Source organism: Bufo bufo, chromosome 3, assembly GCF_905171765.1.
Source record: "Bufo bufo chromosome 3, aBufBuf1.1, whole genome shotgun sequence".
NCBI classification, from domain to species: Eukaryota; Metazoa; Chordata; class Amphibia; order Anura; family Bufonidae; genus Bufo; species Bufo bufo.
The window spans coordinates 32,099,380-32,171,468 of record NC_053391.1 but is presented as its reverse complement, the minus strand read 5'-3'; the positions used below and the strand labels follow the sequence as shown (position 1 = coordinate 32,171,468).

The window sequence follows — 72,089 nt, the reverse complement described above, 5'->3', positions numbered from 1 at the left end:
TGACTAAACTCCAGGAAATTCAGGTCAATAGGACCACTATGATTGCCAGCCTTGATGTAGAGGCTCTCTACACTAGTATCAGGCATGACCTAGGCCTAGCACCAATAAAATATTATTTTAACACCAAGGGAACACAGTACTATGAGCACCATAATTTTGTTTTGTCAATTCTTCAATTTTTATTAACACACAATTATTTCATTTTTGATGGAAAGTATTATTTACGGACCACTGGGACAGCAATGGGGACGATTTGTGCACCGAGTTTTGCAAATTTAATTTAATCTATATTGGGGTCGATATTTTGATTTTATGGGAAAGCACTGAAAAACACTTTTTTGATTTTGTTGAGAAACTCAACAATAATGCAGCAGAGATAGACATGAACAGGCTGAATTTCCTAGACCTGACAATCATCCTGGAAACTGAGGGCAGTGTAAAAACAACAATATACAGAAAACCCACATCAACAAACAGTTTACTCCATTGGGAGAGCCACCATCCAACCACATTGAAGAAAGGCATCCCGGCATCACTGTGATACAAACAGTGCAAACACTAGTGACAACGACTGGAAATAATAAACTCACAGACACGGCTGAGAATTGTAAACGTTATTTTATCAAAGGAAATAAATGTTATGTTTTATACAAGTAAAAAATTATCACATGTAAACCAAGAGACAATAATTGGTCCATGTGACTATTTGTAAATAATCCGTGGTGCCAACATGTTGGCACCCAGGCCACGCTTCTTCTTCTGCCCACAGATTCTACACATGGCCATGTTCACCTTCTCCTGGGGCTTAACAAAAAACTGCCACACCGCCGAGTAGGTGATTTTACCCCCAACATTCTGCACTGACTGACTGCTACCACCGCTGCTTCCGTGAACCCCTGCACTACTACTTTCCGGACAGGTGGTCTCCCCCGGGCACGTTGGGCTCCTGACCTCCCACTGCTGCCACCCTGCTGACTCCCGGCCACGCTAGCGACTTGCTGGCTCCGCCGCTGCCTCACGGGCAAGCTGCCACCCTCTTCTCCCGATGATGATGAAGCCCCTAATTCACCCGGCTCCCAAGTGCGATCAGCTACATCATCATCATTGAGTACTGTCTGCACGTCACCGATGTCCTCCTCAACCGTCTCGGGGTCAGGAGCCTGACCACTTGCAACACCAGCTCCCACGCCAGTCTCATCATCACTACTTGCCCACCTACCGGAGGAAGCGGCAGATGTCTCCTCCAGATCTTGGCTGGCCAGTAGCTGCTGACTGTCCTCTAGTAGCTCGTCCTCGCTGTATAGGGGATCTGAGCCCACAGCATACAATACTTCTCTGGCTGAGGGAACAGAAAGGGACAGAGGCAGGTTGAGGACAGGTGAGGGCACAGGGCCTGCTCCCCGGCCATGTCAACTAAGGGTTGTGTCTGACGAACCCACCGACTCTTCGCTGGCGGTGTCTGATGTCACTTGGGACGAAGTGGATGACCAAGTCAACCATTCAAGAAGCGCTGGGTTGCTGGTCAGGACACGACCACTAGATGACACCGGGAGCTCAGGCCTCTCGCTGCGACTCCTGCTGCCACGACCCCTCACTCTGCTGCGACCTGTGCCTGTGCCAGAAACATTTAGGCCTCTGCCACTGCCCTGTGCAGGGCCTGGCACTTCTCTGTCTGACATACTCTTAGATCAGATAAATAAATCAAAAGGAAAATAAAACATCCCAAAAAAGTCTGTAATTTTCGCACTTCACCACACAACGGCTAATAAGCCCTTTTTTTCCCACTAATACACCCCAAAGAAGGCTTCAGAACATATAACTGCACCGCACAAAGCCAAATAAGACGTAGAAATATTTCCTTGTAATAACCCCTGTTAATGGCTGTATAAAAACAGCACTTGCACCTCAATAACAAGAACGTTTTGCTGGAATTACAGAGCTGTATAATGGCAATTTGGATCCGCAGTCAGTGCAGCAAGGTGTAATAGGATCGTTCCTATTACCCAGGCTGTAACCTCCCCTACTGAACCCTGTTCTACATAAATGCTGTGGAATGATTCCTCCCTATCCTTTCCCTGAACTTATAAATAAATATAAGTTTTCAAGTCTTTCCTAGCACTGTCCCTAGCGCCTGCTGACATCTCTCCTTGCACTAAGTACGCTGGAAAATGGCAGAATCCAAGATGGGTGAGACTATTTATAGGGCTGTGACATCACAGGGCTGGCTGGCTGCTGATTTGCTGCATGCATGGCATTGTGGGTGATCTCGCCTTCCCAGAGTTCGTTGCTCCATGTCCTAACAAGTGCAGCAGCCATTTTAGGAAAAAATGCGATTCGTTACCATGAAGCGTGAGGAAATTCGGATTCGGTGCAAATCGAATTTTTCCTGAAATTTGGATCGAATTCCACTTTGTCAACTTCGATTCGCTCATCTCTACAGCTAATGCATATTGCATCTGTGCACAATGGGCCTCATTTATCAAAACTAACAGGAAAAATGTCTCAGTGTCACGGTACTAGCGGAATACTGCTGGAATCCAATGGCAGGGACAAGGCCTGAACACAGGAAGCAGCGGAGTCCTGAACAGGATGTAGCAGGGTAAAGGATGAAGCAGAGCCAGACAGGCGAAGCTGTAACCGGTAGCAACGGTGCAGGACTGAAGGATACAGCAGAGCCGGGCAGGCTTGTCCCTATGCTGTCCTTATAACTTCACCTTTTCCTCAGCGCTTTGTGGCCAGGGTCAGGGGTGCACCTAGCCTTCGTGTAAATTGAAAATTTACCCCCCCAACACCACCGTGCCAAATTCAGGACCTAACCCCTTCCCTCCAGCCAGAGGTGTAACTTGACCTGCATGTACTTTCTATAATTCCGGCGTCTTCTTATGCGGCACAAGGGTCTTTGGCCCCCTAAGGCTCCTGGGCCCGGTAGCTACTGCTACCTCTGCACCCCCTATAGCTACGCCCCGAAACATGTATGAAGCATGCTGCAAAACCACCTGCAGTTAGTGCCTCCGTTTGGCCGGATGACATAGGTGTGGCGGTCCTTCGGTTTACCTGGATTATGGCTTAATCTCGAGCTACCAGGATGTTGTTTTACTTGTCAAAATAGATTTTCATTTTTAGTAAGAAAGTACAATATCTTAAAAATCAAAGTGCACAAGTTCAAGGTGACATTCTTTGGAGTTAGGAGAGTCCGAATGTGGCAGGCTCAAAAATGGTTCTGTTTGTAGGAAAACTAGATGAGAATATGATCATTATTACAGCTCGCACATCGGCCACCGCCAAGATCAGCAGCGGCTGTGCACATCTCTCTGACGTACTGAAGTTTGTTACAATGTATCAGTCAGGAGTTCAGGCTGTTTATATCACAGAGCATTGTCTAGACTGGATACAATTGCACAGGTTTACTGCCTTTGGTTAACCACAGCAAGCAGAGATCTTGGAAATGGGGAGGAACAGAGACACACTCTGTTGGAAAGATGTCGAACGTTTCATTTATAAAGTGATTAATATACAACTCAATGGTGATCATCGGTTACTTTCTACAAAAAGAATGTTTTTTATGACCCCAGTACTTTCACATAAACATCAATGTATAACTTTGATATTAGTCAATATTTAAAAAAAAAAAGTATAATTTACACCAGCTGTATGTGTACAAAAAAATGATATATATAATTATATACAGGAGATGCCCAGGTTATACCAGCATGGTCCATATCACTATATACAAGAAGATGTATAACTTATACCAGCTGTACATATATAATTATATACAGGAGATGCCCAGGTTATACCAGCATGCTCCATATCACTATATACAATTTTTCTTGCCTTCATTCAATGAGGGGGGGGGGGGGGGGGTGAATAAGACACTGTTATGGGGGATCTGTGGATGACACACTGTTATGGAGGTTCTGTGGATGACACACTTATGGGGGACCTGTGGATGACACACTGTTATGGGGGGATCTGTGGATGACAGTGTTATGGGGGATCTATGGATGACACTGTTATGAGGGAATCTGTGGATGACAGTGTTATGGGGGGATCTGTGGATGACACTGTTATGGGGGATCTGTGGATGACACACTGTTATGGAGGTTCTGTGGATGACACACTTATGGGGGACCTGTGGATGACACACTGTTATGGGGGGATCTGTGGATGACAGTGTTATGGGGGATCTATGGATGACACTGTTATGAGGGAATCTGTGGATGACAGTGTTTTGGGGGGATCTGTGGATGACACTGTTATGGGGGATCTGTGGATGACACTGTTATGGGGGATCTATGGATGACACTGTTATGGGGGATCTATGGATGACACTGTTATGGGGGATCTATGGATGACACTGTTATGGGGGATCTATGGATGACACTGTTATGGGGGGATCTGTGGATGACAGTGTTATGGGGGGATCTGTGGATGACAGTGTTATGGGGGGATCTGTGGATGACACTGTTATGGATTGTGATTCACAATGGATATTGGGGGCCAGCAAATTACAAGGAAGGCAGCGGTGGGGGGTGGGGGATGATGATTGATAACATACATATCTAAATGGCTGGGGGGGGGGGGGTGAGGGCTTGACTTGAGTCATCTACTGATCAGAGCATTAGAATTGCAGGAATAAATAACATCTAAATGTCTGGTGGGGTAGATGAGGGGGGGGGGGTAGGGGTAGATGGGGTGGTAGGACAAGGGCTGATCCCCCCTCCCCCCACCAGCCCTCGACACCCCCCCCCCCATCTACCCCACCAGACATTTAAATGTTATTTATTCCTGCAGCTCTAATGCTCTGATGATCACTGATCAGTAGATGTCTAAAGTAAACCCTCCCCCCCCCCCCCCCCTTTAGATATGTATGTTTGTTATTAATCAGACATACACCCCAACCCGGCAGGCGCGGCAGCAGCAGCGACGTGGTCAGTGGCCTGCCTGCCGCACAGAGCCTGGGAAGCTGGCCTGCGCCCTGAGGCTGGAGCCTCCCAGCCTCTGTGTCGGCCCGGCCCTGGCTGTACATATATATTTATATACAGGAGATGCCCAGGTTATACCAGCTGTACATATATAATTATACTAACTGATGACCCGGCGTTCTTCGGGTATTTATTTATTGCAATTTTATATTAAATAACAGTGACTTTCACAATGGCCGCCCCTTTACCGGTGACCGCCCCTTTAACAGTGACTTTCACAGTGGCCGCCTCTTTAATAGTGACCGCCCCTTTAACAGTGACTTTAACAGTGACCGCCCCTTTAACGGTGACCGCCCCTTTAACAGTGGCTTTCACAGTGGCCGCCCCTTTAATGGTGACCGCCCCTTTAATGGTGACCGCCCCTTTAACAATGACTTTCACAATGGCCGCCCCTTTAACGGTGACTGCCCCTTTAACAGTAACTTTCATGGTGGCTGCCTTTTTAACAGTGACTTTCAGAGTGGCCACCCCTTTAACGGTCACCGCCCCTTTAACAGTGACTTCGGTGACCGCCCCTTTAACAGTGACTTTCATAGTGGTCACCCCTTTAACGGTGACCGCCCCTTTAACAGTGACTTTCACAGTGGCCGCCCCTTTAATGGTGACCGGCCCTTTAACAGTGACTTTCACAGTGGCTGTCCCTTTAACGGTGACTGCCCCTTTAACAGTGACTTTCACAGTGGCTACCCTTTTAACAGTGACTTTCACAGTGGCCGCCCCTTTAACAATGACCGCCCCTTTAACAGCGACCTCCATGGTGCCCGCACCTTTAACAGTGAACTCCACGGCGCCTGCCCCTTTAACAGTGAACTCCACGGCGCCCGCCCCTTTACCAGTGAACTCCACAGCGCCCACCCCTTTAACAGTGAACTCTGTTTAATAGTGGCCCCTGCCCCCCATGCATGTAGCAGTGTAGTTGTGCCGTCATACGTCATATGACTGAATATTTCAGGACCTGCGAACTGCTAAAACCTGTGATCAGTTGTTATGACAACCTGGAGTAGGACCTGCGAGCTTCTATTGGCTGATAAGGGACATGTGACCGTGTGTATGGCAGTTAGGATTTAAGTGAAAGGCTGGCAGGGTTGTATTGGCTAATGCAGGTCATTTTTTGGGAATATCTCAGGAACGGTACGTCCTAGAGAGCTGAGAGCCCCACAAGATTTCTTTCCAGGTAGCAAAGGATGTGTATACCAAGTTTTAATGAAATCGATGGTTGCTTTTTTGCGTTTTCGCGGAACATACATACATATATACATATATACGTCCTTTTATATATACAGTATATACAAGAAGATGTATAACTTATACCAGCTGTACATATATTATTATATACAGGAGATACCCAGGTTATACCAGCGTGCTCCATATCACTATATACAAGAAGATGTATAACTTATACCAGCTGTACATATATAATTATATACAGGAGATGCCCAGGTTATACCAGCATGGTCCATATCACTATATACAAAAAGATGTAGACCATATACCAGCTGTACATATATAAATATATACAGGAGGTGCCCAGGTTATACCAGCATGGTCCATATCACTATATACAAGAAGATGTATAACTTATACCAGCTGCACATATATAATTATATACAGGAGATGCCCAGGTTATACCAGCATGGTCCATATCACTATATACAAGAAGATGTATAACTTATACCGGCTGTACATATATAATTATATACAGGAGATGCCCAGGTTATACCAGCATGGTCCATATCACTATATACAAGAAGATGTATAACTTATACCAGCTGTACATATATTATTATATACAGGAGATACCCAGGTTATACCGGCATGCTCCATATCACTATATACAAGAAGATGTATAACTTATACCAGCTGTACATATATTATTATATACAGGAGATACCCAGGTTATACCAGCATGCTCCATATCACTATATACAAGAAGATGTATAACATATACCAGCTGTACATATATAATTATATACAGGAGGTGCCCAGGTTATACCAGCATGGTCCATATCACTACATACAAGAAGATGTATAACTTATACCAGCTGTACATATATAATTATATACAGGAGATACCCAGGTTATACCAGCATGCTCCATATCACTATATACAGGATGTATAACTTATACCAGCTGTACATATATAATTATATACAGGAGATACCCAGGTTATACCAGCATGCTCCATATCACTATATACAAGAAGATGTATAACTTATACCAGCTGTACATATATAATTATATACAGGAGATACCCAGGTTATACCAGCGTGCTCCATATCACTATATACAAGAAGACGTATAACATACCAGCCGTACATGTATAAGTATATACAGGAGATACCCAGGTTATACCAGCATGGTCCATATCACTATATACAAGAAGATGTATAACTTATACCGGCTGTACATATATAATTATATACAGGAGATGCCCAGGTTATACCAGCATGCTCCATATCACTATATACAAGAAGATGTATAACATATACCAGCCGTACATGTATAAGTATATACAGGAGATACCCAGGTTATACCAGCATGGTCCATATCACTACATACAAGAAGATGTATAACTTATACCAGCTGTACATATATAATTATATACAGGAGATACCCAGGTTATACCAGCATGCTCCATATCACTATATACAGGATGTATAACTTATACCAGCTGTACATATATAATTATATACAGGAGATACCCAGGTTATACCAGCATGCTCCATATCACTATATACAAGAAGATGTATAACTTATACCAGCTGTACATATATAATTATATACAGGAGATACCCAGGTTATACCAGCATGGTCCATATCACTATATACAAGAAGATGTATAACTTATACCAGCTGTACATATATAAATATATACAGGAGGTGCCCAGGTTATACCAGCATGGTCCATATCACTATATACAAGAAGATGTATAACTTATACCAGCTGCACATATATAATTATATACAGGAGATGCCCAGGTTATACCAGCATGGTCCATATCACTATATACAAGAAGATGTATAACTTATACCGGCTGTACATATATAATTATATACAGGAGATGCCCAGGTTATACCAGCATGCTCCATATCACTATATACAAGAAGATGTATAACATATACCAGCTGTACATATATAATTATATACAGGAGGTGCCCAGGTTATACCAGCATGGTCCATATCACTACATACAAGAAGATGAACTTATACCAGCTGTACATATATAATTATATACAGGAGATGCCCAGGTTATACCAGCATGGTCCATATCACTATATACAAAAAGATGTAGACCATATACCAGCTGTACATATATAAATATATACAGGAGGTGCCCAGGTTATACCAGCATGGTCCATATCACTATATACAAGAAGATGTATAACTTATACCAGCTGCACATATATAATTATATACAGGAGATGCCCAGGTTATACCAGCATGGTCCATATCACTATATACAAGAAGATGTATAACTTATACCGGCTGTACATATATAATTATATACAGGAGATGCCCAGGTTATACCAGCATGCTCCATATCACTATATACAAGAAGATGTATAACATATACCAGCTGTACATATATAATTATATACAGGAGGTGCCCAGGTTATACCAGCATGGTCCATATCACTACATACAAGAAGATGTATAACTTATACCAGCTGTACATATATAATTATATACAGGAGATACCCAGGTTATACCAGCATGCTCCATATCACTATATACAGGATGTATAACTTATACCAGCTGTACATATATAATTATATACAGGAGATACCCAGGTTATACCAGCATGCTCCATATCACTATATACAAGAAGATGTATAACTTATACCAGCTGTACATATATAATTATATACAGGAGATACCCAGGTTATACCAGCGTGCTCCATATCACTATATACAAGAAGACGTATAACTTATACCAGCCGTACATGTATAAGTATATACAGGAGATACCCAGGTTATACCAGCATGGTCCATATCACTATATACAAGAAGATGTATAACTTATACCAGCTGTACATATATAATTATATACAGGAGATGCCCAGGTTATACCAGCATGGTCCATATCACTATATACAAAAAGATGTAGACCATATACCAGCTGTACATATATAAATATATACAGGAGGTGCCCAGGTTATACCAGCATGGTCCATATCACTATATACAAGAAGATGTATAACTTATACCAGCTGCACATATATAATTATATACAGGAGATACCCAGGTTATACCAGCGTGCTCCATATCACTATATACAAGAAGACGTATAACTTATACCAGCCGTACATGTATAAGTATATACAGGAGATACCCAGGTTATACCAGCATGGTCCATATCACTATATACAAGAAGATGTATAACTTATACCAGCTGTACATATATAATTATATACAGGAGATGCCCAGGTTATACCAGCATGGTCCATATCACTATATACAAAAAGATGTAGACCATATACCAGCTGTACATATATAAATATATACAGGAGGTGCCCAGGTTATACCAGCATGGTCCATATCACTATATACAAGAAGATGTATAACTTATACCGGCTGTACATATATAATTATATACAGGAGATGCCCAGGTTATACCAGCATGCTCCATATCACTATATACAAGAAGATGTATAACATATACCAGCTGTACATATATAATTATATACAGGAGGTGCCCAGGTTATACCAGCATGGTCCATATCACTACATACAAGAAGATGTATAACTTATACCAGCTGTACATATATAATTATATACAGGAGATACCCAGGTTATACCAGCATGCTCCATATCACTATATACAAGATGTATAACTTATACCAGCTGTACATATATAATTATATACAGGAGATACCCAGGTTATACCAGCGTGCTCCATATCACTATATACAAGAAGACGTATAACATACCAGCCGTACATATATAATTATATACAGGAGATACCCAGGTTATACCAGCATGCTCCATATCACTATATACAAGAAGATGTATAACTTATACCAGCTGTACATATATAATTATATACAGGAGATACCCAGGTTATACCAGCGTGCTCCATATCACTATATACAAGAAGACGTATAACTTATACCAGCCGTACATGTATAAGTATATAGAGGAGATACCCAGGTTATACCAGCATGGTCCATATCACTATATACAAGAAGATGTATAACTTATACCGGCTGCACATATATAATTATATACAGGAGATACCCAGGTTATACCAGCATGGTCCATATCACTATATACAAGAAGATGTATAACTTATACCAGCTGTACATATATAATTATATACAGGAGATGCCCAGGTTATACCAGCATGGTCCATATCACTATATACAAAAAGATGTATAACATATACCAGCTGTACATATATAAATATATACAGGAGGTGCCCAGGTTATACCAGCATGGTCCATATCACTATATACAAGAAGATGTATAACTTATACCAGCTGCACATATATAATTATATACAGGAGATGCCCAGGTTATACCAGCATGCTCCATATCTCTATATACAAGATGTATAACTTATACCGGCTGTACATATATAATTATATACAGGAGATGCCCAGGTTATACCAGCATGCTCCATATCACTATATACAAGAAGATGGATAACTTATACCAGCTGTACATATATAATTATATACAGGAGATGCCCAGGTTATACCAGCATGGTCCATATCACTAAATACAAGAAGATGTATAACTTATACCAGCTGTACATATATAATTATATACAGGAGATACCCAGGTTATACCAGCATGCTCCATATCACTATATACAAGAAGATGTATAACTTATACCAGCTGTACATATATAATTATATACAGGAGATGCCCAGGTTATACCAGCATGGTCCATATCACTATATACAAGAAGATGTATAACTTATACCAGCTGTACATATATATTTATATACAGGAAATACCCAGGTTATACCAGCATGGTCCATATCACTATATACAAGATGTATAACTTATACCAGCTGTACATATATAATTATATACAGGAGATACCCAGGTTATACCAGCATGCTCCATATCACTATATACAAGAAGATGTGTAACTTATACCAGCTGTACATATATAATTATATACAGGAGGTGCCCAGGTTATACCAGCATGGTCCATATCACTATATACAAGAAGATGTATAACTTATACCAGCTGTACATATATAATTATATACAGGAGATACCCAGGTTATACCAGCATGGTCCATATCACTATATACAAGAAGATGTATAACTTATACCAGCTGCACATATATAATTATATACAAGAGATGCCCAGGTTATACCAGCTGTACATATATAATTATATACAGGAGATACCCAGGTTATACCAGCATGCTCCATATCACTATATACAGAAAGATGTATAACTTATACCGGCTGTACATATATAATTATATACAGGAGATGCCAGGTTATACCAGCTGTACATATATAATTATATACAGGAGATGCCCAGGTTATACCAGCATGCTCCATATCACTATATACAAGAAGATGGATAACTTATACCAGCTGTACATATATAATTATATACAGGAGATGCCCAGGTTATACCAGCTGTACATATATAATTATATACAGGAGATGCCCAGGTTATACCAGCATGCTCCATATCACTATATACAAGAAGATGTATAACTTATACCAGCTGTACATATATAATTATATACAGGAGATGCCCAGGTTATACCAGCATGGTCCATATCACTATATACAAGAAGATGTATAACTTATACCAGCTGTACATATATATTTATATACAGGAAATACCCAGGTTATACCAGCATGGTCCATATCACTATATACAAGATGTATAACTTATACCAGCTGTACATATATAATTATATACAGGAGATACCCAGGTTATACCAGCATGCTCCATATCACTATATACAAGAAGATGTGTAACTTATACCAGCTGTACATATATAATTATATACAGGAGGTGCCCAGGTTATACCAGCATGGTCCATATCACTATATACAAGAAGATGTATAACTTATACCAGCTGTACATATATAATTATATACAGGAGATACCCAGGTTATACCAGCATGGTCCATATCACTATATACAAGAAGATGTATAACTTATACCAGCTGCACATATATAATTATATACAAGAGATGCCCAGGTTATACCAGCTGTACATATATAATTATATACAGGAGATACCCAGGTTATACCAGCATGCTCCATATCACTATATACAGAAAGATGTATAACTTATACCGGCTGTACATATATAATTATATACAGGAGATGCCAGGTTATACCAGCTGTACATATATAATTATATACAGGAGATGCCCAGGTTATACCAGCATGCTCCATATCACTATATACAAGAAGATGTATAACTTATACCAGCTGTACATATATAATTATATACAGGAGATGCCCAGGTTATACCAGCTGTACATATATAATTATATACAGGAGATGCCCAGGTTATACCAGCATGCTCCATATCACTATATACAAGAAGATGTATAACTTATACCAGCTGTACATATATAATTATATACAGGAGATGCCCAGGTTATACCAGCATGCTCCATATCTCTATATACAAGATGTATAACTTATACCGGCTGTACATATATAATTATATACAGGAGATACCCAGGTTATACCAGCATGCTCCATATCACTATATACAAGAAGATGTATAACTTATACCAGCTGTACATATATAATTATATACAGGAGATACCCAGGTTATACCAGCATGCTCCATATCACTATATACAAGAAGATGTATAACTTATACCAGCTGTACATATATAATCATATACAGGAGATGCCCAGGTTATACCAGCATGGTCTATATCACTATATACAAGAAGATGTATAACTTATACCGGCTGTACATATATAATTATATACAGGAGGTGCCCAGGTTATACCAGCATGCTCCATATCACTATATACAAGAAGATGTATAACTTATACCAGCTGTACATATATAATTATATACAGGAGGTGCCCAGGTTATACCAGCATGGTCCATATCACTATATACCAGGAGATGTATAACTTATACCAGCTGTACATATATAATTATATACAGGATATACCCAGGTTATACCAGCATGCTCCATATCACTGTATACCAGGAGATGTATAACTTATACCAGCTGTACATATATAATTATATACAGGAGATACCCAGGTTATACCAGCATGCTCCATATCACTGTATACAAGAAGATGTATAACTTATAACAGCTGTACATATATAATTATATTCAGGAGATACCCAGGTTATACCAGCATGCTCCATATCACTATATACAAGAAGATGTATAACTTATGCCAGCTGTACATATATAATTATATACAGGAGATGCCCAGGTTATACCAGCATGGTCCATATCACTATATACATAAAGATATATAACTTATACCAGCTGTACATATATAATTATATACAGGAGATACCCAGGTTATACCAGCATGCTCCATATCACTATATACAAGAAGATGTATAACTTATGCCAGCTGTACATACTGTATATTATTATATACAGGAGATGCCTAGGTTATACCAGCATGCTCCATATCACTATATACAAGAAGATGTATAACTTATACCACCTGAGCATATATAATTATATACAGGAGATACCCAGGTTATACCAGCATGCTCCATATCACTATATACAAGAAGATGTATAACTTATGCCAGCTGTACATATATAATTATATACAGGAGATACCCAGGTTATACCAGCATGGTCCATATCACTATATACATAAAGATATATAACTTATACCAGCTGTACATATATAAATATATACAGGAGATACCCAGGTTATACCAGCATGCTCCATATCACTATATACAAGAAGATGTATAACTTATGCCAGCTGTACATATATTATTATATACAGGAGATGCCCAGGTTATACCAGCATGGTCCATAAAAATAGATATTATGTAAAAAGGCTGAGCTGTACCTTTTCTACAGAATGTTATTCAGATACGAAGATACGTTTCACCTCATGCTTTGCTGTGTAGACTGGGCATTGCCCTTGTGATCAGTGGTATGGGGTACTGGAGGCAGTGCAGATACTCAAGTAATTATTCATTGGTAAGTTCTTAGTGACAATCTGACTTTACACCTGAGTGACGAGGCATTTACACCTCCGGCAGCTCTTTACAAAGCATCCCTCTGATTTCGTAAGAGGAAGACAAATAGACAAAGTGCATTGGTGAATTATTTTTAAACATATTGTATCTCGGTGGCCAAGCACAGGTACTGCCTGAAGACAGGTTCTTCTTCAAAGATTTCCTGCTATGTTTAGTTATTGCCTCACCCACATATTCCGAGGCTTTATAACCTCACACTGAACTGCTTGGACGGTCAGTTGACTACCTGAGATACCTACATGCGCTGCCTGCCATGGGGCCGAGGACTTATTTATTTATTATGTGCTTCATCCCATGTAAGTTATACTATAGATTTTTGTATGTTTCATTTTTAAGAGATGAGAGGGTCAGTTTTTTTTTTATTATTCCTTTAGAGAAATGTACGGTACTCTAAAGTATATATTTTTTTATTATTTTCATATTTTATTTTATCTTGTAGAATGTGTTTTAGTTATTGCATCATTGTTTTATCTTTGTATTATTATTTTTATATTGTTTTTATACTATTTTATATTTTATATTTTTGTTTCATTTATTCATGTTATTATTTGAATTCTATGTATTTTAATTGTATAATTTAGTATTAGTATGTTTATTAAATTTTTTTACTTTTATCAAAATTTTTCTAATTTATTTTAAAAATACTATGTTAGGGTGGCTGCACACGATGTGGATTACGCGTGGTTTTTCTGCTTGGATTTTGTGCAGGAAAAAGGGCAGTGTGTTACAGAACTACCAAAGTGATTGAGGTTTGACCTGTTGTGAGGATTTTAAAATCTGCAGCATGTCAATTATTTGGGGAATTCTGCACCTTCTGTAGAGGGTTTTTCCCCTGGGCTTCAATGAGGTTGTTAACATAAACAACAAGAATGAACAGAAATCCACGACAACAAAACGCATAAAAGCTGCCCAAAAAATTGCGCCAAAACTGCTATAAGTAGTGTGTTTTTTTGGTGCAGATTTCTTGAAGATGTTCTTCAGACAAATCCCCACCATTTGCAGGCACCCTCACAAAGTTAATAGGTTGAAGAAAGACCTAAAGGCTGTTTGACACTAATGTGGTCTATATTGGCCGGATCTCCGGTGCCGACTGCCGCTCCCCAACCCATTAGTTCATATCTGTTAGTGGGTCTATTGTACCGTACCCATATGATGATGTCAGATCAGTACCGCAGGTCCGTGATCATTAAACACTGTGATGCAGTCAGTTCGAATCAGGATAGCGCAGTCGGCCCGGGATATCCGGCGGATACACAGCCCGCTTTTCCTGAGCCGATCACATTCGTGTCAAACAGCCCTCTTTATAAATGGAAGTCCAAGTTAGGCCTCTTTCATACGGCCGTAGTGCTCCCGTGGTTGTATTGCGGGCCGCATATGGCGGTTCCGCAATACTCGAGGCACCGGCCGTGTGAACGGAACCCCATGGAAGCACTATGGAGTCCTTTCGTGGGGTTCCGATCCGTGCTTCCGTTCCGCAAAAAAATAGAACTTGTTCTATCTTTTTGCGGAACGGACAGATCAAGATTAAGTTGAATGGGTCTGAATCAAGTTGAATGGGTCTGGATCAAGTTGAATGGGTCTGGATCAAGTTGAATGGGTCTGGATCAAGTTGAATGGGTCTGGATCAAGTTGAATGGGTCTGGATCAAGTTGAATGGGTCTGGATCAAGTTGAATGGGTCTGGATCCATCCCAGCCGCCGCACGGATGTTGCCCGTGCATTGGGGACCACAAATTGCGGAACGGAACCAATACGTTCGTCGAAAGGCATTTACCATATTAGTCAGAAATGGAATCAATTCTGCTTGTGATGGGACAGATCCCCGGATCCGCATTCTATGCCTTTGATCCTGTGTATTGTATTTTACCTAATCCTTTCGTAAAGCTACAGTCATTACCAAATCCTGTGTAACATAAATTTACAATTTGGACGGCAATACTTGCAAACTTTAAGACATAACGCAAGCAGTGACTTTGTGTCCTCCGATGGGTCCGCGAACAGAATAACTTATCACTCTGGTTTATTATAGGTCTCATATTTGCATAGGATGTCTCATATTCCCCGCAGCCCTCTAGTGTAAATACATTTCATTTTGACAACCCATCTTCATGAGATCCCACATACCATATGTCACTTTGGTTGCTCATCTTTGTATACTTAGGACTTGTCCTTTGCGGGAATAACGCTACGTGTGTGAGCGTGACCCTCCGTTATGGATAGTGCTCGTCTTGCAGGAGCGCACGGCGTTATACTGATTTATAATGCTGTGTGTCTATAATGTCTCTGCATGACTTTACTGCTACAGAATCGTACTGAAAGAAAGTTGTCAGTAGAGTTCTGTAACAATAAGGTCATGCAGTATGTATATGTATATGGAATGAATGGCGCTTTAATAATAATAATGCAGAGGCACACAGCATTATAAATCAGTATAATGCCGTGCGCTCCTGCAAGACGAGCACTATCCATAACGGAGGATCACGCTCACACACGGAGCATTATTCTCACACCTATTTTGTGGAACGGAACAGCTGGCCTGTCCGTAATGCGGACAATAATAGGACATGTTTTATTCCTTTGTGACATACGGAAACGGAATGCACACGGAGTAACTTCCTTTTTTTTTGTGAACCCATTGAAATGAATGGTTCCGCATACGGTCCGCCAAAAAAAAAAAACGGAACGGACACGGAAAGAAAATTTGCTTGTGTGCATGAGCCCTTAACCTCATCTGCCACTTTGCTGCCCATGTGAACAGTTTTATTATTGACATTTTAATTAATAATATTATAATTTTTATTTGGATGATAATGGTGATAGTTATTACTGTTGTTGCTATTATTATTGTTATTATTTACATTATTAATATTTCACCAAATCCCATTTTTATTGATACATATTAAAATAATTCTAAGATCATTTAGGATTATTAATCATAATTTATCAAATAATTTTCAATATGTAAAACGTGCATTAAAAAAAACGTAAATAACTGCGTTGATATCTGCTCGAGATAGAAATATAATATTTACTGTATCTGTCCTGTTATGTCAGGAGCATCAAATTTGTTCGATTCGGAGCATCAAATTTGTCTAGAAAAGGTGACTCCACTTTGTTTATGCCGGCCCCTGCTAGAGCGACTTTGGGATCTTTTTTGAAACTTTTTACAAAAAATCAAAATGATAAATCTGGCGTGGAAATCTAACCACGCCCACTTTTGAGAAGCTGGAGGGGGTCTAAAACTGCAAAAAGTCACAAATTTTGGCGCTAAACTTCACTTGCCCCAAAATGGGAGACTTTTCTATGGCAGATAACAGGCGTAGGACCTTGATACATTACCTCCTATAAGTTTATTGTGTTGTAAGTTGTAACGTATATAGTATTTCTAAGATTCCTTTTATTGTTTTATACTTTTGAAATGCTACATGCCCGTGATGTCAGACATGTCATGTACATAACGAGTACATTTTGAGCTTGAGCATAGTGAGAATTATTGATTATCCATGGAGATTCTTAGACCATGGTCAGATGTGGCGGAACTGTTGTGGATTTTCCGGGCGGCTGTTTACAGCACAATATGTGTGGAAGGATTTCCTTTAAGACCATTTCCACACATAAAGGATCAAAGAAGAGCGGAACCTTCGCTATGCTGCAGATCGGAATGACTTGGAAGTATGGCTTGGTACAACGCAGCTGCCCCTTCTCACAGGGTGTGACCTTAGCTTAGGCTCGCGCCACGTTTGGTGATTACAGGTTCCTCTGAACATACGTCTCATACCTATTCTACTGTTCATCTCATGAAGAGAATGTTAAGTGCTTTATCACTGAGATCCCCACCAATCACGAGAACGGGGGGTCATGAATGGAGCAATGGTTGAGCATGCCCACTGCTGCTCCCTACTTGCTCTATAGTCATCTATCTTCAGCACGGTAGTGGACATGCTTAACTGCCGCTCCATGCAGCTGAAGGACACAGGATCCCCATTCCTCTGACCACTGAAGGTCCCACTGATCAGACACCCACCACCAATCACCTATCCTGTGGGACTATCCTCTGGGACTATACTCTTGGGTAGTGTTGAGCGAACTTGTGTTTTAAGTTCGGCGTCTAAAGTTCGGGTTATTGAAGTATCCCGTTATGGATTCTAAATTCCGTTATGGTCCGTGGTAGCGGAATCCATAACGGGATACTTCGATAACCCGAACTTTAGAAGCCGAACTTAAACGAACGTGTGCACTCCATGGCTGTACTGCGGGCCGCATTTGGGGATCCGCAATACATGGGCACCGTTCCGTGTGCATTCCGTATCAATGGGTCCGCAAATCCGGGGATGCGGAATGGTGCAGAACGGAAGCACGGAACGGAACCCTACGGAAGCACTACGGAGTGGTTTTGTCCCGTACGTCCATTTCGCAAAAAGATAGAACATGTCCTATCTTTTTGCGGAACGGCCATATCGCGGACCCATTAAAGTGAATGGCTCTCCGATCTGCTGCGGCTGTCCCACGGTGGGTGTTGGAGCATTGCGGCCCGCAGCACGGCCACGGGGCGCCTACACGTTCGTGTGCAGGAGGCCTTAATGAGACAAGTCTTTCCTGAGCTTCGTTTTTTAGTGCATAAAATACACACATTATTATTATGTGCAAGTAACATCACTAGGGTCAACATTTCTGATATTCACATCATCTCTACAGTGAAATCAGAAAGTCTATATTGAATATAAGCAAGCCATAGTTAAATATTAACCCCGCTCAAGGATCTGGTGCAGCGCATAGCTAAGCACAAGGGCGTCTGAAGCAACGGGGGAGACTTCTCAACCATGTCTTACGAAGCATGATTCTAGGAACTAGCAAAAATGGAGCAAATTGTTGACCATCTAGTGTGAATGGGGGTTCTCGATTCTGTGCTGATGGCAGATATCATGGGAAAGAAACGTTGCAGAGTTACTTCCACAGCTATGCAAGGTGCATGGTCACCTTCAGGTCTGCCCTCGTCATGTGTCAGTTCAGTAGCTCTTCCCAACCGTCTTTCATGTCCTTTGTAAATTAGAAGTTACCAAATTTAGCTCTTGTTCTCGACCTTTGACAGTATAATTGAGGGATAATACCCTCCGACAATTTATGGTATTTGCAGTGGTTTCTTAGTTTGTTCTCATGTGTCCTGTGCATGCCGCGCCGCAGGGTATGCCGAGGCTAGAGAAATAATAGAAGATAAAGAAGTAGCGAAAAGCTAAATATCTATATATGATTGTCGTACTTTAGGCTATAGTATTTGTTTGAGAAGGTTTCTTTAATCTCCATCTTAAAAGGGCACTTATAGGTAGGATCAACCCTACTACACCAGGCATGCTGCCTGGCAGGGTTGATCCTGCTGATTACAATGATAACTGTCTTGTGAAAAAAAAAAAAGACAGTACTGAACCAAGAGACTAGGTCGACCCTTCCCTGCCCTCATTTGCATAAAAAACTAAAGTGTTAAATTTTTTATTCTTGGAAAAACTACAGCGGATTTTTCACAAGACAGGTATCATTTTAATCAGCAGGATCAACCCCAACAGGCAGTATGTCTGGCTTAATAAGGTTGACCCTGCAAACGGGTGCTCTTTAAAATCCTGTACAATTTTGTGCTGATTATTATGACAGTAGTTCATTCTAAGGGACAGAACTCCATTTATCTGATACAGGGCATTGGATATAATTCTGTCTGCCTGCAACCACCACTAGAGGGAGCTCACTGTATACTCATAGTACAACTGGTACATGCTCTTCACAACATTTATTATGTGAAACTTGCTTGTCAAGGGTGTGCGGCTCAGTGGGATAAGGTATGGCTTTGTATAAGGAGGCGTAGGTTAACTGATAACTACAGTTGCTACAAAATTCTGGTGTCGGCAAAACCAACCAATGGGTCGTGTAAAGTTAGAATAAAACAGCTAAAGATTCACCTGATTTGTCATCCAGCATGAGTCACTGTGATGAATCAAATAAATTTTTAGAGTTTTGTGGCAAAATTTTGGTGCAACTGATGAATATTAAGCCACGCCACTAAGCAAGACCTATTGTCAAGTGCAGTGGAAAAGTGATGAAATCTCTTAGTAAATTGGGTGAAAGGCATGTGCAGTAGTAAATCTGCCCCAGTATGCAGTAAGCTCCCCCTAGTGGTGACTGGTGGCAGGTAAAATTTTATAATTTATCTCTGTGTCTGTCTTATTATCAGAAAAATATGGCTCTGAAACCCTCTAAAGATACATTAGAGGGGAAGACTGGCCATACACTTTACAGGGAAATTCCCTGGTAGGCTGATGCCTAGGGGAGCACTTAAGCCCTCCTGGCGGCTTCTGAATGGGTACATAAAAATGTGATGCTCTCAGCATTAAATAATGAAGGGATCATCAGGTACTTATGCACCTGGCCAATGACCGCAGGTGCCCTCCTGATCTTAAAGAAGTTGTCCCATGAAGAATATTCTACACATTTCAAACCAGCACCTGGATCTAAATACTTTTGTAATTGCATGTAATTAAAAATTTAGCATAGCCACTGAGTTATTCAATGAAATGTATCTGTATAGCGCCACCTGCTGTTTGTTCTTATTCTTATATCTTTGTCCTGCTCACTGAGGTGGCCGCACATGCTCAGTATCATCCTTCAACTGCCTCCTGAGCTGTGATAGGTAGATCATGGACACGCCCCTTTAGCTGTAGCAGAATGGACACACCCCTTGTGCTGTCTACTTGATATAAATCTAGCAGAGCCATAAATGGGGAGATCTCTGGATCCATGGGAGGTACAGGGCTGGTTCTAGATTTTTGAAAGATAATTTGTGATGTCTGATTTAAATTTTTTCATTAATCATGGGAGAACCCCTTTAGCTGTACTACCATCCTCATGGGGGTAATAGAGTTGAATACTGTGGCCAGGGTGGCGGTATTGTTTGCTGCACTGTGGTATTTGGTTCTGATGAGGAAGTATTTTGTGCTCCGTTATGGTATTGCAGGCACTGCCAACTTGTGTTGCCCCCTCTTCTGAACCCGCCTAAAACATAGGGCCACTTTTATTTTTATTTAAGGGCCACTTTAAGTTCCCAGTCCTCCTGTATTCCCATGAGTCCTCCTGCTCTGTCATACTGCTAAAGTTCCAATCTCTTGGGAAAGCTGGGTGACAAATATTGGTAGTATCATAGCCACAATAAACCAGCTTTCATCCAGTTTTATATGGACATCTGCTTAGTAATGTAAGCAAGGAAGCATAACTTCAGTTGTAGCATCGACAGCAGCCGCTATGGGGCCCAGAGGCAATACGAGCCCTATTGTATGAAGATGATGTGATATATGACACTAATATACATCCTTTGGTTGCGCTACAATGGAGCCGCATGGATTCTAGTTCTTTAGATTATGGCATAGTTAGGAATATCTAGGTGACCACTGTCATAGCCATATTGGAAATCAAATATACAAGGAACTATATGAAATTGTCATTTATCCGACAAGGAGGAAGTGGCATCTTCCTCATCTTGCAGTCCCTGCCTCACAAAACAATCTGACCAGATGAACAGAGGGAGAGGAGGGAGATGAAGCTGCAGTATTTCTCCCTCAGTGATTCTCTGAGACTACATGCTGTGAGAGGGGAGAGGGAGCTGCATGGTAGACATCTGGCTCAAAGCACACAAAAGTCATGGAGAGAAATATGAATGTACAGAAGCCATCAGATGGAAAGGAATGAGCAAAATTTGCAGGCTACACCCAACATTTTAGTATACCCTACATCTACAGCTTCCTTCAGAGGGACTGGGTACATACTGTATGTATGTGGAAATATGGAAGTTTTGCATAACCTACGAGTGTGTCAGTTAACAAGAAGATTGTACTTAGAGTTTTATGCAGTTTTAACAGGTTTATTGCCTCACAATTGTGTTTGTACAAAGCAAACACGTGACAGTGTACAGTTCCATTTTTCTGAGAAAGGGAAGGGTCAGGAGGAACATGTCTCTCTCCTTTATGTTTCTAAATATGGCCCAGTCCCATGGTACAGTACGTAAATGTCAGCGTTTTATTTTGCTTGCTTGGAAATAACTCAGTGTGATAGTCTGCTGCGTTTTACAAGAGCTGTGACCTATCCTTCGGCCGTGTGCTGGGGTAGAGTTTAATAGGGTTTGCTAGTATCGGGACGTGGTTGAGGTCCTATTGGTTGAAGGCTTCAGACTTTTTTCTAAGGAAGTATAGTATGAATGTCCATTTCCATGGGAAAGTCAGAGATTTTTTTTGGTTAGAAAAAAAAATTGATTAATAACAGAACCTGATATATCAATTTTTGTCATATGTATAAAAAAAAAAACATACATTATGTGAGGCCACCAGATGCCAAACAATAATATTCATCAGCATAGAGTTCCATCCATTGTGGAAAAAAAATTAAATTAATATATATATATAATTTTTATAATTTATTTTTTATTTTTTCTGGGCTCTGCAGAATGGATAAGTGTAGTGTACAATGTTTTTGCATAATTTTTTCCCCAACACATATGTTAAACATAGGGCAAAAACACAATGTGAACCCAGTCTAAGCACTCTGCATCACGACCACCATAAAATGGGGTTGTCCTGCAGTGGGTCAGTGGGATGATCCCTAATAGCCTTCTTCAGGCAAACTGGCACAGAATTCAAGGCAAATTACAGATTAAGTTAAGGCCAGACTTGTCTCTTTTGCTATCTTAAAGCGGTTTCCCAATTTCCATTTACCCTATTAGACAATTATGAGTTAATAGAACGGGCTACGCTGTTGAGGACCTTCCTTTCTTGGTCACATCATCTCTCACTCTGGAGGACCTGCCCTGTCCTGTATTACACTGACAACATATTGATTAGAATGGACACTGTGTAATGCTTCTTTTCGCCAGCGGTGGTGCTGCAGAGAAATCAAACACTTACTGCCAGGTTTCTCCATAGATTACAATTGATCATTGAATTTCATAGCAGGAGGACAGTTTATGATCAGATTATTGTAAAGAAACCCTTCTAACAAGCAGAAATAGTCCCTTTTTAATCCAACAGAAGACATCTTTAGAGGGGTTGTCCTATCTCAACATTTATAGCCTATTGCTAGGAGACACCATCAATAGCAGAGCAGCAACTCAACTATTTTTGTAAGTCCTGTAGAAGTGAATTTGAAGGATGTCACACATGCTCAGTGTCCTCTCCTTCACTTCAGGAGCCCCATTCTGGAGCTTGGAGCAGGTGCCATAGGTGGGAACCATCCCTATATGAACTTTATGGTATGTTCTAGTGATAGGGCATAGACAATAACAAAAAATGGTTAGAAATCAAGGTATATTAAATCAGGCAAAATGTATTATTAAAATATATAAAATAGTTTAAGATTAATGTTAACAAGTGGAAGTTCCAAATAACACATAATATTAAACATCCCAAAAAATCATAAAAGGCAGACAAATGTCTCAATATAAATGATGTTTCAATATATAATGTTGATAAGGGCGTCTATAACTGTCACAGATGCAATATCGCCGCAATGTCTTTCTGGTTTGTTAGCTGAGCTCCTTGAGGTTAATAGATGTTTGTTTTCCACAACTAGTCAGATTCAAATCCAAGACCCCATTTATACAAAGCAAACTTGCTAACCACTGGGCCAACATGCTGTCCAACCACAATGGGTCAGTGTGTTACCCATAAGGCTACTTTCACACTAGCGTTCGGGGCTCCGCTTGTGAGTTCCGTTTGAAGGCTCTCACAAGCGGCCCCGAACGGATCCGTCCAGCCCTAATGCATTCAGAGTGGATGCGGATCCGCTCAGAATGCATCAGTTTGGCACCGTTTGTCCTCCGCTCAGCAGGCGGACACCTGAACGCAGCTTGCAGCGTTCGGGTGTCAGCCTGGCCGTGCGGAGGCAAACGGATCCGTCCAGACTTACAATGTAAGGCTACTTTCACACTTGCGTTAGGTGCGGATCCGTCTGGTATCTGCACAGACGGATCCGCACCTATAATGGAAACGCTTAGATCCGTTCAGAACGGATCCGTTTGCATTACCATGAACAAAAACAAAAAAAAATTATTTTTTTTTTGTTCATGATAATGCAAACGGATCCGTTTTGACTTTACATTGAAAGTCAATGGGGGACGGATCCGTTTGAAAATTGAGCCATACTGTGTCATCTTCAAACGGATCCGTCCCCATTGACTTAGGGCTCTTTCACACCTGCGTTATTGTCTTCCGGCATAGAGTTCCGTCGTCGGATTATCCTAATGCATTCTGAATAGAGAGAAATCCTTTCAGGATGCATCAGGATGTCTTCAGTTCCGGAACGGAACGTTTTTTGGCCGGAGAAAATACTGCAGCATGCTGCGCTTTTTGCTCCGGCCAAAAATCCGGAACACTTGCCGCAAGGCCGGATCCGGAATTAATGCCCATTGAAAGGCATTGATCCGGATCCGGCCTTAAGCTAAACATCGTTTCGGCGCATTGCCGGAGCCGACATTTAGCTTTTTCTGAATGGTTACCATGGCTGACGGGACGCTAAAGTCCTGACAGCCATGGTAAAGTGTAGCGGGGAGCGGGGGAGCAGCATACTTACCGTCCGTGCGGCTCCAGGGGCGCTTCAGAGTGACGTCAGGGCGCCCCAAGCGCATGGATCACATGATCGCATGGATCACGTCATCCATGCGCATGGGGCGCTCTGACGTCATTCTGGAGCGCCCCGGGAGCCGCACGGACTGTAAGTATACCGCTCCCCCGCTCCCCGCTCCTACTATGGCAACCAGGACTTTAATAGCGTCCTGGGTGCCATAGTAACACTGAAAGCATTTGGAAGACGGTTCCGTCTTCAAATGCTTTCAGTACACTTGCGTTTTTCCGGATCCGGCGGGCACCTCCGGCAACGGAAGTGCACGCCGGATCCCAACAACGCAAGTGTGAAAGAGGCCTAAGGCACCAAAAGTACAGCATAGAATACTATAAAATAAGTAGAAATGCTGAACAAACCCCTTAAAGGGGTATTCCCATCATAGACAATGGGGGCATATCGCTAGCATATGCCCCCATTGCCTGATAGGTGCGGGTCCCACAGCTGGGAGCCGCAACTATATCGAGAATGGAGCGGGGAGTGCTGTGGCTGGAGGACCACAGATTTCCCGGGGTCCGTCCACCACCAAGCGCTAATCCCCGCCTCTCCCATAGAAGTGAATGGGAGCGTACCACGCATGCGCGGCCCATGCTCCCATTCTAGTAATAGGGCATAGACAATAACAAAAAATGGTTAGCAATGGAGAGTGGCTGCGCATGCGCAGTGCGCCCTCCTTCATTTTCGGGTCTCCGTTCTCGATTTAGGTGCGGGTCCCAGTGGGCCCGCACCTATCAGACAATGGGCGCATATCCTAGCGATATTCCCCTATTGTCTGAGATGGGAAAACCCCTTTAAGCAAGATAATATCACTGGCTAACTACTAGTCGTAATAGTAGTGGTGGCCATAAATGTTGAAATTCATACTGTAATTCCAAATCATTTTTTCGTTGTTATGAATTTGTAATATACATGCATCTTGTCTCTTCTCCAAACACAGACTTCCCTGCAATAAGCACTGCAGATTTAAGCACAGATGTCCCTGCCACAAGCACAGAACCTGGAACTTCCACAGACCTTTCATCTTCTCCAACCACAGAACTCCCTACCACAAGCACTGAACCTGGAACTTCCACAGACCTTGTGTCTTCTCCAACCACAGAACTCTCTACCACAAGCACTGAACCTGGAACTTCCACAGACCTTGTGTCTTCTCCAACCACAGAACTCCCTACCACAAGCACTGAACCTGAAACTTCCACAGGCCTTGTGTCTTCTCCAACCACAGAACTCCCTACCACAAGCACTGAACCTGAAACTTCCACAGACCTTGTGTCTTCTCCAACCACAGAACTCCCTACCACAAGCACTGAACCAGGAACTTCCACAGATCTTTCGTCCTCTCCAACCACAGAACTCCCTACCACAAGCAAAGAACCTGGAACTTCCACAGACCTTTCGTCTTCTCCAACCCAAGAACTCCCTACCACAAGCACTGAACCGGGAACTTCCACAGACCTTGTGTCTTCTCCAACCACAGAACTCCCTACCACAAGCACTGAACCTGAAACTTCCACAGACCTTGGTTCTTCTCCAACCACAGAACTCCTTAACACAAGCACTGAACCTGAAACTTCCACAGACCTTGTGTCTTCTCCAACCACAGAACTCCCTACCACAAGCACTGAACCAGGAACTTCCACAGATCTTTCGTCCTCTCCAACCACAGAACTCCCTACCACAAGCACTGAATCGGGAACTTCCATAGACCTTGTGTCTTCTCCAACCACAGAACTCCCTACCACAAGCACTGAACCAGAAACTTCCACAGACCTTGGTTCTTCTCCAACCACAGAACTCCCTACCACAAGCACTGAACCTGAAACTTCCACAGACCTTGTGTCTTCTCCAACCACAGAACTCCCTACCACAAGCACTGAACCAGGAACTTCCACAGATCTTTCGTCTTCTCCAACCACAGAACTCCCTACCACAAGCACTGAACCTGGAACTTCCACAGACCTTTCGTCTTCTCCAACCACAGAACTCCCTACCACAAGCACTGAACCGGGAACTTCCACAGACCTTGTGTCTTCTCCAACCACAGAACTCCCTACCACAAGCACTGAAACTGGAACTTCCACAGACCTTGGTTCTTCTCCAACCACAGAACTCCCTACCACAAGCACTGAACCTGAAACTTCCACAGGCCTTGTATCTTCTCCAACCACAGAACTCCCTACCACAAGCACTGAACCAGGAACTTCCACAGACCTTGTGTCTTCTCCAACCACAGAACTCCCTACCACAAGCACTGAACCTGAAACTTCCACAGACATTTCGTCTTCTCCAACCACAGAACTCCCTACCACAAGCACTGAACCTGGAACTTCCACAGACCTTTCGTCTTCTCCAACCACAGAACTCCCTACCACAAGCACTGAACCTGAAACTTCCACAGACCTTGTGTCTTCTCCAACCACAGAACTCCCTACCACAAGCACTGAACCAGGAACTTCCACAGACCTTGTGTCTTCTCCAACCACAGAACTCCCTACCACAAGCACTGAAACTGGAACTTCCACAGACCTTTCGTCTTCTCCAACCACAGAACTCCCTACCACAAGCACTGAACCTGGAACTTCCACAGACCTTTCGTCTTCTCCAACCACAGAACTCCCTACCACAAGCACTGAACCTGGAACTTCCACAGACCTTGTGTCTTCTCCAACCACAGAACTCCCAACCACAAGCACTGAACCTGAAACTTCCACAGACCTTGTGTCTTCTCCAACCACAGAACTCCCTACCACAAGCACTGAACCAGGAACTTCCACAGACCTTTCGTCTTCTCCAACCACAGAACTCCCTACCACAAGCACTGAACCTGGAACTTTCACAGACCTTTCGTCTTCTCCAACCACAGAACTCCCTACCACAAGCACTGAACCGGGGACTTCCACAGACCTTGTGTCTTCTCCAACCACAGAACTCCCTACCACAAGCACTGAACCTGGAACTTCCACAGACCTTGTGTCTTCTCCAACCACAGAACTCCCTACCACAAGCACTGAACCTGGAACTTCCACAGACCTTGTGTCTTCTCCAACCACAGAACTCCCTACCACAAGCACTGAACCTGGAACTTCCACAGACCTTGTGTCTTCTCCAACCACAGAACTCCCTACCACAAGCACTGAACCAGGAACTTCCACAGACCTTGTGTCTTCTCCAACCACAGAACTCCCTACCACAAGCACTGAACCTGAAACTTCCACAGACTTTGTATCTTCTCCAACCACAGAACTCCCTACCACAGGCACTGAACCTGAAACTTCCACAGACCTTGTGTCTTCTCCAACCACAGAACTCCCTACCACAAGCACTGAACCTGGAACTTCCACAGACCTTGTGTCTTCTCCAACCACAGAACTCCCTACCACAATCACTGAACCTGGAACTTCCACAGACTTTGTGTCTTCTCCAATCACAGAACTCCCTACCACAAGCACTGAACCTGGAACTTCCACAGACCTTGTGTCTTCTCCAACCACAGAACTCCCTACCACAAGTACTCAACCTGGAACTTCCACAGACCTTGTGACTTCTCCAACCACAGAAATCCCTACAACAATCAATGAACCTGGAACTTCAACAGACCTTGTGTCTTCTCCAACCACAGAACTCCCTACCACAATCACTGAACCTGGAACTTTCACAGACCTTGTGTCTTCTCCAACCACAGAACTCCCTACTACAAGCACTGAACCTGGAACTTCCACAGACCTTGTGTCTTCTCCAACCACAGAACTCCCTACCACAATCACTGAACCTGGAACTTTCACAGACCTTGTGTCTTCTCCAACCACAGAACTCTCTACTACAAGCACTGAACCTGGAACTTCCACAGACCTTGTGTCTTCTCCAACCACAGAACTCCCTACCACAAGCACTGAACCTGGAACTTCCACAGACCTTGTGTCTTCTCCAACCACAGAAATCCCTACAACAATCACTGAACCTGGAACTTCCACAGACCTTGTGTCTTCTCCAACCACAGAACTCCCTACCACAAGCACTGAACCTGGAACTTCCACAGACCTTGTGTCTTCTCTAACCACAGAACTCCCTACTACAAGTACTGAACCTGGAACTTCCACAGACCTTGTGTCCTCTCCAACCACAGAACTCTTTACCTCAAGCAATGAACCTGGAACTTCCACAGACCTTGTGTCTTCTCCAACCACAGAACTCCCTACCACAATCACTGAACCTAGAACTTCCACAGATCTTTCATCTTCTCCAACCACAGAACTCCCAACCACAAGCACTGAACCTGGAACTTCCACAGACCTTGTGTCTTCTCCAACCACAGAACTCTCTACCACAAGCACTGAACCTGGAACTTCCACAGACCTTGTGCCTTCTCCAACCACAGAACTCCCTACCACAAGCACTGAACCTGGAACTTCCACAGACCTTGTGTCTTCTCCAACCACAGAACTCCCTACCACAAGCACTGAACCTGAAACTTCCACAGGCCTTGTGTCTTCTCCAACCACAGAACTCCCTACCACAAACACTGAACCTGGAACTTCCACAGACCTTGTGTCTTCTCCAACCACAGAACTCCCTACCACAAGCACTGAACCTGAAACTTCCACAGACCTTGTGTCTTCTCCAACCACAGAACTCCCTACCACAAACACTGAACCTGGAACTTCCACAGACCTTGTGTCTTCTCCAACCACAGAACTCCCTACAACAAGCAATGAATCTGGAACTTCCACAGACCTTGTGTCTTCTCCAACCACAGAACTCCCTACCACAAGCACTGAACCTGGAACTTCCACAGACCTTGTGTCTTCTCCAAACACAGAACTCCCTACCACAAGCACTGAACCAGGAACTTCTACAGACCTTTCGTCTTCTTCAACCACAGAACTCCCTACCACAAGCACTGAACCTGAAACTTCCACAGACCTTGTGTCTTCTCCAACCACAGAACTCCCTACCACAAACACTGAACCTGGAACTTCCACAGACCTTGTGTCTTCTCCAACCACAGAACTCCCTACAACAAGCAATGAATCTGGAACTTCCACAGACCTTGTGTCTTCTCCAACCACAGAACTCCCTACCACAAGCACTGAACCTGGAACTTCCACAGACCTTGTGTCTTCTCCAACCACAGAACTCCCTACCACAAGCACTGAACCAGGAACTTCGACAGACCTTTCATCTTCTCCAACCACAGAACTCCCTACCACAATAACTGAACCTGGAACTTCCATAGACTTTTTGTCTTCTCCAATCACAGAACTCCCTACCACAAGCACTGAACCTGGAACTTCCACATACCTTGTGTCTTCTCCAACCACAGAACTCCTTACCACAAGCACTGAACCTGGAACTTCCACAGATCTTGTGTCTTCTCCAACCACAGAAATCCTTACAACAGTCACTGAACCTGGAACTTCAACAGACCTTGTGTCTTCTCCAACCACAGAACTCCCTACCACAAGCACTGAACCTGGAACTTCCAAAGACATTGTGTCTTCTCCAACCACAGAACTCCCTACTACAAGCACTGAACCTGGAACTTCCACAGACCTTGTGTCGTCTCCAACCACAGAACTCTTTACCACAAGCAATGAACCTGGAACTTCCACAGACCTTGTGTCTTCTCCAACCACAGAACTCCCTACCACAATCACTGAACCTGGAACTTCCACAGGCCTTGTGTCTTCTCCAATCACAGAACTCCCTACCACAAGCACTGAACCTGGAACTTCCACAGACCTTGTGTCTTCTCCAACCACAGAACTCCCTATGACAAGCACTGAACCTGGAACTTCCACAGACCTTTTGTCCTCTCCAACCACAGAACACCTTACCACAAGCAATGAATCTGGAACTTCCACAGACCTTGTTTCTTCTTCAACCACAGAACTCCCTACCACAAGCACTGAACCTGGAACTTCCACAGACCTTGTGTCTTCTCCAACCACAGAACTCTCTACCACAAGCACTGAACCTGGAACTTCCACAGACCTTGTGTCTTCTCCAACCACAGAACTCCCTACCGCAAGCACTGAACCTGGAACTTCCACAGACCTTGTGTCTTCTCCAACCACAGAACTCCCTACCACAAGCAATGAACCTGGAACTTCCACAGACCTTGTGTCTTCTCCAACCACAGAACTCTTTACCACAAGCAATGAACCTGGAAATTCCACAGACCTTGTGTCTTCTCCAACCACAGAAATCCCTACCACAATCACTGAACCTGTAAGTTCCGCAGACCTTGTGTCTTCTCCAACCACAGAACTCCCTACCACAAGCACTGAACCTGGAACTTCCACAGACCTTGTGTCTTCTCCAACCACAGAACTCCCTACCACAAGCACTGAACCTGGAACTTCCACAGACCTTGTGTCTTCTCCAACCACAGAACTCTTTACCACAAGCAATGAACCTGGAAGTTCCACAGACCTTGTGTCTTCTCCAACCACAGAAATCCCTACCACAATCACTGAACCTGGAACTTCCACAGACCTTGTGTCTTCTCCAACCACAGAACTCCCTACCACAAGCACTGAACCTGGAACTTCCACAGACCTTGTGTCTTCTCCAACCACAGAACTCCCTACTACAAGTACTGAACCTGGAACTTCCACAGACATTGTGTCCTCTCCAACCACAGAACTCCCTACCACAAGCACTGAACCTGGAACTTCCACAGGCCTTGTGTCTTCTCAAATCACAGAACTCCCTACCACAAGCACTGAACCTGGAACTTCCACAGACCTTGTGTCTTCTCCAAACACAGAACTCCCTACAACAAGCACTGAACCTGGAACTTCCACAGACTTTGTGTCTTCTCCAGCCACAGAACTCCCTACCACAAGCACTGAACCAGGAACTTCCACAGACCTTGTGTCTTCTCCAACCACAGAACTCCCTACCACAAGCACTGAACCTGGAACTTCCACAGACCTTGTGTCTTCTCCAACCACAGAACTCCCTACCACAAGCACTGAACCTGGAACTTCCACAGATCTTTCATCTTCTCCAACCACAGAACTCCCAACCACAAGCACTGAACCTGGAACTTCCACAGACCTTGTGTCTTCTCCAACCACAGAACTCCCTACCAGAAGTACTGAACCTTTAACTTCCACAGACCTTGTGTCGTCTCCAACCACAGAAATCCCTACAACAATCACTGAACCTGGAACTTCCTCAAACCTTGTGTCTTCTCCAAACACAGAACTCCCTACAACAAGCACTGAACCTGGAACTTCCACAGACTTTGTGTCTTCTCCAGCCACAGAACTCCCTACCACAAGCACTGAACCAGGAACTTCCACAGACCTTGTGTCTTCTCCAACCACAGAACTCCCTACCACAAGCACTGAACCTGGAACTTCCACAGACCTTGTGTCTTCTCCAACCACAGAACTCCCTACCACAAGCACTGAACCTGGATCTTCCACAGACCTTGTGTCTTCTCCAACCACAGAACTCCCTACTACAAGTACTGAACCTGGAACTTCCACAGACCTTGTGTCCTCTCCAACAACAGAACTCTTTACCACAAGCAATGAACCTGGAACTTCCACAGACCTTGTGTCTTCTCCAACCACAGAGCTCCCTACCACAATCACTGAACCTGGAACTTTCACAGGCCTTGTGTCTTCTCCAATAACAGAACTCCCTACCACAAGCACTGAAACTGGAACTTCCACAGACCTTGTGTCTTCTCCAACCACAGAACTCCCTACGACACGCACTGAACCTCGAACTTCCACAGACCTTGTGTCTTCTCCAACTACAGAACTCCCTACCACAAGCACTGAACCTGGAACTTCCACAGACCTTGTGTCTTCTCCAACAACAGAACTCCCTACCACAAGCACTGAACCTGGAACTTCCACAGACCTTGTGTCTTCTCCAACCACAGAACTCTTTACCTCAAGCAATGAACCTGGAACTTCCACAGACCTTGTGTCTTCTCCAACCACAGAACTCCCTACCACAAGCAATGAACCTGGAACTTCCACAGACATTGTGTCTTCTCCAATCACAGAACTCCCTACTACAAGCACTGAACCTGGAACTTCCCCAGACCTTGTGTCTTCTCCAACCACAGAACTCTTTACCACAAGCACTGAACCTGGAACTTCCACAGACCTTGTGTCTTCTCCAACCACAGAACTCTTTACCACAAGCAATGAACCTGGAACTTCCACAGACCTTGTGTCTTCTCCAACCACAGAACTCCCTACCAAAAGCACTGAACCTGGAACTTCCACAGACCTTGTGACTTCTCCAGCTACAGAACTCCCTACCACAAGCACTGAACCTGGAACTTCCACAGACCTTGTGTCTTCTCCAACCACAGAACTCCCTACCACAAGCACTGAACCTGGAACTTCCACAGACCTTGTGTCATCTCCAACCACAGAACTCCCTACCACAAGCACTGAACCTGGAACTTCCACAGACCTTGTGTCTTCTCCAACCACAGAACTCTCTACCACAAGCACTGAACCTGGAACTTCCACAGACCTTGTGTCTTCTCCAACCACAGAACTCCCTACCGCAAGCACTGAACCTGGAACTTCCACAGACCTTGTGTCTTCTCCAACCACAGAACTCCCTACCACAAGCAATGAACCTGGAACTTCCACAGACCTTGTGTCTTCTCCAACCACAGAACTCTTTACCACAAGCAATGAACCTGGAAATTCCACAGACCTTGTGTCTTCTCCAACCACAGAAATCCCTACCACAATCACTGAACCTGTAAGTTCCGCAGACCTTGTGTCTTCTCCAACCACAGAACTCCCTACCACAAGCACTGAACCTGGAACTTCCACAGACCTTGTGTCTTCTCCAACCACAGAACTCCCTACCACAAGCACTGAACCTGGAACTTCCACAGACCTTGTGTCTTCTCCAACCACAGAACTCTTTACCACAAGCAATGAACCTGGAAGTTCCACAGACCTTGTGTCTTCTCCAACCACAGAAATCCCTACCACAATCACTGAACCTGGAACTTCCACAGACCTTGTGTCTTCTCCAACCACAGAACTCCCTACCACAAGCACTGAACCTGGAACTTCCACAGACCTTGTGTCTTCTCCAACCACAGAACTCCCTACTACAAGTACTGAACCTGGAACTTCCACAGACATTGTGTCCTCTCCAACCACAGAACTCCCTACCACAAGCACTGAACCTGGAACTTCCACAGGCCTTGTGTCTTCTCAAATCACAGAACTCCCTACCACAAGCACTGAACCTGGAACTTCCACAGACCTTGTGTCTTCTCCAAACACAGAACTCCCTACAACAAGCACTGAACCTGGAACTTCCACAGACTTTGTGTCTTCTCCAGCCACAGAACTCCCTACCACAAGCACTGAACCAGGAACTTCCACAGACCTTGTGTCTTCTCCAACCACAGAACTCCCTACCACAAGCACTGAACCTGGAACTTCCACAGACCTTGTGTCTTCTCCAACCACAGAACTCCCTACCACAAGCACTGAACCTGGAACTTCCACAGATCTTTCATCTTCTCCAACCACAGAACTCCCAACCACAAGCACTGAACCTGGAACTTCCACAGACCTTGTGTCTTCTCCAACCACAGAACTCCCTACCAGAAGTACTGAACCTTTAACTTCCACAGACCTTGTGTCGTCTCCAACCACAGAAATCCCTACAACAATCACTGAACCTGGAACTTCCTCAAACCTTGTGTCTTCTCCAAACACAGAACTCCCTACAACAAGCACTGAACCTGGAACTTCCACAGACTTTGTGTCTTCTCCAGCCACAGAACTCCCTACCACAAGCACTGAACCAGGAACTTCCACAGACCTTGTGTCTTCTCCAACCACAGAACTCCCTACCACAAGCACTGAACCTGGAACTTCCACAGACCTTGTGTCTTCTCCAACCACAGAACTCCCTACCACAAGCACTGAACCTGGAACTTCCACAGACCTTGTGTCTTCTCCAACCACAGAACTCCCTACTACAAGTACTGAACCTGGAACTTCCACAGACCTTGTGTCCTCTCCAACAACAGAACTCTTTACCACAAGCAATGAACCTGGAACTTCCACAGACCTTGTGTCTTCTCCAACCACAGAGCTCCCTACCACAATCACTGAACCTGGAACTTTCACAGGCCTTGTGTCTTCTCCAATAACAGAACTCCCTACCACAAGCACTGAAACTGGAACTTCCACAGACCTTGTGTCTTCTCCAACCACAGAACTCCCTACGACACGCACTGAACCTCGAACTTCCACAGACCTTGTGTCTTCTCCAACTACAGAACTCCCTACCACAAGCACTGAACCTGGAACTTCCACAGACCTTGTGTCTTCTCCAACAACAGAACTCCCTACCACAAGCACTGAACCTGGAACTTCCACAGACCTTGTGTCTTCTCCAACCACAGAACTCTTTACCTCAAGCAATGAACCTGGAACTTCCACAGACCTTGTGTCTTCTCCAACCACAGAACTCCCTACCACAAGCAATGAACCTGGAACTTCCACAGACATTGTGTCTTCTCCAATCACAGAACTCCCTACTACAAGCACTGAACCTGGAACTTCCCCAGACCTTGTGTCTTCTCCAACCACAGAACTCTTTACCACAAGCACTGAACCTGGAACTTCCACAGACCTTGTGTCTTCTCCAACCACAGAACTCTTTACCACAAGCAATGAACCTGGAACTTCCACAGACCTTGTGTCTTCTCCAACCACAGAACTCCCTACCAAAAGCACTGAACCTGGAACTTCCACAGACCTTGTGACTTCTCCAGCTACAGAACTCCCTACCACAAGCACTGAACCTGGAACTTCCACAGACCTTGTGTCTTCTCCAACCACAGAACTCCCTACCACAAGCACTGAACCTGGAACTTCCACAGACCTTGTGTCTTCTCCAACCACAGAACTCCCTACCACAAGCACTGAACCTGGAACTTCCACAGACCTTTTGTCCTCTCCAACCACAGAACTCCCTACCACAAGCAATGAATCTGGAACTTCCACAGACCTTGTTTCTTCTTCAACCACAGAACTCCCTACCACAAGCACTGAACCTGGAACTGCCACAAACCTTGTGTCTTCTCCAACCACAGTACTCTTTACCACAAGCACTGAACCTGGAACTTCCACAGACCTTGTGTCCTCTCCAATTACAGAACTCTTTACCACAAGCAATGAACCTGCAACTTCCACAGACTTTGTTTCCTCTCCAATCACAGAACTCCCTAATACAAGCACTGAACCTGTAACTTCCACAGACCTTGTGTCTTCTCCAACCACAGAACTCTTTACCACAAGCACTGAACCTGGAACTTCCACAGACCTTGTGTCTTCTCCAACCACAGAACTCTTTACCACAAGCAATGAACCTGGAACTTCCACAGACCTTGTGTCTTCTCCAACCACAGAACTCCCTACCAAAAGCACTGAACCTGGAACTTCCACAGACCTTGTGACTTCTCCAGCTACAGAACTCCCTACCACAAGCACTGAACCTGGAACTTCCACAGACCTTGTGTCTTCTCCAACCACAGAACTCCCTACCACAAGCACTGAACCTGGAACTTCCACAGACCTTGTGTCATCTCCAACCACAGAACTCCCTACCACAAGCACTGAACCTGGAACTTCCACAGACCTTTTGTCCTCTCCAACCACAGAACTCCCTACCACAAGCAATGAATCTGGAACTTCCACAGACCTTGTTTCTTCTTCAACCACAGAACTCCCTACCACAAGCACTGAACCTGGAACTGCCACAAACCTTGTGTCTTCTCCAACCACAGTACTCTTTACCACAAGCACTGAACCTGGAACTTCCACAGACCTTGTGTCCTCTCCAATTACAGAACTCTTTACCACAAGCAATGAACCTGCAACTTCCACAGACTTTGTTTCCTCTCCAATCACAGAACTCCCTAATACAAGCACTGAACCTGTAACTTCCACAGACCTTGTGTCTTCTCCAACCACAGAACTCCCTATAACAAGCACTAAACCTGGAACTTCCACAGACCTTGTGTTTTCTCCAACCACAGAACTCCCTACCACAAGCACTGAACCTGGAACTTCCACAGACCTTGTGTCATCTCCAACCACAGAACTCCCTACCACAAGCACTGAACCTGGAACTTCCACAGACCTTTTGTCCTCTCCAACCACAGAACTCCCTACCACAAGCAATGAATCTGGAACTTCCACAGACCTTGTTTCTTCTTCAACCACAGAACTCCCTACCACAAGCACTGAACCTGGAACTGCCACAGACCTTGTGTCTTCTCCAACCACAGTACTCTTTACCACAAGCACTGAACCTGGAACTTCCACAGACCTTGTGTCCTCTCTAATTACAGAACTCTTTACCACAAGCAATGAACCTGCAACTTCCACAGACTTTGTTTCCTCTCCAATCACAGAACTCCCTATTACAAGCACTGAACCTGTAACTTCCACAGACCTTGTGTCTTCTCCAACCACAGAACTCCCTATAACAAGCACTAAACCTGGAACTTCCACAGACCTTGTGTCTTCTCCAACCACAGAACTCCCTACCACAAGCACTGAACCTGGAACTTCCACAGACCTTGTGTCTTCTCCAACCACAGAACTCCCTACCACAAGCATTGAACCTGAAACTTCCACAGACCTTGTGTCTTCTCCAACCACAGAACTCCCTATGACAAGCACTAAACCTGGAACTTCCACAGACCTTGTGTCTTCTCCAACCACAGAACTCCCTACCACAAGCACTGAACCTGGAACTTCCACAGACCTTGTGTCTTCTCAAACCACAGAACTCCCTACCACAAGCATTGAACCTGGAACTTCCACAGACCTTGTGTCTTCTCCAACCACAGAACTCCCTACCACAAGCACTGAACCTGGAACTACCACAGACCTTGTGTCTTCTCCAACCACAGCACTCCCTACCACAAGCAATGAACCTGGAACTTCCACAGACCTTGTGTCTTCTTCAATCTCAGAACTCCCTACCAAAAGCACTGAACCTGGAACTTCCACAGACCTTGTGTCTTCTCCAATCACAGAACTCCCTACCACAAGCACTGAACCTGAAACTTCCACAGACCTTGTGTCTTCTCCAATCACAGAACTCCCTACCACAAGCACTGAACCTGGAACTTCCACAAACCTTGTGTCTTCTCCAACCAAAGAACTCCCTACCACAAGCACTGAACATGGAAGTTCCACAGACCTTGTGTCTTCTCCAACCAAAGAACTCCCTACCACAAGCACTGAACATGGAAGTTCCACAGACCTTGTGTCTTCTCCTACCACAGAATCTCTTGCCACAAGCACTGGATCTGAAACTTCTGCAGGCCTTGTGTCTTTTCAAACCACAGAATCTGTTAGTACGAGCACTGGACATGGAACTTCTAAAGACCTAATGTCTTCTCCAACCACAGAATCTCCTGCCACAAGCGCTGTAACTGGATCTTCTGCAGACCTTGTGTCTTCTACAACCACACAATCCCCTGCCACAAGCTCTGGACCTGGAACCTCTCCAGACCATTTCTCTTCTCTAACAACAGAATCTTCTTTCACGAGTACTGGACCTGGAACTTCTGCAGAACGTGCATCTTCTGCAACCACAGAATCCTTTGCCACAAGCACTGGACCTGGAACTTCTGCAAACCTTATCTCTTCTCAAACCACAGAATCCTTTGTTACTAGCAGTAGACCTGGAACTTCCGCAGACCTTGCATCCTCTCAGACAACAGAATCTCCTGCCACAAGCAGTAGACCTGGAACTTCTGCAGATCTTGTCTCTTCTCCAAACACAGAACCCCCTGCCATGAGCTCTGGACCTGGTACTTCTGCAAACCTTATCTCTTCTCCAACCACAGAATCTTTTATCACGATCAGTAGACCTGGAACTTCTTCGAATGTTGTCTCTTCTGCAACCACAGAATCTCTTGCCACGAGCTCTGGACCTGAAACTTCTGCAGGCCTTGTGTCTTCTCAAACCACAGAATCTCTTGCTACAAGCACAGGACCTGCAACTTCTGCACATTTTGTCTCTTCTACCACAGAATCCCATGCCATGAGTACTGGATCTGGAACTTCTGCAGGACTTGTCTTTTCTTCCACCACAAAATCCCCTGCCACAAGCTCTGGACCTGGAACTTCTAAAGACCTTATCTCTTCTTCAACCACAGAATCTCCTGCCACAAACACTGGACCTGGAACTTCTGCAAACCTTATCTCTTCTCCAACCACAGAATCCTTTGTCACGAGCAGTAGACCTGGAACTTCTGCAGGACTTGTCTCTTCTCCAACCACAGAATCTCCTGCCACGAGCACTGGACCTGGAATGTCTGCAGACCTTGTGTCTTCTCAAACCACAGAATCCTCTGCTACAAGCACAGGACCTGCAACTTCTGAACAGTTAGTCTCTTCTACCACAGAATCTCATGCCATAAGTACTGGATCTGGAACTTCTGCAGGACTTGTCTTTTCTTCCACCACAAAATCCACTACTAGCCCTGGACTTATCTCTTCTCCAACCACAGAATCTCCTGCCACAAGCAGTAGACCTGGAACTTCTGCAGATCTTGTCTCATCTCCAACAACAGAATCCCCTGCTACAAGCTCTGGACCTGGAACTTCTAAAGACCTTATCTCTTCTTCAACCACAGAATCTCCTGCCACAAACACTGGACCTGGAACTTCTGAAAACCTTATCTCTTCTCCAACCACAGAATACTTTGTCACGAGCAGTAGACCTGGAACTTCTGCAGGACTTGTCTCTTCTCCAACCACAGAATCTCCTGCCACGAGCACTGGACCTGGAATGTCTGCAGACCTTGTGTCTTCTCAAACCACAGAATCCTCTGCTACAAGCACAGGACCTGCAACTTCTGAACAGTTAGTCTCTTCTACCACAGAATCTCATGCCATAAGTACTGGATCTGGAACTTCTGCAGGACTTGTCTTTTCTTCCACCACAAAATCCACTGCTACTAGCCCTGGACTTATCTCTTCTTCAACCACAGAATCTCCTGCCACAAGCACTGGAACTGGAACTTCTGCAAACCTTATTTCTTCTCCAACCACAGAATCCTTTGTCACGAGCAGTAGACCTGGAACTTCTGCAAATCTTGTCTCTTCTCCAACCATAAAATCTCCTGCCACAAGCACTGGACCTGGAATGTCTGCAGACCTTGTCTCTTCTCAAACCACAAAATCCTCTGCTACAAGCACAGGACCTGCAACTTCTGCACAGTTAGTCTCTTCTACCACCGAATCTCATGCCATGAGTACTGGATCTGGAACTTCTGCAGGACTTGTCTTTTCTACCACCACAAAATCCCCTGCCACGAGCTCTGGACCTGGAAATTCCACAGATATTTTATCTACGCCATCCACAAAATCTTTTGTCACAAGCACTGAACCTGCTACAACAAAAAAATCAACTACAACCACAACACCATCAACAACAACAGCATCAACAACAACAACCACAACAACAACAGCATCAACATCTACAGCAGGAATTTGTGGTGAGCAAAAAAAACTGTTTTGACCATTGTCCCAGCTATAATTCAGGTATAAATTCTAAATGTATATGGGATCATTTATTAAGACCAGCATTTTAGACGTGGGACTTAAAAGCCCTACGCTGGCGCCAGTCTCTACATAACTTAGAAGCATCTACTGCCGGCCTAAATCCACGCTGGTCTAGATTTAGATCATTTTTTACGCCTAAAACAGGTATAGAAAATGATAAATAAAATGGGCCTGTCTGTCAGCCCGCCCCGCTTCCCTGCCCACACCACACCCTCTTTTTAGATCTGGGGTGAGTGGTTAAAAGTCACAGATTTGGCCCCAAATCCCCTTTGCAACTGAATTTGCGGCAGATATACGCCAAAAATTGGCATAAATCTAATAATAAATGACCTCCACAGTCTCTACCTCCAAGGGGAGTGGCAGAAGCTTTGACAAGGTACACCAAAAATGTGCTAACATTTTGCTGTAATTTCTGGTGGTATAAATTTAGACTAGACAGTATAAAAGTGCATCAGATTTATAATCCAGCAATAGCAACTTTTTATAAATCTGGTGTATCTTTAGACTGTCTTGTCTGTTTACACTGCCTAAAAAATAGGATTCGTTCTTAATTGCATATTAGATCTTTATATTGATTGGAGCTTAGTTTTCCTGATACGGGGTCCTGAATTCCCTTTAGCTGCCAGCAGTCACCACTAGAGGGATCTTACTGCATACTGTGTTAATATTGACTTCAATGTATAAACAGCATGCAGCAAGCGCTTTAGCTCCCCCCAGAGGTGGCTGCAGGCAGATAGAATTTGATCATTTAACTACTGTATATGGCTATGTGGGCAGACTAGATGGGCCAAATGGTTCTTATCTGCCGACACATTCTATGTGGGGGATTTGTATCAAAGAATCAGAGCTCTGATCACTATAAAAATTTATAATGTAATTAATCAGCACAGAATTTTGGACTTATTTAGACTAAAAGAAGCATAATGTTGCTCATTGGTGGACATTCACTTAATATCCATGTTGTGTACTAACGGCTTCTATTCTTGTTGCAGCTCTTGCCTCTGTTTCTGTAGAACTACTCAGTGTCACCAGTGATTTGATTGCCTTCAAGCTTATTAAACAAGGAGCTCCAACCAATGTCGTCTACAGAGTGACAATCTCCAGAGGCAAGACAGTCGTAAACCAGACTGATACATCCAGCGAATCAGTGAGCTTCACCAATCTCTTGCCTTCAGTTCAGTATCAAATATCTGTGCAGCAAACATTTTGCCCACAAAATAAAAATTATACTTTGGCAGTCTGGACAAGTAAGTAGCAAGTTTTCATAAACTTATTAATTAGCATATTTTATCAGATTACTTATTTTTTTTATGTATAGAGGGGGGGGGGGGGTATTTTATTAATTGATTAATAAATAATTGTATTTGTTAATGAATTTTTCAGTGGTTTCCAAAGTTCATATAGACACATATCTGTATAGCAGTAGTGCCTCTGTTTTTTCTGTCACACAGCTCAGAACGCAGTGCGTAGGAATGGGGTTCAATGAAAAAATTCTGACTACCTGCAGCTACCGCTAGAGGGAGCTGAGGAGCTTACTGAATACAGTTTACACACTGAACTCTATTATAAAACAGTATTCAGTAAGATCTTGAACTACCCCTAGTGGTGGCTGCAGGAAGGTAGAATTTTATCATTTACCTGTATGCAGGTGAAAAGTACACCTAAGCAAAATACATTTATAAGCATTGCCAAGACCCCTTTTATTGTAGAAATCAATGGTGGACCGAGATGGCATGTGATTATATATATATATATAATGCACACATGATCACTACAGCCAATCACTGCCCTCTGCGGTATATGGAATGAGACCTCTGAGGCCAGTGATTGAAAAAGAGTGGCTTTGGGATGGTGAGTAGTTAGTTATTATTTTCACAGCACCCCAGCCATTTTTTTTTTTATATCTTGCATAACCCCTTTAAGCTGCAATACCCCAAACCACCTGTAGACAGGTGTTGTGCTGTTTTTGATCCTGCACAAACCTCTTAAGTTTCCAAACGTTGCTCGAGGAGTTACCTGATACTAAACGATTTTTCTTATAGTCCATCCGTGACGTATTTACCTTGTCGCTAATCCCCATCAGTGGGGGGGGGGGATATGTTCTTGCGTTGTTTAGTAACTGCTTACGTAGACATCATTGGTCAACACAGGCAGCTTACACTTCAGGATATTGATAAGTTATTTCCTGAAGTCTTGTGGACACAGTGAGACGTTACCAGAGAAGACGCAGAAGAATGCAATGTTCCCGTATCTGCGAATCACCGCTTTCTGTGTCAATGCAGCTGTTTATACACAAAAGCACAAAATGCCACATAAACCAAACATATGAAACAACTATACAATGTATCACAGGGTGGAGGTGACTGTTCATTCATGATCGGGGAACATAGCGTCCAGAAATCTCAATCACACGAGGGGGAAGCTGAATGACGAGAATCGCTCATTTTCCCTGCCCCCTCCACACACAGACACACCTGCTTGTTTGTATTTCCCACTACCATATGTGACCGATGTCAACTGTACCTGTCAAATGATTTATACTTAGAAGGTTCAGCTGGGTTTGATATATGGAGTTTCAAAAAATTCCCTCTCCCTCAATATTTCAACTAAGTAAGGCTGATCCGTCATGGATCTGCAAAAACGGATGTTACAATAATACAACCGCATGCATCCGTCATGAACTCCATTGAAAGTCAATGGGAGACGGATCCGTTTTCTATTGTGCCAGATTGTGTCAGAGAAACGGATCCGTCCCCAATGACTTCAATTGTGTGTCAGGACGGATCCGTTTGGCTCCGCATTGTCAGGCGGACACTAAAATGCTCAATGGAGACGGAACAGAGGCAAAGTGACGCATTCTGAGCGGATCCTTTTCCATTCAGAATGCATTAGAGCAAAACTGATCCGTTTTAGACGCTTCTGAGAGCCCTGAACGGATCTCACAAACGGAAACCAAAACGCCAGTGTGAAAGTAGCCTAATGCGTGCTTAAACCTAATGTCTAATTTACCATGTCTATTGTCTCATCAGCTGCAAGGATATTTACTGCACAAATCAGAGTGCTCAATGAAGTATACAAGGAAGACTACAGCAACAAAACCAGCGAAGCGTTCAAGAGCTTTATGGCAAACTTTATTGCTGAGGTGAGAAAAAGGAGGTTATTAATTTATCTGCGATAGATAGATAGATAGATAGATAGATAGATAGATAGATAGATAGATAGATAGATAGATAGAGAGAGATAGATAGATGTGAAATAGATAAATGATAGATAAATGTAGGATGTATAGATCATAGATAGATATAAGATAGAGAGATATATAGATAAATAGATACATAGTAGATAGATAGATAGATAGATAGATAGATAGATAGATAGATAGATAGATAGAATACTCAGCAGTGAGGGAGACTCACTTCAGGAGACTGTCTGATCTCTGCCCAGACTTCATCCCCATGGAGGAGGAAGAGAGACTCTCCATACTGCTGGGGGAAGAGGAGAACACAGCGGCCACAGCAGCACAATATATTACTGCCTGCCATAGACTGAGAGGAGCCTGATATACCATGGAAACCCCACCCTGGATGTATCCCCATCCCCCAAACTTACCCTATACCCCCACCCTGGACGTGTCCCCATTCCCCAACCCTACCCAATTATTTCCCACTTGCTTTGGCAGTGCTAAAATGTATTTATTCCTGCCAATAAAGCTGATTTGATTAGATAGCTAGATGATAGATAGATATGAGATTGATATATGATAGATAATAGATAGATAATAGATAGATAGATAGATAGATAGATAGGAGATAGATAAAGAGATAATATATAGATAAATAGATACATATATTCAATCTGCAGCACCTCAACCAGCCTATGTTCATATAAAAAACTTGTTAAATTATTTATTATATTTGAATGTATCCGTACGGTGGGCCCCCAAAATAAATTATACTGGTGGGCCCTAGGTACCCCAGTCCGACACTGGATAGATAGATAACACATGGTTGTCTGTGCTTAGTTTTAATGACAATCTCTGACGGTATGGGCCTAGCCTCTCACCAGCCTCAGACCTCATATACGGTATTTTACAAGCATGCGAGATTTCTGCAGGTTCATTGGGTCTTATCTGCCGTGTCAGCAGCACAGATGGCTCATCGGACGCTTCTGTAACTGTACTGTGAGCTAACACAATGATCCAGCTTTTACAATAGTTACCTTAGAGGTTGAATAGATTCAATACTGTGAGATATTTACACTATATTTAAACTTCACTGTCTTGTGAAAGTGGCTTCGCTGAACTACAGTATCAAAGTACTTGGTAGATGTAAACTAAAGGGTATGTCTACTTTTGATTAGTGCTCATGCATATGACCGTAAAACACCCGCAAAACACGGCTACCGGCCATGTGCATTTCACATTTTGCGGAAATGAACAGCTGGCCCCTAATAGAACAGTCCTATCCTTCTCTGCAATGCAGACAATAATAGGACATGTTCCATTTTTTTGCAGAACGGCCATGTGGATATATACGGAAACAGAATGTGCATGGAGTGATTTCCATTTTTTTTCCGTTGAAGTGAATGGTTCCGCATACAGGCCACTTAAAAAAAAATGGAACAGACAGAAAAAAATACGTTTGTACTCATGAGCCCTTATAGTTTTTTTTATAGAAATATATCTATATCGGACCCCAAAACACTACAGACGTCTGATACTGGACTATGGACCCTTATACTGGATAAATCATTGGGCTATACCATTCGACAGGGTGTCAAAGAAAGACTTGTAATCAGAATTTCAATATATGGTTTATTAGTCTCTAATTAAATAGATGAATTCATTAAATAATAATTGCAATAACCTTTTAATAAACATTTACAGTTTAACAATTGTCATTGGGCAGTTCCAGTAACAGACCATGCATCTAAAATGGGGGGGGGGGGAGAATTTGCATATTTGACTGGATTTGTGCTTTAATAAATATTATTATGTGTCCTAACATATGTCCTCCATACATCTTGTAATTTTCAGTTAATGAAATACCTGAGCAACGATTTCAGAGAATTAATTAGTAAGGATCGAATGAGAATTGAGGTGACGAGCCTGAAAAGCGGCAGCGTCATTGTGGAATATCAAATCCTCACCAACATCGCTGACAATATCACTTTGCCCTCAATAGAGGCAAATTTCACCAGTGCCCTTAAGCAAAGCGATGCTCTGAAGATAGATAATTCATCTTATGTGTTTAACGGTATGTACTAGTATTTTGTAATGTTTAAAGTGCAAAGCCTGACACTGCACTACTCAGAGGTTGTCACTGTCATGTACAAGAATACAACTACTATAATACCCCCTCCTATGTACAAGAATATAACTACTATAATATTGCTCCTATGTACAAGAATATAACTACTATAATACTGCTCCTATGTACAAGAATATAACTACTATAATACTGCCTCCTATGTACAAGAATATAACTACTATAATACTGCTCCTATGTACAAGAATATAACTACTATAATACTGCCTCCTATATACAAGAATATAACTACTATAATACTGCCTCCTATGTACAAGAATATAACTACTATAATACTGCTCCTATGTACAGAAATATAACTACTATAATACTGCTCCTATGTACAAGAATATAACTACTATAATACTACCTCCTATGTACAAGAACATAACTACTATAATACTGCTTCTATGTACAAGAATATAACTACTATAATACTGCCTCCTATGTACAAGAATATAACTACTATAATACTGCCTCCTATGTACAAGAATATAACTACTATAATACTGCTCCTATGTAGAAGATTATAACTACTATAATACTGCTCCTATGTACAAGAATATAACTACTATAATACTGCTCCTATGTACAAGAATATAACTACTATAATACTGCCCTCTATGTACAAGAATATAACTACTATAATACTGCTCCTATGTACAAGAATATAACTACTATAATACTGCTCCTATGTACAAGAATATAACTGCTATAATACTGCTCCTATGTACAAGAATATAACTACTATAATACTGCCTCGTATAAACAAGTATATAACTACTATAATACTGCCTCCTATGTACAATAATATAACTACTATAATACTGCCTCCCATGTAAAAGAATATAACTACTATAATACTGCCTCCTATGTACAATAATATAACTACTATAATACTGCCTCCTATGTGCAAGAATATAACTACTATAATACTGCCTCCTATGTACAAAAATATAACTACTATAATACTGCTCCTATGTACAAGAATATAACTACTATAATACTGCCTCCTATGTACAAGAATCTAACTACTATAATACTGCCTCCTATGTACAATAATATAACTACTATAATACTGCCTCCTATGTACAAAAATATAACTACTATAATACTGGCTCCTATGTACAATAATATAACTACTATAATACTGCCTCCTATGTACAAGAATATAACTACTATAATACTGCCTCCAATGTACAAGAATATAACTACTATAATACTGCCTCCTATGTACAAAAATATAACTACTATCATACTGCTCCTATGTACAAGAATATAACTACTATAATACTGCCTCGTATATACAAGTATATAACTACTATAATACTGCTCCTATGTACAATAATATAACTACTATAATACTGCCTCCCATGTAAAAGAATATAACTACTATAATACTGCCTCCTCTGTACAATAATATAACTACTATAATACTGCTCCTATGTACAAGAATATAACTACTATAATACTGCTCCTATGTACAATAATATAACTACTATAAAACGGCTCCTATGTACAAGAAGATAACTACTATAATACTGCCTCCTATGTACAAAAATATAACTACTATAATACTGCTCCTATGTACAAGAATATAACTACTATAATACTGCTCCTATGTACAAGAATATAACTTTTAAAATACTGCTCCTATGTACAGGAATATAACTACTATAATACTGCTCCAATGTACAAGAATATAACTACTATAATAGTGCTCCTATGTATAAGAATATAACTACTATAATACTGCCACCTATGTACAAGAATATAACTACTATAATACTGCCTCCTATGTACAAGAATATAACTACTATAATACTGCTCCTATGTACAAGAATATAACTACTATAATACTGTTCCTATGTACAAGAATATAACTACTATAATACTGCTCCTATGTACAAGAATATAACTACTATAATACTGCTCCTATGTTCAATAATATAACTACTATAATACTGCTCCTATGTACAAGAATATAACTACTATAATACTGCCTCCTATGTACAAAAATATAACTACTATAATACTGCCTCCTATGTACAAGAATATAACTACTATAATACTGCCTCCTATGTACAAGAATATAACTACTATAATACTGCACCTCTGTACTATAATATAACTACTATAATACTGCCTCCTATATACAAGAATATAGCTACTATAATACTGCTCCTATGTACAAGAATATTAATTGTCTCTTGTCTATCGATGTCATGCTATACATTTTCGTTCTATTTTTTTCAGCTCTGAACGTCTGCGCATCTGATCAGAACGGTTGCTCTACGAATGCGACCTGCACATCTAATGGTGGACAATATACATGTCAATGCTTTTCTGGTTTTGTTGACACTAGTCCAAGTGTCCCAGGGATCACATGTGAAGAAGGTATGGAAGATTCTTGGCCCCTGTGATGTTCTACATAGAGATGAGCGAATTTCATATTTTGAAATTCGTTCACGCTTCGTTTGTTGGTAAAAGTAGAATTGCGTTATGTATTCCGTTACCACGGACCATAACGCAATTCTATGACAGAATAAATAACGCAATGCCTTTAGAGGCATTCCGTTATTCATTCCCTCATAATAGAAGTCTATGTGCTGCAAAACAGATCCGTCCCGTTTCCGTTATGCAGGCTATAGACTTCTATTATGAGGGAATGAATAACGGAATGCCTCTAAAGGCATTGCGTTATTTATTCTGTCATAGAATTGCGTTATGGTCCGTGGTAACGGAATACATAACGCAATTCTACTTTTACCAACAAACGAAGCGTGAACGAATTTCAAAATATGAAATTCGCTCATCTCTAGTTCTACATACATGTATATAATATACGGTAATATGACGTATTTGATCAGAAGCCTTCTCTGTACTCTTTGAATAATCGTCAGAACCTACTCTGTGCTGATGAGAAGCAGCAATTCCCATACAGTGCTCCCTAATGTGAGCTGTCCTCAGCTTGGAACTCGAGTCATGTTTTAAAGGTCTTTAAAAGTAGCAAACAATGACTCACAAAGACTGTTTTCTGGCGGAGTAATATTATACATACCTATATATTTGCATATTTTGGAATCCTCCGATTTAAGATATAACCCACTTCTGCTTCCAAAACCCTCTGATATGTTGGGAGAAGACAATATTTGGAGCTAAAGGTCTTCAATTGCCACCAACCTTTTAAAATATAGGCAACTATAAGAAACTTTGTAGTGTAAGTTATCAGAGAAAGATGCCTCTTTCTCCACTTATCAGGCTCCACCCCCATACTATCATTCTCCATCATCTTAAATGATTGAGACAGACTGTCAGCTCACAGAAAAAAAAAATCTAATTAAATGGTGTCCAGAGAACTCTATGGGGAAGAGGAGTGAGTTGATAGTCTGTGAGTTGATGGCAAATGCTGATAAGTAGAGAAAGAGGACATTTTCTCTTATATATTGTGCTGCAGTGTGGTATATGGTTCTGCTGGGGCAGTATATTGTGCTGCACTGTGGTATTTGGTTCTGCTGGGGCAGTATATTGTGCTGCACTGTGGTATATAGTTCTGCTGGGGCAGTATATTGTGCTGCACTGTGGTATATAGTTCTTCTGGGGCAGTATATTGTGCTGCACTGTGGTATTTGGTTCTGCCGGGGCAGTATATTGTGCTGCACTGTGGTATCTGGTTCTGCTGGGGCAGTATATTGTGCTGCACTGCGGTATATAGTTCTGCTGGGGCAGTATATTGTGCTGCACTGTGGTATATAGTTCTGCTGGGGCAGTATATTGTGCTGAACTGCGGTATATAGTTCTGCTGGGGCAGTATATTGTGCTGCACTGCGGTATATAGTTCTGCTGGGGCAGTATATTGTGCTGCACTGTGGTATCTGGTTCTGCTGGGGCAGTATATTGTGCTGCACTGTGGTATTTGGTTCTGCCGGGGCAGTATATTGTGCTGCACTGCGGTATATAGTTCTGCTGGGGCAGTATATTGTGCTGCATTGTGGTATTTGGTTCTGCCGGAGCGTTATTTTGTGCTGCACTGTGGTATCTGGTTCTGCTGGGGCAGTATATTGTGCTGCACTGTGGTATCTGGTTCTGCGGGGGCAGTATATTGTGCTGCACTGTGGTATCTGGTTCTGCTGGGGCGGTATATTGTGCTGCACTGTGGTATCTGGTTCTGCTGGGGCGGTATTTCGTGCTATACTGTGATATTTGGTTCTGCTGGGGCAGTATTTTGTGCTGCACAGTAGTATTGCTAGCCCTACCTACTTCTGTTGTCCCTGTCTACTTGTATTGCCCGAGATTCTGTCGATCTGGATCCGCCTACGACATGGGGCCACTTATAGTTTTTTTTTCCAGGGCCCCTGGTAATAAGTCATTAGTATTCATAAGTGCTAGTAAAAGGGGCGCGGCCGTGACAACCATATAATATTTGCATTAGTCTTAGAATCACGTTTTTTTATCGATATTTCCTGTCATCTTTATGCAGATATCAACGAGTGTGCCTCGAGCGACCTCAACAACTGCTCGCCGCTGGCGACCTGCACCAACACTGACGGGAGTTATCAATGTCAGTGCAAACCAGGAACTGAAGATAAAAACTCTACCCTCCCCGGACGAGACTGTGAGGGTGAGTGCAGTCTGACGTAGTAATATTAGTATTCAGGAGTGCTAGTGAAAGGGGGCGGGGCCGTGACAACCTTTTAATATTTGAGACAGGTGCCTCCCCCTAGGGCCCTCTATGTCGCGCGTCCCAGGTGTACGAAATGCCGAGTGGTATAATGGTGCGGCCTAAAATGTCCCTTTATGTGTGTCACGGTGCTCCTACCTGGATTCAGCTGGACCCCAGGCTTTGGCTCCGAAGCAATAAATAGGGGGAATAATTGAGGGATTTGAAGGAAATAATTTGAGTCCAGACCTTGTATAAAGTTGAACAGCAGCTTTACTTTGCATAAACATTTCTCCAAAACGGTTTACAGGCTTTGACTTTGTCCAAGCAGGCTTTAGCATTAAACTTGGCAGGCAAACTCATCTGTGCTACATCTGTTTCTCTCTGGCTCTGCTGTACTGACAGGCTGGCTATATAACTCAGCTTCTTCTTTATGCTGCGCTTTCTTTCTTTGTAGTCTGGTCTGTCTCCAGATTAGACCAGGGAACTTTTCTCCTGGCTTCTGAGGCTTTAAGCTTTTCCCTCCATGGCCAGCAGAGCTTAGGGTGCTCTAGCTGGCTTGGGCATGTCCAGAAGGGACGTGTACCTTCACCTGTCCCCTAGCAGGGGATAAGCTAGACTGACTAACACTGGTCCCCACCTTTCCTGCAGAAAGTGGGACTCGCCCAACCCTGCACAGAGGGGGTGTTAGAATGGAATGGAAAGCTCCATTCTACCTAACTGTAGCTCTGCCGTGTTTGCTGCCACCTGCTGGTGAACCAGGCACATTACATTTGAACATAACAGTTACATTAGAAATAGGAATGCACAGTGAAGTGGTAATGCCACTCTGGGGCGTTACATATTCACATTAGTATTACAATCACATTTTATCTATATTTTCTGTCATCTTTATGCAGATATTAACGAGTGTGCCTCGAGCAACCTCAACACTTGCTCACAGCTGGCGACCTGCACCAACACTGCCGGGAGTTATCAATGTCAGTGCAAACCAGGAACGGAAGATAAAAACCCTACCCTCCCCGGACGAGACTGTTTGGGTGAGTGCAGTCTGACATAGAAATATTAGTATTCATTGGTGCCTCACGGCTGGCGACCTGCACCGACACTGATGGGAGTTATCTTTGTTGGTGTTCCCTGGGAATGCAGGATCTTAACCCCTCCAGTGCCGGGCAGCAGTGTCTTGGCATTTCTGTATTTTCAGACTTTTTACCAATACAGATCAGAAAACGCTCGTTTCTGACCAAAGACTACAGGGGTCATTTACAAAGTGAAATACGCCAGTCTTCTGGTATATATCTGTCGCAGATTGTGGCGCAACTGTTATTTGCACCTCAATCTGCGAGTTCTCCCCGCTCACTCCAGGTCTAAAAAGGGGTGGGGCAGGGAAGGGGACGGGTTATTTTAGGCGTAGAAAATGATCTAAATTTAAGCCAGCAAGGAAGCCATCTTACATTTAGAGTGGAGGTGGATGCGCCAAAGTTATGTAGAGACCGGCGCCTCTTCATAACTTCGGCAGATCCTTCGCCAGCTATAGGGGTTAGTAAGACCAGTGTCTAAAACACCGGTCTTAATAAATGACCCCCTAAATTATTAGTCATCCAACCAGTGGTCTCAAATTCCAAATCTGCCCCTTTCCGTATCCTTTAGTAAACCTTAGGGTCTATTCACACGTCCGCAAATGGGTCCACATCCGTTCCACAATATCGGGAACGGGTGCGGACCCATTCATTCTCTATGGGGCCGGAAGAGATGCGGAGAGCACACTATGTGCTCTCCGCATCCGCATTTCCAGAGTGCGGCCTCGAACTTCCGGGTCGCGGCTCCGCCAAAAAATAGAACATGTCCTATTCTTGTCCACAATTGCGGACAAGAATAGGCAGTTCTATGGGGGGTGCCAGCCTGGGTGTATTGCGGATCCGCAATACACCACGGACGTGTGGATGGACCCTTAAAGGGATTGTCCAAGATTTTTTTTTCCGTTTACGTTCAGTTTTTTGCGTTCAGTATACGGTCCATATACAGAACCATTCATTTCAATGGGTCCGCAAAAAAAACTAAATGTACTCCGTATGCATTCTGTTTCCGTATTTCCGTTTTTCCTTTCCCTTCAAAGGTAGAACATGTCCTATTATTGTCTGCATAACGGACAAGGATAGGACTGTTCTATCAGGGGCCAGCTGTTCTGATCCACAAAAATTTTTATGCACACGGACGTCATCCGTATTTTTAGCGGATCAGTTTTTTGCAGACCGCAAAATTCTCAAAAAGCCATACGGTCGTGTGCAATAGGCCTTAACCTTAGGATAGGCCATCTATATCTGATCTGTGGGGGTCTGACCCCCTGCACCCTTGTATAAGAGATGATTCAGGACAGCCAACTTCAAATGGCGGAACCACACAGACCCATCCCTTGTGCAGTGGACGCTGCTGGTAACAGCAGCGCTGCTCTCATTTGCTTAATGGGGTATTCCAATCTTGGACATTGGGGGCATATCGGTACAATATGCCCCCCAATGTCTGATAGGTGCGGGTCACACCTCTGCGCGGTCAACCTCCATTCATTCCTATGGGAGCGTCGAAAATACCCGAGCGTCGAGCTCAGCCATTTCCGTCAGCCCCATAAAAGTGAATAGAGCAATGTCTGCGCTTGCGCAGTGAGCTTCCCATTCATTTCAATGGGACTTCCTGGGACCCTCACCTATCAGACTTTGGGGGTTTATCCTAGAGTTATGCCTCCAATGTCCAAGATGGGACAACCCCTTTAAGCTACTCCAAAAAAGATAAAGGGTGCAATACCCCTGCCAACCAAATAATGATAACCTATGTAAATCCACCCCCCACCCATGGGGGTCCGACAGCAGCAGTCACAATTGACTGCTTGTAGTAGGTATCGGTATTGTGGCATCAGCCTATTACACCCCTCTGTCTAATCACGACATCTAAGGGGTTAAAACTCCGATCCTGGGGCTTGCAGGCTGGTGTCATGTGTGTATGACCACTTTTACATAGTGGCTTTTGCAGTCAGAATAGTTACCAGGCAGCTGGGCAGAGTCCGCCCCCCAATCAGAGACAGCGCTGTCACCGCAGTTTACAGTCACAACCGTGTCAAGAATGGACATCAACCGCAACTGAAAACAACGGGGGTTGGATCTCCGTGAAGTTGCCCGGGGACTTTTTGGCACAGAGCTCACACCAAATTTCCACTATGTGAACATACCCTAAGGCCCCTTGCAGACGAGCGTGTCCGGATTAGGTCTGGATGCGTTGCGGATGCGTTCAGTGAATACTGTGCAATTTCGCAAGCAAGTCCATTCAGTTTTGTTTGCGTTCAGTTTTTATCGCGCGGGTGCAATGTGATTTAATGCGTTTTGCACATGCGTGAAAAAAAACTGAATGTTCCCAAACAACATCTCTTAGCAACCATCCGTGAAAAACGCATCACATCCGCAAGCAAGTAAAAAAAAAAGCTTTTGCGTAAATATTGCAGACTATAGAACATGCTGCCATTTTCACGCAACGCACAAGTGATGCTTGAAAGCGCACATTGAAATAAATGGGTCCGGATTCCGTGCGGGCGCAAAGCGTTCGCTTCACGCATTGCACCCGTGCGGAATACTCGCTCGTGTGAAAGGGGCCTAACACCGCCAGCAGCTGGAGAAGGCTCAGCACATTCGTCATACCCACATGGCAGATGTCACTAAGGGGTTAAGGAGAGCCATGGACGCTTCCTTTCCCTGTACTCATGTGAGGAGCTCAGACACCTCACAGGACGTATCCAACCTTCAGGCAGAAATCTCATAATTAGTGATAATTATGGGTCGGCCTGGACCTTTAGCCTCTGGGACTTTTCTGGACTCATTTAAGCTGCGCAGTAATTAATGTTTTACTGAAGAGACCAAGGAGACAATAGTCGTCCACAAGACACGTGAGATTGTAGAACAGACAGTCCACCCTGTTCCATATACATATATGCCTTCAGGAAAATGGTGGCCTCGGTGAGCAAAACATAAACTAGGCCTCGAGGAGACGAGCTGTTGCCCATAGCAACCAATCCAATCACTGCTGTCATTTTCTAAACATGGCTAAGTCCGTGTTGCGGACAGCAAGCATCGAGTCTGCAATACACGGGCACCGGCCGTGGGAACTCCGTGCTGAAGGGCGGACCCATTGACTTGAATGGGTCCGCAATTCGCAACATATGGCGAAAGATAGGACATGTCCTATCTTTTGCGGAGCGGAGGCACAGATCGGAAGCCCACGGAAACACACTGTATGTTGTAAAACCTGGACCCATTCAGGTCAATGGGTCTGCACCGCCATGGCCGGCGCCTGTGTATTACAGACCATCATGTGAATGGGGCCTAAATAGCAGGTCCTTGCACCGTGTAGGTGTCAGGTATAGGACTGCGGTGACCCTCCTACACCCGACCTCTGTCTGAACCCATTGTGATCCTTACAATAAAAGGTTTTCATCCCGTGAAGCTGAGTCAATATTTCCTCTCGCGTGAGAGACTATTAACGCTGAGACCGCGACAAACATTCCCACAGTGCGTCCCGGATGACTCCATATTATGGTCGTGCGTACAATGGGCTGAAATAAGAGAGAGAGAGATCTCCTGCCCCCACATATATCACAGAGATGGGTGACTACCAACACGGCCACCATTACTGGTTACCAAGCTTTCTCACAATCCTCCACACCTGTGGGCTCTAGAACAGCAGCCATATTGATTTTTACCCAGCTTTCCCAAAACCAGGGGAAAATGCGGGACGCCCAAGTGTTTTGCGGACCACAAAACAGATACTGTCGTGTGCGGGTGGTTTTAATGTTTTGGCTGACAGGTGAATTCTGAAAATTTTCTCCAGAAATATGACGCTACCTCGACCTCTTCACCCTGGTCTCCCTATGTGATGTATTCTACTCCGGCCTTTATGAATGTCACTGACTGTATGCCATTTATCTTCCAGATCCCGTCATCTGCTACAGCTCTACCACATTCTGCTCTGCTTCATCTACCTGCAAGATCGATTCCCAAGACCAGATATGTGCCAGTAAGTATCCGGATCTGTCTGTACACCACACGCTCGTCTATTTGTATAGGTCCTGAAATCTATAGATGCTGCAGAGCCGAGTTGTGTGAGGTGTAGTCGTGCTGAGTTTGTCATTTGGCACACCTCATGGTCATGTCAGGATGTATTTCTTCAAGGACACAAAGCATAAGCTCTGTCCTCTCTTTTTACTGTGTTCTACGGAAACAGCAGAGCTGAGCTTGCCAGGTTGAGTGAAAAGGAGTTGGGTGTAGCAAAGGCGAGTTTGTCTTTTGGTGCAACTCATGCTACCTGAATACCAGTCAGCAGCCTAGAGTATATATAGATATATACTATTTTGAGGGGTGAAGAGTTGGGACTCACTTTTGATCCCTAAATTTAGTGCGCCCATTGCAGGACAATAACAAAAATGCAGTTTGCAGTCCTAACCTTGTAATTAGATCCTCTAGTCAGGGCAGGATATACCTTCTACATGCCCTCCTGGGAAACCTGCTTGTGGTGGGGCACTTGCCCTGACAGCACCCTCTAGCTACAACCATACCCATTGCACCTTCTCCTTCATCTAAGGGGGTTCTCCACTTCCTTGACAATAAGAAGATCACAAAGTGTCCTCCAGCTGGGACCTTCTGCGGTCAGTGGTGATCATCATCTGTGGTGACACCTTGTAGTAAGTGTTTAATTTCCCTGCAGCACCACCACAGGCCAAATGAAGCATTACACAGTGTCCATTCACATTAATGGGTTGACTGTATAATGGAGGACAGGGCGGGTCCTCCAAAGTGAGTGAGATGTTCTCTTCCTAAGAGGACACCCCTCTATTACTTCCTTAATAGGCTGTATGACAATAGATTTTCTAACCTGGACAACCCCTTTAAGTGTCCAACGTCATCATCTCTTATGATCTTCTCCTTTCCACAGGTAAGCAGGCATTCCCGTCCACAGTCCTAATGACTAAAGCTAATTTTACCAGCGACCTCTATGATAAATCCAGCCAAGCCTATAAGGAACTTTCCGCAAACTTCACGGGAAACGTAAGTAAACGATCTGTGGTCCAGACCTTATACTTTATGCAGTTCCAATCAAGACATAAAGGGGCAAGGTTCTCTGAATGACCCCTATCCATGGGGTCTATCAGGGCACCTGAGAGTAATGGAGACCCTGTTATTGCAGTTCTTGCTGTCAGGAACCTTCTCGAAGGTCCACGTTCTTCCGTCTCCACCAATGTTTTTGTCTTGTGTGGACTGAAGTCTTATATTTTCTTTACAGATTGCCAAGAAGGTGAAGACTGAGCTGAATCTTGACAGCTTTGAGATCGCCGTGGTGGGCTTCAGAAACGGCAGCGTGAATGCTCACATAGTGGCCATCACAAACTCTTCTTCACCAATTAGCACGACGGAATTGGAAAAAGCTCTGACAAAATCGGCAGAAGAATTCCTGAAAACACCAGTTTTGGTCAATGTGACGTCATGTAAGTAGTGCAGCTCAGTGGAGGGCCCAGCTTCTGGCTTTCTGCCTTGATAAATGATAAAATTCAGTATGCCTGCAGTCACCACTAGGGGGAGCTCACCCTATATGGACTTATGCAGCTATTGTAGGCAGTGAGCTCTCCCTAGTGATGGCTGCGGGTATTGTGTCTCAGTGCAAATTGGATTTTTTTTTTTTTATCTCATCTAGAACTATTTGAAATCTTTGTGCATCTTTTTTTCTCCTGTGTGTATGAACATAACCTTAGTATATGGTCATTAGTCACTGTTACGTGATCAATAGATCTGAGATGATTGTTATACATGGAAGGAGACACTGCTGGCACCACTTATATCTGGGTGAAATGTTAGAGTCACACAAGTGAAATCCAATTGTCCCCATCTATACTTCTCCTTATGGAAATGGGACTAATGGCCAAAATCCCCTATATATATATATATATATATCGGATCTTTAGCATTGCTGCTATTACTAACTTGATAACATCGCCACCTAGTGGTGACTTGCAGTAAAGACAGGAGCTTGGCCTATATTGTAAATCAGGGAGGCTCAACCTGCGGCCCTCCAGCAGTTGCAAAACTACAACTCCCACCATGCCCTGCTGTAGGCTGCCCGGGAATGATGGGAGTTGTAGTTTTGCAACAGCTGGAGGGCCGCAGGTTGAGCATGCCTGTTGTAAATGATGCCTTTCGTGCCTGTTTTAACTCTCTTGAAGTTAATAAAGGACTATTATATCAAACTCCATATCTATGTATTATTATAATAACCTAAAATAATCCGTAAATGTTACATGTTGCCGAGCACAAGTGTAATATAACAGTATTAACACATTGTTTCCTTTCATTACAGCAATACCCACGGTCCCGACCACAAGCCCGGCAATAGTTGCCGACAATGGCTGGAGGACGGCAACTATAGTCATCGCCGTCCTGCTGGGACTCCTCTTATTAATAGTGGTAGTCTTGGCCGCCATCTGGATATACACCAGGCACCGGGTCGGAAAATACTCGCCTTATCATGTGGAGAACTCTACAAGGTCTAGCTACAGACAATTCTAGGGAAAACAGAACAATATGTCGCCTGATGTATCCGTATTTATTCCGCCATCCTATACAGTGACAATTCTTTTCAGAATTCTTGGACTACGAAATGGCGGATTAAAGGACTTTGCAATATAGATGAAATGTCTAATATTTTAAATTATAGTATTTTATAAGAAGCAATATAAATACATGAAGTAACATGGAAGTATCTACCATTTTATTATATCTATTTGCCAAAACCAAAGACAAAAAAAAAAATCTATTATAGTAATATATTTTGTAAAACTTTTTTGTACTGAAGAATTTTCTATTTGTTTCCTTAAATATTATCCCCTTTAAGAACCGTCTCCATTTCCTTTCAAATGTCTGCCCCTAGTTTCCTCGTCTTACTTTTTGTCTACTTTCGTGTACAGGAACAGCAGGTTTGCGTAGCCCGCTCGGCGACCACTTCCCGTACGCGTAACTGAATGGACTGCAAAAGTGGTCGCTCAGACAGGAAGACAAGTGGTTGCTAGGCAACCCAGGATAACACACCCTGCAGAGTATTCTATGGCGGAGCTGCGTGGATACAGTTAATCATGGGCGGTGGTACCGTCTCAGAATGTCTAAGGCCCCTTTCCCACGAGCGAGTATCCGGACCCATTCATTTCAATGGGGCTGTGCACACGAGCGTTGGTTTTCGCGCATCGCTTGTGCGTTGCGTAAAAATCTCAGCATGTTCTATATTCTGCGACTTTCACGCAACGCAGGCCCCAAAGAAGTGAACGGATGGTTGCTAAGAGATGTTTGCATACCTTCAGTTTTGTATCACGCATTAAATCGCATTGCACTGAACAACTGAACGAGATCGCAGACAAAACGCGCATTTTTCACTGAACGCATTCGCAACGCACCCGGACCTAATCCGCACACGCTGGTCTGCAAGGGGCCTCACTATGTCAGAATTGGGGTGTAATCAGCCAATAATCACATTATCAGTGCCAAATTATTTGCTATATCGGGATGAATGAAAATCCTCGTACTGTTGCCGGAGAGCCTTATACATGAACAAATGTCACTCTCATAGGTTTACATGATGATTATATCAAATATATAGTTAGATTATATTAAATATGCATTCATTGCACATGTCTGTTATGAGGTATGGGGCGTCAGATGGAAGTCGTCTGCCGTTCTGTATGGGACTGGAGTGGGGCCAAAAAGCACAGCCCATAGCTCTCATTCCCAAGTCCAGTCACCGCTTCCTAGCTGGCTGGGAACATCACTGGAATCGGTTGGGGGTCATAGTTATATTCATATTGTTGTAAGGCCCATATATGTTATACGTATATAATGCAATAAAGCCACGTGTATCATGTGTAACACTTAATATGTATACAATGTTTTATTTATTATGATGCTATTTAAGCTGAAGAGAATAAACAGATTATTTTACTAGCGTGTGGTTTAGCCTGAGTTATTGATTGGAGATCAGAATCTAGGACAACGGTCACCAGCAGGGGGAGCTCAGGAGCTTACTGAAGACAGATTTACATATGCAAGATGAACAGATCCTATTGTATTGAGCTCCCCCTAGTGGTTGCTGCAAGGAGACTGGAAATGTATTGTTTAACTCAGTAAGCATACAGAGCATTATGAGCTCTGTACATATCAGTCTAATCAGGGATACGGTAATCACATTACCATTGTTTTACTTTGAGGATAAAAAAAGTGCATACGCAGAAATCATAGGGCCCAACTGCAAAACACACAATGGGCCCCCAGCTCTCCAACAAATGTTTTTACATCTTTATTCATAGTGAGGTCCAAAATGTTGCACAAATGCATCTTTTTTTCTGATGTCATAAAACACATCATTATGGCTGCCTGCAGGGGGAGCTGATGGCTATGATTACATACAAGTAGAATTTAGAGGAGTTGTCTGAGATTTTCCTCAGGATAGGTCATCAATATCAGATTGGCGAGGGTCGAATCTCGGCACTTCTGCCAATCAGCTTGTCGGTAAGCTCTGCATCCTCTCCCTAGGCCAGGGATCATCAACCTTCGGCACTCCAGCTGCTGTGAAACTACAACTCCCAGTCTGCACACTTTCTTGGCTGTTCTTTTAACTCCCATAGAAATGAAAGGAGGATTCTGGGAGTTGTAGTTTCAGAACAGCTAGCCCCTCGGAGGTTGCTGATCCCTGTCCTGGGCCATGTGACGACACGTTCATCGGTCACATAGCCTATGCACAGTTCAGTTCCATTCAAGTGAATGGACCTAGGCTCACAGTAGGTATGTCCACATTGTGCCCCCTCACAGTAGTAATGCCCACATTGTGCCTCCTCATAGTAGTAATGCCCACATTGTGCCCCCTCACAGTAGTAATGCCCACTTTGTGCCTCCTCACAATAGTTATGTCCACATTGTGCCCCTTCACAGTAGTAATGCCCACATTGTGCCCCCTCACAGTAGTAATGCCCACGTTGTGCCCCCTCACAGTAGTTATGTCCACATTGTGCCCCTTCACAGTAGTAATGCCCACATTGTGCCCCCTCACAGTAGTAATGCCCACGTTGTGCCCCCTCACAGTAGTTATGTCCACATTGTGCCCCCTCACAGTAGTAATGCCCACATTGTGCCCCCTCACAGTAGTAATGCCCACATTGTGCCCCCTCACAGTAGTAATGCCCACATTGTGCCCACACAGTAGTTACATATTTACATAGTTGCATAGTTGATACGGTTGAAAAAAGTCCATCAAGTTGAACCAAGGGATAGGTGGCGACGTGAATCCCAGAAGGAAGTGAGACTCGGATTTCTACACGTTTGTATAAGCATTAATGTCGTTTACTTTTAAGAATTCATCTAAACCCCTTTAACCACCTCAGCTCCCCTAGCTTAACCCCTTCACGACTGCAATCTGTATATATACGTGATATTTGCACATACCCCGTGCAGCTACCACGTATATAAACGTTCTGGCAGCTCTTTAATCCAAGCGCTGCAAAGCGCTTGGATTAAAGCTTCTGCCCCTGCCCTGCTGCTGTCACGGACAGCATACAGTGCGGTAATGCCGGCAAGGGACCAATCAGAGTGGCCCCTTGCCGACAATCGATCCGATTGGTTAGTCTGTGCAGACTAACCAATCGGATCGCGGCAGTGAAAAAATGCCGGTTTCAGGCTCTGATCTGCGCTCTGCAGATCACAGCCTGAAATCAGGTAATGTGTCCTGAAGCCCCCGATCTGTGCCCCCTCCTTGTTCATGTCCTGCCCCCGATGCGGTCCTGCCCCGATCTGTGCCCCCTTCTTGAAGCCCCCTATCCACAGACCTTTAATGTGCCCCTTCTTGAAGCCCCCGATCTGTGCCCCCTTCTTGTCCTTGTCCTACTTCTTATCCTGCCCCCGATGCGGTCCGCCGCCCCCTCCTGCCCCGATCTGTAATTTGTAAAATGCTGCCATACCCCCTTTCCAGCGCTGCCCCCGATCGTTCCCCCTTCTGTGTGTGATGGCGGCGGCTCCATTCCTGAGCCGCCGCCATCAGCAGCGTGTGTCAGCTCTATGCTGACACTGCTGTAACCCCATAGATGCCGCAGTAGCGGCATCCATGGGGTTAATAGAGGGAGGGGGCTCCCTCTCTCAACCATCAGGGCTGCTGCGATCGCAGCGCCCGATGGTTCCCATGGCAACCGGACGCTTTGCAAAGGCGTCCGGTTGCCATGGCATAGGCCTCCGGTGCTGCCACTTACAGGGCATCTGATTGTATTATACTTTGCAATGCAAGAGCATTGCAAAGTATAGTACAACCATCAGCCCCACTGGATCTTCAAGATCCAAGAGGGAACTGATAAAAAAAAAAAAGTGAAAATAATAAAAGTTAAAATAAATAAATAAAAATGTAAAAAATTAATTGCCTTTTCCTATAAAAAAAAAAAACAAAACACATATTAGGAGTCACCGCGTCCGTAACGACCATCTATATAAATATATCACATCATCAACCCCGTCCAATAAACACCATAAAAAATAAAATATAAAAAAGGTGTAACAAAATAAGCCATTTTTGTCACCTTACATCACAAAAAGTGCAACACCAAGCGATCAAAAAGGCATATATACTCCAAAATAGTACCAATCAAACTGTTACCTCATCCCGCAAAAAATGAGCTCATATTTAAGACAATCGCCCAAAAAATAAAAAAGCTATGGCTCTCAGACTATGGAGACACTAAAACATCATTTTTTGGGTTTCAGAAATGCTATTATTGTGTAAAACTTAAATAAATAAGAAAAAGTATACATATTGGGTATTGCCACATCCGTAACGATCTGCTCTATAAAACTGTCACATGACCTAACCCCTCAGATGAACGCTGTAAAAAATAAATTAAAAAAACTGTTCCAAAACAGCCAATTTTTTGGCCACCTTGCCCCATAAAGTGCAATAATGAATGATCAAAAAAATCATATGTACCCAAAAATGGTACCAATAAAAACCTCAACTCTTTCTGCAAAAAACGAGCCCCTGCACAAGACGATCGGTAGAAAAATAAAAAACATATGGCGTTCAGAAAACCAATCCTGCAAAATCTGCCTTCCAAAAACCATACGGTGTTCCTTTCCTTCTGCGCCCTGCCGTGTGCCCGTACAGCAGTTTACGACCACATGTTGGGTGTTTCTGTAAACCGCAGAATCAGAGTAATAAATATTGAGTTTTGTTTGGCTATTAACCCTTAATGTGTTAAAGAAAAAAATGTAATAAAATAGAAAATCTGCTAAAAAGTGAAATTTAGAAATTTCATCTCCATTTTCCTTTAATTCTTGTGGAACACCTAAAGGGTTAACAATGTTTGTAAAATTTGTTTTAAGTAACTTGAGGGGTGTAGTTTCTACAATGGGGTCATTTTTTGGGGGTTTCCACTATGTAAGCCCCACAAAGTGACTTCAGACCTGAACTAGTCCTTAAAAAGTGGGTTTTGGAAATTTTCTTAAAAATTTTAAGAATTGCTTCTAAACTTCTAAGCCTTCTAACGTCCTAAAAAAATAAAATAACATTTCCAAAATGATGCCAACATAAAGTAGACATATGGGTAATGTTATGTAATAAATATTTTATGAGGTATCACTTTCTGTTTTAGAAGCAGAGAAATTGAAATTTAGGAAATTGCAAATTTTTAAAAATTTTTGGTAAATTTGGGATTTTTTCATAAATAAAGGTGATATATATTGACTCAAATTTATGACTGTCATGAAGTACAATGTGTCACGAGAAAACAATCTCAGAATGGCTTGGATAAGTAAAAGTGTTCCAAAGCTATTACCACATAAAGTGACGCATGTCAGATTTGTAAATTTTGACCTGGACACTGGGGCATCAATGACCTTTGGTCATGAAAGGGCTAAACCCCCTTAATGACCAGACCACTTTTTACACTTCTGCACTACACTACTTTCACCGTTTATTGCTCGGTCATAAGACTTACCAGCCAAATGAATTTTACCTCCTTTTCTTCTCACTAATAGAGCTTTCATTTGGTGGTATTTCATTGCTGCTGACATTTTTACTTTTTTTTATATTACGGTAATCAAAATTGACCGAAATTTTAGCAAAAAAAAGTCATTTTTCACTTTCTGTTGTAAAATTTTTCAAATAAAACTACATTTCTATATAAATTTTTCTCAAAATTTATTGTTCTACATGTCTTTGATAAAAAAAAAATGCAATAAGTGTATATTTATTGGTTTGGGTAAAAGTTATAGCGTTTACAAACTATGGTGCAAAAAAATTAATTTACTCACTTTGACTTTCTGAGCACCTGTCATGTTTCCTGAGGTTCTACAATGGCCAGACAGTAGAAACACCCCACAAATGACCCCATTTCGGAAAGTAGACACCCTAAGGTATTCGCTGATGGGCATAGTGAGTTCATGGAAGTTTTTATTTTTTGTCACAAGTTAGCAGAAAATGATTTTTTCTTTTTTTTTTTTCTTACAAAGTCTCATATTCCACTAACTTGTGACAAAAAATAAAATTTTACATGAACTCGCTATGCCGCGCTTTGCGGACAAGAATAGGCATTTATATTGCCGGCGCGGTTTGCGGACCGCAAAAAACGGCACGGTCATGTGCATGAGTCCTTATATTGAGCATACGGGTAATGAGATTTTTTTTTTCCTTCAGCCTCTGGGCTGAAAGAAAAAATGAACGGCACAGATTTCTTCGCATCGATCAATGTGGATGAAAAAATCTCTGCCCAAAAATGTGCAAAAAAAAAAGAGATGAAAGGACATAGGAGTGCTTGGGAAGTAAAGCTGCGATCGCTAATAAAGATCCAAAAAGCTCAAAAGTGATCTGTATAGCGCCGCAACGATTTTACGGTGTTTTTGCAGTGATCAGAAAAAAAAACTTTTCTGTCACTGCGGTGGGGCGGACTGAACGCAAGTGTGCGCACAAGATCAGGCCTGATCGGGCGAACACTGCGTTTTTTGTAGAGCCTAAGGTGACCCTAATGTACTGATATAGATCTGATTGCGATCAGTCTTGATCACTTACAGATACTATATACTACTAGTACTGATTAGCGACAGCGATGACGCTAATCAGCGACTAATCAGTGACTGCGGAGCGGTGGGCGCTAACTACCTAACAAGTGGCTAACTAACTGGCGGTGATAAGGGACCCTTAGGCCCCATTCACACGTCCGCAATTCTGTTCCGCATTTTGCAGAACGGAATTGCCGACCCATTCATTTCTATGGGGACAGACTTTGTCCCGCTCGGATCCGGAATTGCGCATCTGCATTTCCGGGTCCGCACTTCCGTTCTGCAAAAATATAGAACATGTCCTATTCTTGTCCGCAATTGCGGACAAGAAAAGGCATTTTCTATATAGTTCTGGCAATGTGCGGATCCGCAAAATGCGGAAAGCACATTGCCGGTGTCCGTGTTTTGCGGATCCGCAGATCCGCAAAACACAAATACGGACGTCTGAATGGAGCCTTACAGTTGGGGGTGATCAATGACAGGGGGGTGATCAGGGAGTCTATATGGGGTGATCAGGGGTTAATAAGTGACAGGGGGGGGGGTGTAGTGTAGTGTGGTGCTTGGTGCTACTTACAGAGCTGCCTGTGTCCTCTGGTGGTCGATCCAAACAAAGGGGACCACCAGAGGACCAGGTAGCAGGTATATCAGACGGTGTTAACAAAACAGCGTCTAATATACCTTTCTGGGGTTAAAAAAATCGGATCTACAGCCTGCCAGCTCAACTCGTTTACCTTGCGATCCTGTGAACGCGCGCGTTAACAGGAAATCTCGCATCTCGCGAGATGACGCGCCGATGCGTCAAGGAGGAATAACCCGGCCGCCTGCAGGACGCATCCCTGCGTTAGGTGGTCAGGAGCTGGTTAAAACCGTCCCCTGTTCCTGCTGTGACCACGTCCTGAGGAGTCTATTCCACAGATTCACAGTTCTTACAGTAAAGAAGCTTTGAGCTTTTTCTTCTCCAGTCGGAGGCAGCGCCCCCTTGTCTTTTGAGGGCATTTTACATGGAACAGTTTTTCACAGTATTTTTTATATGGCCCATCTATATATTTGTAGGGGTTAGTCATGTCCCCCTTAGGCTACTTTCACACTAGCGTTTTGGCTTTCCATTTCTGAGATCCGTTCAGGGCTCTCAGAATCGGTCCAAAACGGATCAGTTTTGCCTTAATGCATCCTGAATGGAAAAGGATCCGCTCAGAATGCGTCAGTTTGGCTCCGATCAGTCTCCATTCCGCTCTGGAGACGGACACCGAAACGCAGCTTGCAGCCCTTTGGTGTCCGCCTGACGATGCGGAGGCAAACGGACACACAATGTAAGTCAATGGGGATCCGTCTGTAATGGCTCTGTCTTTCCTTCTTTCTTTCCTTCTTTATTTCTTTCTTTCTTTCTTTCTCTCTTTCTGTATCTCTTTCTATCATCTATCTATCTTTACTGGCTGTCATGGGGGCAGATTATGGCACCTGGGGTTTGGTAGATGGCACAGAGGGGAAGATGGCATTGAATGGGGGCAGATATGTGTGGCTGATGGAAGGGGGGGGGGGGAAGCACTGTTGGGGGGGTCATGTAATAGGGGGCAGATTATTGCACTGGGGGGGCTTGGGCAGATGGCACAGAGGTGGGGGGGAAAGAGGCACTGTTGGGGGGTCATGGATTAGGGGGCAGATTATTGCACTGGGGGGGGCGAAGATGTCCCTGAAGGGGGGAAGATGGCAGAGAGGTGTGGCTGATGGCAGGGGGTGGAAGAGGCACTGTTGGGGTCTCAAGGCATGTAGGCAGATTATGACATGGGGGTTGAGTTGATGGTACTGGTGGGGGCAGATGGCACTGAGGGAGGGCAGATGGCACTGAGGGGGCTGTTGGCATGTGGGCAGATTATGGTATGGGGGGAGTTGATGGCACTGGAAGGGGGGCAGATGGCACTGAGGGGGGGGGCATCATCAAACAAAAAATCAACAACAAAAAAGAATTATTGTGGTGTCCAAGCCTAAAAAATTTCTAATCAACAGTTAGGCTACTTTCCCACTGGCGTTTCTGGGTCCGCCTCACAAGCGGCCCAAAACGGATCAGTTGAGCCCCAATGCATTCTGAATGGATAAGGTTCCGTTCAGAATGCATCAGTTTGGCTGCGTTTGGTCTCCGTTGCGTTTTTTAGACGGTCACTAAAACGCAGCTTGCAGCCAAACGGATCCGTCCTGACTTACAATGGCGGCCCAATAGTGCTGGTGATGCCACGGGACTCACTGATGGCCGCAAGCCTTCGCCTGGCAGCGCTATGGAGACCCCAGTACGTCAACGAATCTCCAGAAAAATGCCTCTGCCCTGCAAGATTCAGTGGGGTAGTTGGGTTCAAGATATGGCTATGTCCGGGTTCAGCTCTGAACCCAGATGTAGTCAAAGCAGTGTAGCAGAACCATACTTGGGGCTGAGTAAAAAAAATAAGACAAAAGGTGTATACATTTTTATTTTTTTTATGTAATATAACGGAAAACTGTTAAAACAATTAAACAACATTATCCTGCCAACTCACTCTGCCCGCTTCAGAAACAAAGTAATCAGCGAAACTGTCCCTCATTCGTGCGACGGCAAGGGTTGACCGCTATGACAAATGTTGCAGCCTGGTGGGTGTGCAACTAAAATGCCAAAGGCGCACTCCACCAGTCGTCTAGCTCATGCCAGTCTGTAGTTAAACACGCGATTTGTAGTGTTCAAGTCACGGCTAGAGGTTCTCGCACATTTGGAACGCCTCGTCCCCTACTACCGCAAATGGCATTGGAGGTCCATCAGTACCTGGCAAAGGTCTCGGAGGTGGCAATCCAAAGTCCTTTGAATACAGGAGGCATGAGTTCTTGAAAGCCATCGAGTCATTTGTACGCCCATAAGCACCAATGTCAACGGCGACAAACCGATAATCAGCATCGGCAACGGCCATCAAGATAATTGAGAAAAAAAAATTGTAGTGGAAAAATTCGGAGGCACTTCCGGAAGGTTTTACAATCCGTATAAGTTTGCCATCCACAGCTCCGACACAATTAGGAAATTGGCAGGTTTCCATAAACTTGTCTGCGGACTATACCGGAGATCGTCGAAATTCCCATGCGATATTGGTAATGCAGCGATGACAGACTTACTCCCGTAGCAATAAACCTGTGAAAAAAATAGAAGCAGCTGATTGACATTGTATGCTGTTTAGTGATGATCGAGCACCAAATTATTCGGGTGTTCGGGCCGAACACATTGCTATATCCGTGTGCTCGGCCGAGCACCCGAGTATAATGGAAGTCAATGGGAGACAACCAGGCACCGCCTGCTCTGAAGAGGGGAGGGTGCCTGGTCCATTGGAAAAGGTCAGAAAGTGACAGAAACACCACCGAAATGGATCGGGAACAGCATGGGGACGATGTCTGGAGGATGCTGCTGGGAACCATGTTGTCCGAGTTGTACGCCACTTTTACAGACTGAAAAAAATACGCACAAACCCCCCAAAAAAATCAATTTTACAGGAAAAATTGTTAGGAAACATTCTTTCCTGTATATTCAATTGTATATAAAGTGCAAGTGCTGCAAAAAATTACAAGGAAGAGGCACTCCGATACAACCTGTATATCACATAAAGGAGGGCCTCATTCACATTGTGGTACAATTGTTCAGGTAGTGGGACTCCTACACTCATAAAGCCTATGCACTAAGTGAAAGGGCTGCCAAAAATTACAAGGAACCTGGCACTCCAATACACCCTTTATTACACATAAAGGAAGGCATCATACACGCCCTTGAAAAATTATGATTGATGGCCTGCAGGTGACCCTCAAAAATATTAGGGGCGAGGGCCTGCTGATCTGACCATCTAAAACCTTAGGGGCGAGGGCCTGCTGCCGCGTTGGTGACTCTAGATAACCTCTGGGCGATTGCACGTCCCCGTGATGGCGACGATCCATCTGGATGTCTGCCCTATCAACTTTCGATGTTCTTTTCTGCGCCTACCATGGTGATCACGGGTAACGGGGAATCAGGGTTCGATGCCGGAGAGGGAGCTTGAGAAATGGAGACCACATCCAAGGGAAGTCAATGGCTGAAATCTGATTGGCTGTTGTTGCCTTGCCCCTTTTTTTTCCTAATTGTCAACCACCCAGAGAGGGTGGGTCAAGTTATTGAAGCAGAAGCGTCCAAGGAAGACAGAAGGTGCGCGGCAATTACCCACTCCCGACTCGGGGAGCTAGTGACGATAAGTTTTAGGCAAGAGTATCTTACCGCATTTGTGTGAGGGGAGGCAGGGCAAGCGCTATTTAATTTCGCAGCGGCACTCACATGTTGCCCTCAGCTCGTTTTGCGTCACTTCCGGTTTCGATAGTGTGGTGTGCGGCTCAGGGGCAGTCAGCGTCTGCTCGTTGTATGTGGCTTTCGGCGTTTTACCGGTAAGATCGAGGAGGGTTGGTCATTAGGTGCAGGCAGGTCTGCATAGGCTGCTTATCAAGTATCTACTTACCAGCTGGGTGCTGTGCGGGCGGCAGGGCTCGGAGGATCGCACAAGCTTCTGCATAACTCTCGGTCGCATTCAGCCTGGTGCAAGCTCTCCATCTGTTGACCATGGGTGGTACTGCAGGCTGAGCGATAGTCTATCTAGTGTTAACCGTGTAACGGCTGGAAGTTCAACATAAGGGGCGATAAAGCGGTCAGGGGGGGGGGGGGGGGGTCGGATTATGGTACGCTGTGTCCAGCTTGCTGGTCCTAGAAATGGTGGTTAGTTCATGTGGCCCAGGGGTGTCGTCTGAATTATTGAATGGCAAGCGGCAGTTTGCATATGGTTTCCCTTATAGGTTCTGCGTTACCGCAAGTTCTGGAATTGGTTCCTACAGCAGTAGATACAGCATAAACCTAAACACCATCTTCGCATCAGGGGAAAAGTAAGCCTTTTGAGGGGGTCATAGAGGGGTCACGGACATGGATGTAAGGGACAAGAATAAACTTCTAATACTCTGTTCTCCCTCCGATTAGCTATGTCATTTCTTCCAGCAGTCAGCAGGCAGGTATTGTCAAAATGTGGTATTAGACTAAGGCACGTTCCTCATGCACTGTGCAGTGGTGGCCATTAAAAAAAAAATGTGGTTGTATGTATATACACAGTGGGGTCTGGCACGTCATCAGACGCTAATATTTCTGCAGGTTAGCAGGTCCGCCTCATTTATAGTCACGTTGGATACTGTCACGACTACAGGCAGTATTACCGCTGTCTCGTCCACAGGCATGTAAGTCCTGTCACAGGCATTATACATCAGTCATGTCTACAGACATATCGAAGTCCTGTCACAGGCATTATACATCAGTCATGTCTACAGACATATCGAAGTCCTGTCACGACTACAGGCAATTATACGTCTGTCACGTCTACAGACATGGGTAAGTCCTGTCACGACTACAGGCAGTTATACGTCAGTCACGTCTACAGACATATCGAAGTCCTGTCACGTCTACAGACATGGGTAAGTCCTGTCACGACTACAGGCAGTAATACGTGTATCTCATCTTCAGACATGGTGAAGTCCTGTCACGGCTACCAGTAGTAATATGTCTGTCACGTGTACAGACATGGTTGAGTCCTAGCAGCTACGAGCAGTAATTTATTACTTCTGTTACGTCTAGGGTCATCAAGTATCACACCCACAGGCAGTAGTTATGTGTTTGTCACGTTAATCACATGTAAGTCCTGTTACGTTTTCTGGCAGCACGCGGTCACAGGGATCTCTGGGTTAATCACGTTCTGGGTCTTTGTTGGTAAATCTTCACGTACGAGGGCAGTTTGGGTGGCCTCCGCACATATTCGCTCACATGAGGCGTTCTTGGAGTGTGGGTGTTGGCTGCACAAGCCAAGTATGTTATGTCTATGGTGTTAATCATGTCATATTTTTCATTTAGAAACATGTCTCAAGAGTCCCTCGTGGGTGATACCTCTTTGTCTTGCGGGAGTCTCATGTCTCATTCAGGAGGAGACGCAAGGCCGTCTTTAAGATCTTGGACGGTGCCCAAGTTGACAGCAGAACTTACCCGAAGAGGAATTCCTTTCCCAGCCTCCACTAGGAAGGCGGAACTGTTTTGTTTGCTCTCATCAGAGGGGGAGGGTTTGTGCCAGGTGGGGGTACCCACGGGTACCATTCAGACCTCTCTCACCCAACTACACGCGGCCATTAATTCTATGGCAACGTCAATGTCGGACTTCCAGGCCCGCTGGAATCAGTTGAAGCAGGCGCTACAGCATCTCATCTGGTGGGTCGGAGTCTGGCAGGTTCTCCCAGATCTCAGGCTAGTGTTTCTGGTGGGTCAGGTCTAACTTCTTCAATCGCTCCATCCCATTTAATCCCTGCCAATATACGTCAGGACATAATTGAAGGCAAAGATGTAAATCTCGCTTCCCTGCTTATAGCGGCCCATGAAGCACCTGATAATAGAACCATAGTCTGCGGTGAAGTCTCGGTAATTTTGAAATCTAAAGACTTGAGATTAAATAGGAAACTTAGTATAGCGGGATTCGTTTTAGCCTTTAGTCTATACAGAGATGTGATCTGCACCATTAACCCGCAGCGCAGGGAAGAACTAGATTTGTACCTGTATAAGGTGGTGGACCTGGCCTATAAATATGGTGGGCCCGCCTTCTATGACTATCACCGTTCCTTCTCTGCGAAGGCAGCGGCGCCGCTGGTTCAGTTTCAGCATACGGTAGATTGGTCCAACATTGACACAGAATTATTTTGCAGGCATTAACCACTTCAGCCCCCCTAGCTTAAACACCCTTAATGACCAGGCCACTTTTGACAATTCTGCACTACACTACTTTTACCGTTTATTGCTCGGTCATGCAACTTACCACCCAAATGAATTTTACCTCCTTTTCTTCTCACTAATAGAGCTTTCATTTGGTGGTATTTCATTGCTGCTGACATTTTTACTTTTTTTGTTATTAATCGAAATTTAACAATTTTTTTGCAAAAAAATGACATTTTTCACTTTCAGTTGTAAAATTTTGCAAAAAAAACGACATCCATATATAAATTTTTCTCTAAATGTATTGTTCTACATGTCTTTGATAAAAAAAAAATGTTTGGCTAAAAAAAAAATGGTTTGGGTAAAAGTTATAGCGTTTACAAACTATGGTACAAAAATGTGAATTTCCGCTTTTTGAAGCAGCTCTGACTTTCTGAGCACCTGTCATGTTTCCTGAGGTTCTACAATGCCCAGACAGTACAAACACCCCACAAATGACCCCATTTCGGAAAGTAGACACCCTAAGGTATTCGCTGATGGGCATAGTGAGTTCATAGAACTTTTTATTTTTTGTCACAAGTTAGTGGAAAATGATGATTCTTTTTTTTTTTTTTCTTACAAAGTCTCATATTCCACTAACTTGTGACAAAAAATAAAAAGTTCTATGAACTCACTATGCCCATCAGCGAATACCTTGGGGTGTCTTCTTTCCAAAATGGGGTCACTTGTGGGGTAGTTATACTGCCCTGGCATTCTAGGGGCCCAAATGTGTGGTAAGGAGTTTGAAATCAAAATCTGTAAAAAATGGCCGGTGAAATCCG

At 43.6% G+C, this 72,089-nt stretch overlaps 2 protein-coding genes across 2 annotated transcripts; both read left to right on the top strand.

Moving 5' to 3' along the window:
• The first annotated feature begins 25,747 nt into the window (after positions 1–25,747).
• Positions 25,748–39,752, top strand: LOC120993602 (mucin-17-like). The gene is made up of 2 exons (XM_040422077.1): positions 25,748–39,302; positions 39,409–39,752. Exons 1-2 carry the CDS (start codon positions 25,748–25,750, stop codon positions 39,750–39,752), a joined length of 13,899 nt encoding a protein of 4,632 aa, XP_040278011.1.
• Positions 39,753–40,030: 278 nt separating this feature from the next.
• LOC120993601 (cell wall protein DAN4-like) lies at positions 40,031–58,010 on the top strand. Its single transcript, XM_040422076.1, has 12 exons — positions 40,031–40,382; positions 41,442–41,555; positions 43,479–43,591; positions 45,485–45,704; positions 48,012–48,152; positions 50,236–50,376; positions 51,315–51,395; positions 51,485–51,601; positions 55,387–55,470; positions 56,386–56,498; positions 56,734–56,935; positions 57,802–58,010. Exons 1-12 carry the CDS (start codon positions 40,031–40,033, stop codon positions 58,008–58,010), a joined length of 1,887 nt encoding a protein of 628 aa, XP_040278010.1.
• Positions 58,011–72,089: the final 14,079 nt, after the last annotated feature.

Excerpts from the sequence above, each read along its gene's own strand:
- LOC120993602 (XM_040422077.1), top strand. The coding sequence starts at position 25,748 with ATGCATCTTGTCTCTTCTCCAAACACAGACTTCCCTGCAATAAGCACT. Across the intron at positions 39,303-39,408 it reads CACAGAATCTCATGCCATAA|CAGTAGACCTGGAACTTCTG; the intron begins GTACTGGATCTG and ends TCCTGCCACAAG.
- LOC120993601 (XM_040422076.1), top strand. The coding sequence starts at position 40,031 with ATGTCTGCAGACCTTGTCTCTTCTCAAACCACAAAATCCTCTGCTACA. Across the intron at positions 56,499-56,733 it reads CCGCAAACTTCACGGGAAAC|ATTGCCAAGAAGGTGAAGAC; the intron begins GTAAGTAAACGA and ends TTTTCTTTACAG. Across the intron at positions 56,936-57,801 it reads TTTGGTCAATGTGACGTCAT|CAATACCCACGGTCCCGACC; the intron begins GTAAGTAGTGCA and ends CTTTCATTACAG.